Here is a 72,089-nt window from a genome sequence, read left to right as displayed (position 1 = left end):
GTACATGACACCCAGTGCTGAATGGTCAGGTATCAGATACAACCTCTTTGGGGGAAGTCTCCTCCTTGTCCCAGAATGTTAGTGGTTGGTTGATGTCCTGAAGAATGATGGATGACGTTCCCCTATTCATTATTAATAGCAGTGTAACTGTGGATATTATCCTCATGAGTATAAATGTCTATTCCTTTCCCGAACTCTTTGGAACTCTTTACCTCAGCAACATCTTGTGACAATGAGCTCTGCTAGTTAGTTATGCATTGGGTAAAATTTGTCTTATTTTCCCCACTAACCTTTACAGATATATTCTCCCTTTTCCCAGTTCACCTGACAACTTCTCCAGCCTCCACATCAGATCCTAGGAGGCAGTATAATAAAGTGCCCAGATATGTGTCCTCTTGTGATTCTAATGGGTACACAAAAGCAGATTTACAGAATATTTCATGAAATCAGATCAAGGTCCATAGCCCATCCTGTGGGATTGTTACAATACAATTTCTAGCACTGATTGTGTTCTTTTACAGCTATTGTAAATAGTCTGTTTGAAACTGGAACTACACAGATGTTACTAGAATGAAGCAGCTGTTATTCCCCAGAGTTACAGGACCCTAAACAGAGCTTTTATTTTAGGATGCTAGTGCTGAAAATTGCAGACTGTCAGTGGCTAGAGAGTTCTAAATGTAACCAGAAATCATTTCTAATAGGACCATGAATTCACCTAAGACCTAGAGTGTTCAGTGCTGTAAGGAGGCACCATGATAAAGTGCCGGAAGGAACTGTAACTGAATACACAGTATAGGCATCAATGACAATTATTTCTTCACCATAATTACCCCAAGAGATACTGTTTTCTTAGTTTAGATCATTGCAGCTAAGATGCTTAATCAAATGCAGAAGATTATCAGACATCAGTGTGATTTATTTTTAATTAAAAATAAAAAGACCTAAATGCTAAGTTTCTTCATCTTTTCTTTGTTCCTCAAGCATTCAGTCAGAACAAAGTCTATCTTACTCCATGTCCCAGATATTAATGGCTCTTCCTTCTGAGAACTGGCAAAGGACAGGCTTTGAAAGGTCGATCTCCTGGGCTCCCCATCAGGAGCAGGCGCGCACTCTGATCTGAAATCAACACGCAGAAAGGAAATTTGTTTCCAGGGTGAATTAAGCAGAACTCTGCTGCACAGCTCGGAAGGGTTTCAGTGTGCTGAAAACACTGCAAGTGGAATCCTGGGCAGTGCTGAGCCCGTGATGCCAAAGGGCATTTGCTATTTCCCCTTGTTGGAGCTTTTACTTCACTGAAACAATTGTGTTTGGCACTAACTCTTGGTGCTTTTACTTCACTGAAGCAATTGTGTGTCGCATTAACTTCATGATGGTATAAAAATAAATATCACAGAAATATAATATCACTGCTGACAACATTTGCAGATGACACAAAGATTGGTGGACTGGTAATTAATGATAAGTGCAGAGCAGTCAGACAAAGCCATCTGGATCTCTTCATAAGCTGGGCCCATTCACACAAAGTGCATTTTAACACAGCCAAATGCAAAGTTATATATCTAGGAACAAGGAATGCAGGCTGTGCCAACAGATGGGGACTGTATCCTGGGAAGCAGGGACACTGGAAAGGATTTAGGGGTCACAGTGGACAAACAACGGAACACAAAATTCCAGGACAATAATGTGGCGTAAAAGGCAAATAGGATTCTTGGATGAATATAAGCAAGGAAGCAGTGAGTAGGAGCAGGTGTGATAGACTTATGCTACCAATCTGCCTGGGGCATCAGGTGACCAGGCTGAGGCCGCAGGATCTTTAGGGAGGAGATGACGTAACTGAGTACACCACGTAACTGAGTTTTAGAGCTTTATTGATAAAATAATAAAATAACAGAGGAGAGTGATGGGTGCTCCGCACGCCACTCAGAGGAAGGAAGAAAGCGTTAGTGCCTCAAGCCCTAATCCCGTTTCATACTCACACACGCTCTACCTGAGGCTGGCCAAGCCTGGGTGTAACGCAAGCAGAAGAGGGGGAAGGGTGGACAGGAGTTCTGTCCTGGGCCCAGGTCGTCCAGGGTCTGCTGTGATCTCTGAATTACTCTAGCTCTCAGGAGGGTTTTAACTCCTGGGTTCCTTTGGGGCTGTTCCATTCCATGACCTCTGTTCCTGGTGCTTTTTGTGCCAGTCCAAACTGGCTTTCTGTGGTCTTCTTTGCTTTTCCAAAACACAACGGCTCCAGGGACGCAAATCTCTGCTCCCCCACCTCGTCGTCTCATTGTGTTTTTCATCTTTGCAGCCCTGTTTTTTAACATGACTGGCTATGGCTGGGTGAGAGATAAACTTCTCGTCTAGCGCCGTGACCTTGGACTGGGGCCAGCATCTTATCATTGAACTGAGCTTGCTAGCTGCAGTGTTGAATTAACCAGTTCTCTGCTCTCTTTCTCCTTCCCCCTTTAGTCTCTTGCAGCCTGCAAAAGAATCTTTCACTCTTCACTCTCCCCAAAATGCTTTGACACTCCCCAAAATGCTTTGTGATGCTTCCAACAGCGTTAGCAACATGCAGTGCTGATCTGCCTTCCCCAGGGGAACCCCTGAGGTTGTGACACAGGGAGGTGATTTTGCCTTTATGTATAGCACTGGTGAGACTGATATCAGAGACTGATACTGTGTTCACTTCTGGCACCCACATTTTTAAAAATTAGAGCAGGTGCAGAGAAGAGCCACAAACATAATTTGAGGCAGAAAAACCACCTCACTGTGACAGACTTAAAGAGCTCAGTATGTTTAGTTTATCAAAAAGGAAGTTGTAAAGGTGTCTTGATCCCGATATGCAAGTACCTTCATGGGGAGAAGATACTGGTTCTAAAGGGCTGTTCACAGGAGAAAAGCAGAACAGGAATCAATGGCTGGAAGCTGAAGACAGATAAATTCTAATTAGTAACAATGAGGGTGATTAGCCATTGGAACAAACTACCAGGGGAAGCAATGCATTCTCCATCTCTTGTTGTCTTCAAATCTCAATGGGGTTCCTTTCTGGAAGAGATCTGTAGCCAAACACTAATTTGTGGGCCCAGTTATTAGCTTGTATGATTCTGGAAGCCAGACGAGATGAACTCATGCTCCCTTCTGGCCCTGACCTCTGTGCATCTATTAAGCTATGAATGAGAAGCAACAAGATTGCTTCCAAAATCACAGACCTACGTTTGATTTCAGGAAATACATTTGTGACCAAATTTACACTTGCCAGTTCTGTTGTCCAGCACAAGTGCAAATGACATGCAAAATGCCATGTTCACAAACATTGTGTATTGAACATCAGACTGTGAGCTACATTCAGATCCAGGGCAATTAAAAGCTCTTCAGCACGAAGTTCAGTCTATACATCTATTCTGTATGTCTCCTGTTACCCTGTCTTTGCATATTTTATCAATGCTTATGTGTTTAGATTCCTGGTGTGCTTAGAGATGGCTTCAATCTAAAGGTATTCCAGCTAAAACAAAGGAGCCCTGCAGCATCGCTCCGGAGGTGGATGAAAGTGGGACAAATGGATCAAGCTTAACGCTAGACACTGTTTACCGACATTCGGAGTGGAAGGAAACATGAGAGAAACATAATTACCGTATCAGGGCAATACACAAGTGCACACTGATCTCTCCCTTTGGGAAGAAAGACTTCAGAGGTGCTGTATGGCAAGTGTCCTGCAGCAGGTGAACTGCAGATGAGGAAACTCTGGGATTTACAATGGGCAAAATCCAGGGGTCCAAATGCAAAGCTGGGTCACATAGGAGGCAAATCGGCTTTTTTACTATTGACTTCAATAGGGTCAAGTCTTCACCCTAAGTGTCCGAGGATGAAAATGAAGAGACTGCAGTGTGACAACAGCTGTGGTAGGGGGCTCAGGACCTCTGCTATCACACACTCATCAATGGAGTTCCCCTCTTAACATGGCCGCACCTGAACGTTGGTGCAATGGTGTCCTGCCACTCAAGATGAGCTTAATCTGCCATGACCAAATGTTCCTGAGCCGCACAAAGGCAGCTGCAGGCCCTGGCCCACTGCTAGAGCAGCGCTCTCCCAGAAAGGGTATTAGCAGGGCAGCACTGGGGGCTAGTTGGGGGTTGGTCCTGCTTTGAGCAGGGGGTTGGACTCGATGACCTCCTGATGTCCCTTCCAACCCCAATATTCTATGTTTCGATGAAAGGCAGAGCCAGGAGCAGAACTCAGCTGCACTGGTGCCTGGACTCGCCAAAGGCCATATTCCTCCTTCCCAGCAGATTTGTTTGCGGGAAAGACCCACCTCATTCCCAAGCACAGATGGAAGAACCTGCGTCCAACATTGCGAAAGGCAATTGAGTTTTTCCGAAGAGTGCAGCTCCTGCCAAGGCCTCAGCTGTACCCCTCCCAGGGCCAGGTCCTCAGCTGGTGTCACTGTTCATAGCCCCATTGGCTGAAACTGAGCCAGGACCATTTACACATGTTGAGGATCTGAATTCTGCTCTCTGAAATTGTATTAGCTCTTCCCTGAATTATCATCTCAAAGGTCGGTCTGCCAGTCCCAGAGGGCAAGACGGGAGAGTGAACTGAATGCACATTTGCGTGGCAAGCCATACTGAAGACTTCCCAGATGGGATTGCAAGGGAGCCAGAACTGAAGCGAATGCAAGTGAAAGCAGTGTGGACAATTTACTGGATTCCAGCACACCTGTTTAAATGAGGGTTCAGAGATGGCAAGGTCGGTTCGGGCTATGCCAGGTGTATTTTCTAGTTGTGGGTTACATTTAACATCACTCTGATATATTTAATAAGCGCTTGGATTATCAAGAACTGCTTTCTGAAACAACTGTGTTGCGGTGAAAAGATTTGCAGTGTCAAGGCTATGATCAAAGATTGCTCTTGCTGAGAAAATGGAGACTGTCACCCTTCCCCCAAATGACCAGTGGGTACTTGGGCAGGGCCAAAGGCAATGTGAGTACGTGGAATGGATGAGTCAGCCAGATTCGTTTGCATGGTATTTAGAGTTCATCTGCTTTCTGAAGAAAATTGTGGCATAGAAGGGGTGCTGAAAGTAGTCCCTCTAGTTAGGATCCCCAGATGTGTCCCATTATCGGACCCCATTTCCAGTTGCTGATATCTTTGCCAAGCTTGAGCTATTTGGACTGTGGTTTTCCTTATCGGGTGTCTGACTCTAACGGAATTATTTTTGGAAAGTTTCAGCAAAAATGGTGAATCCGGGTCTGAGAATCTTTTTCTCATAAGAAGATTTAGGAAAATAAATGGAAAAGAATGTTAAAAATTCTAACAGAACTTCCAGCTGTGCCTTTGTGAGAGCCTGGCAATTGCTTGGTCACAGCGTGGAAAAACGTGACCTTAACCTCTTGGACCCACTAAGTCCAGAAAAAGGAAAAAAAAAGAAAAGAAAAAAAAAAAGAAAAGAAAACCAACAACAAATGGTTAAAATATATTGAGCCTAATATGTGTAGACGTTGGACTCTCGACATGTACCGGGACAGCATTTGCCAGATATAGGGCCATTCTATGCTGTATGTTCAGCAGCAGCGATTGACTGAACAAGTCACAATAATATTGTGCTCAGGCACATCTTGTGCTAGATTTTGTCCACACGGACACATGCAAACAAGCCCCATTGACTTCAATGGGAACATCTGGTAAGATTTAGCACAAGAATGGTGTTTCCCTTTTATATCATCTGCTATTCAGCCACTGCTCAGTTGCCTTTTCTGCGTGGGAGTGCAGTGGCCGGGGGGGTTCCTCGCATTTCTTGCTTAGGTTTTGTGGAAAAGGAAACTTCTGCACAGCTTCAAATATACTTTCAAAATGCTACTCTATGCAAAACCCAGTCAGCTTTTGGATCCAGTCACAGGTGTCAGCCGTTCTCAGCTTCCTGGACGATAGGAGCAGGAACTCTGAACTAATCGGCCTGGATTTGTCAGCTCTTTTTGACACAGTCAACCATGGGACGAGAAATGTTGAGGTCCTTATAGATAATCTCATAGACCCTAGTCAGCCGATTGCTGACTCACCATTTTCGGTGTGCTACCATAACTACCGCACCGTGAACTGGCCTAAGAGACACAATCACTTTATTTGGGCCCAGCCCCGGGTCCTGTTGCTCTTGCCAATGTCTAGGCTTTCCATCAGCTCTGTTTTTAATCACTCCAATATCTGATATCATTGTTATGCAGATAACATGCACAGGTCTGTGTGTTTCTTCTGGTTCCTCAAAAATAATTTCTACCATTACTGATGGATTGATTGATTGATTGATTGATGCTGTAGTATCTTACGCAGTACAGCCTTTCAGAAAGAAAGGGATCTCCTTCATTTGCTAGGTCTGTGCAGTTTTACTTTCCTCCACACCTTTCAGACTCTTGATGGGAAAGTTCAGATTCCAGAGGTTAAATTCTCTCCCTTTTAGCTCTGTTCATTTGTGTTGTGAAGCTCCACTTCATTATATCACTACACACCAGTGGAAACGTCACTGGTTTCAGATGAATTTTTGCCAGTGTAATACTGATATCACAGACTGTGCAGATTCAGTCTCTGGGAGTATTTTTTACTTCTTAAATTGAACAAATTAAATTATTGTACTATACCTTATACAATCCAACAGACAGTAAAATGATAAAAAAAGCGCCCTTGTATCCTCTAGCACTATTTATTACAATCTTCTTCTCATATGTGACAATTTTTTTTTATTTTGGAATCCTCTGTGCTTTGAATCTGAATACCCTGTGAAGTATTTTCCATCCTGATTTTGCAGGGATGATTTTTACCTTTCTTTTTTTTAAATAAAATCCTTCTTTTAAGAACCGGACTGATTTTTTCCAAGACCCAGGGGTTTGGGTCTTTGATCATTTTGTAACCAATTGGTTAAGATATTATTCTCAAGCCTCCCCAGGAAAGGGGGTGTAAGGGCTTGGGGGGATTGCTGGGGGAAGAGGAACTCCAAGTGGTCCTTTCCCTGATTCTTTGTTAAATCACTTGGTGGTGGCAGCTTTACTTAAACCCAAGGTACAAGGGAGAATTTGTGCGTTGGGGAAGTTTTACCCTAAGCTGGTAGAAATAAGGTTAGGGGGTCTTTTATGCGGGTTCCCACGTCTGTACCCTAGAGTTCAAACTATTTCTCCCATGCTTATTTCCCCCCATTACTGTTACTTTCACTTTATTGTCAACTGTGAGAAATGGGCCATCCTGATTATCACTACAAAAGGTATTTTTCCTCCTGCTGATAATAGCTCACCTTAATTGATCACTCTCATTATAGTGTGTATGGCAACACCCATTTGTCATGTTCTCCGTATGTATATATATCTATCTTCCTACTGTATTTTCCACTGCATGCATCCAATGAAGTGGGGTTTAGCTCACGAAAGCTTATGCTCAAATAAATTTAGTCTCTATGGTGCCACAAGTCCTCCTCATTCTTTTTTTCTTAATCTTAACTAATTACATGGGCCTCTGGAAACAAATGATTTGAAAAGTTTTGACAATCTACGTGTTCTTGGTCTTTTACATTCACTGCTATGCAAGTTCCTTATGTCACACAGTAATTGGATGGGACTCACCACTCTGGTGCCTCCTATTGGTTGTCATGGGAATTAGCTCTGCTCTCCAGGGCACCCTCCTCTGGTCATGCCTCACCACCTTCACCTTTGTTCCAGGACCCATGCCACTCCCAGGAGTGTGGTATCCTCTTCAGTCACACTGCCCTCTGGCTGTGCCCCACTCCATGTTCCCTCCTTCCAGGGGACCGGCAATCTCTGTCCAGCCACTCCCTCAGTGGCAACTGCAGTCCACAGGGCGCTTCCCATGCGGCTCCAGTACCGTCTTCTGTCCTTACCTCAGGGCCTCAGCTTTCAGGCCCTAGCAACCAGGAAGGAGCTCTCTCCAGCTCCCCCGGTCCCTGCTTGCAGTACTGTTCTGTCCCAAGTGCTGGTGCTCTTTCTTCCTGCTAGGGGCCTCTCTTCTCAAGCTCCAGCCAGCTACTGCCCTCTGCTCTGCAGCCCTTCTTGTATGAGCCTGCTGGGCCATGATTGGCCGCTCCTCTCAGCCCCTTTCTAATTGGCTGTCTTCGGCGCAGCCTCCGTAGGTTGCTTTTAACCCCTTTTCTGCCAGGAAGGGGCAGCTGCCCCATCACACACACATTACCTGGTATTTCGGCATTCATTAATGGCTGAACTGTTGAAGTCTCCAAAATCCACATTTTCCCCTTAGAACAAGAGATTTTCACTCTCCAGAAGTAATGTAATGTTTCAAGTGACTGCTCCAAGCAAAGTTCACTTTTATTTCAGAACCCAAATTCACGGTCCTTTTCTCTGACCTGTCAATTCAGCAGTTATTCACTATTAAGTGCTTGCATTGGGTATGCATGATTAACATTTTTGTGACCTTTTCTGTGTAATCTTATTTCAGGTGTACATCAGTCTGAGATGGGTGCCCCAAGAGGTCTTTATAACCCTAAATATGATGGTGATTTCATTATATTGTCTAGTAGAGGCAGCATGGGTCAGTCACTGAGAAACTGGATTGAGGTGCCAGAGTACATATATGTGAGGCCATAGGACCAAATCCAGCTCACTTGAGTTTCTCTTCTTTCTTTAGAAAGGAAGGATGATCTTGTGGTTCAGGCCTGGCACTTGGTTCTACTCCCAGGTCCGCCACTGATCTGTTCTGTGACCTTGTTCAAGGCACTTCACCCGCCTGTGAATCTGTTTCCCCCTCCCTCTCTTTGTCTGCCGTTTTTAGGTTGTAAGATCTTCAGGACACCCTCTGAGTCTCTGCAATGTGTAGCACAATGGGGCCTGTGTCTCAGATGAGCCCTGAGGTGCTGCTGTAACACAATTAATACAACCACCACTATCTCCTCCAGTAACCATTAGAGTGAAATCACCAGGGCAGAAGGAAACTCCAGCTTGTCATTCACTCTAGTCACTGAATAAGCTGGAGTCACTGGTGCATTATCTATAGACATCCCCGCAAGGCAGAACAACGATTTTTCTGGTTCCTTAAACTTTTACGGAGCTGTTGTAATGACCACAGCCTTTTCAGGAATGGATTCCTCTGTACACTCAGCAGCCTTGGAGCTGCCGACTGCCCAGGAGAGACCTGTAAGACATGCAGGGCTGCAGCGCTTGGATAAAGCTCGCAGAAGAGAATTTCACACAGTAAACTAGATCTTGGTGTTTCCCCATTTGAGCACAGCGCTGCCTTGTCGCTAAGATTCTTACTCTGGAAGAGACAAATTTTCTTCTGATTTATATCCCATGGGATCCCACAGACGAGTGCAAGTTAGGGCAGAATTGAACTGAAAGTATGAACTACACGAACCCTCATAAAGTCCAGTGTCAGCCGAGACTTGGAAATGACACGGTTTGGTGGAAGAAGGAGCTGCAGCCTGTGCTGTGCTGTTCCTAAGGCAGGACCAACCACCAGCCTTGAGCTGGGGGGGCAGAAAGCGGAGCTGTAGCAGTGATGTTACAGAATCACTCAGGGAGGGTTGCTGCTGTGCACTAAAGTTGAACATCTAGGGCAAGGCTTGATTCCCAAAGGCACTGAGGAGCCACAAGTCCTATGGATTTCACTGTGTGAATGTTGACCACGGCTCTTTTAGCTCAGATAGCCATTGTCAATGGCATTCTCTCAGAACCCAAATCTCTCCAGTTCAGCCTTTTAGCCTCAGGCTCGTCCTCCCTTCCTGCACACCCCCGAGTGACACAAGTCATTTAAATGGAGATATTCAAAAGACACAGATGGAAGTCAGGAGCCTCCCTTCCACTGGAAGGCAACAGGAGTGGTGTGGTACCATTAGAGGCAGCTAAATATGAAGGTCCTAAAATTAAGACACCTCTCAAATGCATTTACGTGGGCATTTCTAATGGCGTTTCTTAGTATGATTCATAAAATCACCACTGGACTTTAATGTCAACATTTCTTATCTTCTTTAAACATTTTTTTCATTCAAATAAACATGATGTTTTCCATAACTCCCCCTCTCCTTTCTAATAGGTTAAGGGTAGCAAGAAATAACATAGACTGACTTATTACATTGAAACATAATATGGAAGATTGCTACTGACAAGTTTAAGAGCTTTGAGAGCTATGTTTTTAATGATTTGTAATTTATGGATAGGGCATGAGTGCAGACGAGGTAACACGTAAGCCAACTCCTTTCTGGCATCAGTGTGGTTTTGGTAATGCTCCGTTTAGATAGAATTGTTAATCTGCTTAAAATGTTCTTGCTGCCAGACCAAAGACAACATTGTGTTGGAAGATGTACTTAAAACACGTAATGATAAATGAACCTCCCACCCCTTCTCTGGGAACACCCAAGGCAGGATGATCCAGAAACTGCAAAGCAAGCAGGGAAAATACACTAGCTGGGTAACTGACGATTGCATAATGCACTGGTTACCTAAAATCCAAAGGGTCGATGCGCTAAAAGGTGATGGGATAAAGATTCAGTAATCTGTAATGTAGAAATGTCTAAAAGACCTTAGTAAACGTGGGCCCAAACTGGAGAAAGATCAGAGCAGAAACTGAAGAATGGGACTGAAGAACCAGACCAAGAGATCAGAGAAGGGAACGACTACCATGGAAGGTGGAAGAGCTTTCCAGTGCCCCAGAACATGGGAACTTGCTCCTGTTTACCAATTCTGTCTTCACATTTATTATGTGTCTGGCATAAATGTACCTCCAGATACTATAAGAGGCAATAAGTCTGAAATAAAGGCAAAACTTGGGTGGACTTGTGACTCAGTTACCCAACTTTTTACCCCCTGTAGGGAGGCAGTGTGGTTCCCCTGTGTTTTCTCAGCTGCTGCCTGAGGGCCTGAGCCTTGGACTCTTTACTGCCCCGCCCTGACCCACCTTGGGCTAGTTATGTGTTAATTGTCACCTGTGTGTGCTCAGCCCCCTGCTGGACGGCTGGAGCCAGGACTCCTGCGACCCGACTGATTCCCCAAGGAGCCGTGCAAGGACTAAGGGAGGCGGCATGGTTCCCCGCTGCCCCGGAGATGAATGAACCCCGACAAACCCTCTCTACACCCCCTAATCGGCTATCTGGGACTTTGAGAACCTCCCTCCTAAAAATTCTGTAAGATTATCACAAAAACAATCTGAAAAGGAAGGCATGAGCTCCTAGGCTTTTACAAACACCCCCTGCCCGTGTCTGTCCATTAGAAGGACAGAAAACTGCCCGTTAGGAGGACAGAAAGAGTAGTTTATGCAAGGTTCACATCTAGAATTTTTTTCCCCAAAATGCATGTTAAAATGAATTCTAAGTGCCCCGTGGAAAATAACACACAAATTGCAAAATGTGCTACTGTCCACGTTGTATAACGAGCTGCCCTCCCAGGATGGATACCTAGGGAGGTGGTAGAATCTCCTTCCTTAGAGGTTTTTAAGGTCAGGCTTGACAAAGCCCTGGCTGGGATGATTTAACTGGGAATTGGTCCTGCTTTGAGCAGGGGGTTGGACTAGATGACCTTCTGGGGTCCCTTCCAACCCTGATATTCTATGATTCTATGGCTCCTGGCAGGAGATGTTGCTCACTGCAGTTGGTGCATTGATATTAGTGATTTTGAAAGCACTGCTGGGTCAGCTGCCAGGGTCAATGCGAGATGGCAATAACCAATAGGAGCCTCGGCTCTATGTCCAGGTGCCAAGCCACTTGACATGTGCCGCTCCCCTGAAGTGAAGCAATTATCCCCTCAGAGGCTCTTATCGGCCTGATCCAGCTGTACCAGTTCAGCACCTGCATTTGCTGTTATTTCTTCCTTACTGCTGACATCCTGAATGCAAACATTAAGTGAGGGTAAAAATACAGACTCCTTCTCTGGAAATTACATATTGCTATTCACAGCAGAATTGTAGGTGCAAGAGTGTATTCATTTAGCCTGAGCTGCGTTTTGCAAGCAAGCGACTCTGGGAGAGCTCTGTCTGACACTGCTTGCCGCTCTGCCATCCATGTCCCACTCCCTCTTCCCCTCATTATCCAGGTTTAGAGGTGCACGTGGTCACTTCTCTGGCCGCTAAAACCGTGCTGGCCCAGAATGGCCCAAACAGACTTTAAATACAGTAATGCACTTTGGAATGAAACCCTCTGAGCCAAACCCTTTCTCCTGGCTTTCCCTGCACACAGACAGCAGTGGCTTGACAGCAAGACATTTCACTGCATCGCATTGGTCCGACCCCATGTCAGCCTGAGCATTAACTTACTGCAAGCTGAGGGTTCCTGTCCTGCCTGGCACTGCGCTGAGCCCTGGAAGCGACCAGCAGGTCTGGCTCCTAGGCAGGGGGCCCAGGGGGCTCTGTGCGCTGCCCCCAGCCTAAGCACAGTCTCTGCACTGCCATTGTCTGGGAACTTGCCAATGGGAGCTAGGGGTGTGATGTCTGTGGGCGAGAGCAGTGTGAGCCATGGAGCCTCTTGCCCCCCCAACCCCCAGCACAGAATCATAGAATCATAGAATATCAGGGTTGGAAGGGACCTCAGGAGGTCATCTAGTCCAACCTCCTGCTCAAAGCAGGACCAATCCCCAACTAAATCATCCCAGCCAGGGCTTTGTCAAGCCTGACCTTAAAAAACTTCTAAGGAAGGAGATTCCACCACCTCCCCAGGCAACGCATTCCAGTGTTTCACCACCCTCCTAGTGAAAAAGTTTTTCCTAATATCCAACCTAAACCTCCCCCACTGCAACTTGAGACCATTACTCCTTGTCCTGTCATCTGCTACCACTGAGAATAGTCTAGAACCATCCTCTCTGGAACCACCTCTCAGCTAGTTGAAAGCAGCTATCAAATCCCCCCTCATTCTTCTCTTCTGCAGACGAAACAATCCCAGTTCCCTCAGCTTCTCCTCATAACTCATGTGTTCCAGACCCCTAATCATTTTTATTGCCCTTCGCTGGACTCTTTTCAATTTATCCACATCCTTCTTGTAGTGTGGGGCCCAAAACTGGACACAGTACTCCAGATGAGGCCTCACCAATGTCGAATAGAGGAGGACGATCACGTCCCTCGATCTGCTCGCTATGCCCCTACTTATACATCCCAAAATGCCATTGGCCTTCTTGGCAACAAGGGCACACTGCTGACTCATATCCAGCTTCTCGTCCACTGTCACCCCTAGGTCCTTTTCCGCAGAACTGCTGCCTAGCCATTCGGTCCCTAGTCTGTAGCTGTGCATTGGGTTCTTCCGTCCTAAGTGCAGGACCCTGCACTTATCCTTATTGAACCTCATCAGATTTCTTTTGGCCCAATCCTCCAATTTGTCTAGGTCCCTCTGTATCCTATCCCTCCCCTCCAGCGTATCTACCACTCCTCCCAGTTTAGTATCATCCGCAAATTTGCTGAGAGTGCAATCCACACCATCCTCCAGATCATTTATGAAGATATTGAACAAAAACGGCCCCAGGACCGACCCTTGGGGCACTCCACTTGATACCGGCTGCCAACTAGACATGAAGCCATTGATCACTACCCGTTGAGCCCGACAATCTAGCCAACTTTCTACCCACCTTATAGCGCATTCATCCAGCCCATACTTCTTTAACTTGCTGACAAGTATACTGTGGGAGACCGTGTCAAAAGCTTTGCTAAAGTCAAGTTACAATACATCCACTGCTTTCCCTTCATCCACAGAACCAGTAATCTCATCATAGAAGGCGATTAGATTAGTCAGGCATGACCTTCCCTTGGTGAATCCATGCTGGCTGTTCCTGATCACTTTCCTCTCCTCTAAGTACTTCAGGATTGATTCTTTGAGGACCTGCTCCATGATTTTTCCAGGGACTGAGGTGAGGCTGACTGGCCTGTAGTTCCCAGGATCCTCCTTCTTCCCTTTTTTAAAGATTGGCACTACATTAGCCTTTTTCCAGTCATCCGGGACTTCCCCCGTTCGCCACGAGTTTTCAAAGATAATGGCCAATGGCTCTGCAATCACAGCCGCCAGTTCCTTTAGCACTCTCCAGAGACCCTCTCCAAACCCAGAGCCCCCTCCTGCACTCCAAACCCCTCATTCCCAGCCCACCTCAGAGCCAATATCCCCTTGTGCACCCCAACCCCCAGCCCTGAGCCCCCCCAACCCAGAGCCCCCTCCTGCACCCTAAACCCCTCATTCCTGGCCCAACCCCAGAGCCCTCACTCCCTCCTGCACCACAACCCCCTGCCTCAACCCGCAGCCCCCTCCCACATTCCAAATCCCTCAGCCCCACTGCCTAGCCTGGTGCCCCCTCCTGCATGCCAAACCCCTCAACCCCCAGCCCCACCCCAGAGCCCTCACCCCCTCCCACACCTCAACTGCCTCCCCCAGGATAGAGCCTCCTCCTGCACCCTGAACCCCTCATTTCTGACCCTACCCCACAGCCCACACCCCCATTTAGAGCCCTCTCCTGCACCCCACCCCCCTGCCCCAGCCCAGTGAAAGTGAGTGAGGGTGGGGAAGAGTGAGTCACTGAGGGAGGGGAATGTAATGAGCTGGGGGCAGGGCCTCAGGGAAGAGGCAGAGCAGGGGTAGGGCCTCAGGGCATGGGTGGGGCTGGGTGTTTGGTTTTGTGCCAATAGAAAGTTCACAACCCTACCCTCAATGCCATGCAAAAAAAAACAGACAACAAAATGTTTTCAAGGAAAAACTGAAACCAAAACCAGAAGAATGTTCTGCTTTTGAAAATTCTTTTCAGTAAAACTCTCTCCTTTTGGTAAAAATGTTCAGTTTTCTTTTTCCAGTTTTTCATTAAAAAAATCATTATTTTGTGACAATTTTCATTTCTAAAAAGGTTTCGTTAGAACAATTCCATAATGATAATGTGGCCTGCAGGAGACTGGATTGGATGACCCAGGAGGTTCCTCCCAGGCCTTTGATAAAAACATTTCAACTCGCTCTAGTTTTCAGCCCTCAGTAGAGTGATCAGCAGTGTCTACTCTGGAGGAGACTGTGTGCACACTGGAGCATCTCGGCCCTTGTCCGTGAGGCACAGAGGGACACTCTCAGCCCAATCCTTGATGGAAGAAGCTATTTCACTCTACTGAAAACAGACAGTGTGTGCCTGCCTGGTAGGAAGCTTGACATCATGCCGAGGCTTGACACCGCCTTGGCAATCTGTGGTCTAATACCCTGGGCTCTCTGGAGAGGCTGGAGCATTGGTGGGTTCCCTGAGGGGTTATCCTAGCCTTCCCACTCTCACCATATGTTGTTTTTCCTGGGTGGAGTGAAAGCCAAGTCCTTTTCATTCACCTGCTTACCTCTTCCAAGCATTCGGACATCTTGGTCATGGTGGAAGTTCCATTTGCAGAGCAGGACACAGAGCCGAGTGTCAGCCACATGCTGGCAGCATTGCGTCAGAGAAAGGAGAGGGTATTAAACCTTTTGTGCCTTCTCCTGATGGGCACTTTCTGCTCCTCACTGAAACCCCTTTCAGGTTCCCTTGTTTTGACCCTTTGACCTTCACACCTGCCCCTGTTATATTTTTTCATTCTCCCCCATAATCATTTGAGTTCCCGGCATCAGTATATCCTCCCCAAAGGCTGGGGGAGGGTCCTTTAGCAGTTCCACTTCCCAGAACCCAGTAGGACTGAAAGCCCCTATGTCGACTCTCTGGGACTTGCCTCCACCAGATCTCCGATATGTGTTATCCACAGAGCATGACCAACGGCAGGGAAGGCCATTCACAGAGGAATGAGGCAGTGCAATCATGGAAACGTGCTGCCTTTGAGGATACCTATCCAGACAACCAGCAGTCTGTTTTGCAGCTGTCGTTTCTTCCACTTATGGTATCTCAGAGATGGGGCCACATTTATGATCCCAGAACGTTTTTAGGGCATACCTCACACTGAAAATCAGATTCTTGGTAGTTATCCAAATGGAAGCCTATGAAAGGATATTAGAGCTACTGCATTCCTTTCCGAGGCAGGTGACATTCCGTAGTGTTGGAAAAGGGGAGGTGAAATCTATTGCAGGAGAACAGCTCGGCACGTGGACATACACACAATACAAGTTGCTCATTGATTTACATTCTCCTGGCTAGCGGAGCCTGGCTCATATCTCTGAGAAACAAAATGAACATGTGTCCAGCAAATTAGGCCCGTCTGAATGGTGAACTTCCTAGCCCTGTATGATCCTGCAAGCAAATCATCTAAATCACTTGCTCACTAAGAGGCACCTTGCTCTTAACTGCAAAGAGACACTGTCGGGAAGAACTCGCTGCATTTAACCTAAACAAATAAAAAGAAAGGGTTGGCTCTTGTACTTTAGAATCCTTTCCCCCAGCAATTGTGTTGGGATGCTGGAGGAAGAAGGACAATGGCCATCAGGTGTGTGTGTGGCTGGCTTACACCCTCTTACACTACATCCAAATGTCCAAGACCTCTGGAGGGATGCTGGCTCAGCACTGCTCCCACCCACCTCTGTCAAGAGGGTTTTTTCATGGGGCGGTCTCAGCTGCCCGTTTTCCATTTAGCGTCTTCCCCTTTCTTCTGAATGGGGAAATCTTTCCCTGACTCATTTAATATATTGGCTTGTGTTCAAGCTACACTCTAGTTACTTTCTTTAAATATTCTGCTGGGTATTCTTTGAGAGAGAGCTCTACCTAGCCAGAGCAAACAGCAGTGTTCCTACATTAAAAGACCATTCGTGATTAGGCGTGGAAGAGCCACAGTAACTTAGGCCCACTGAAAGCTTTGTAAACCATACTGAATTCCATGCAATGAGTTTTCTCTTAAGTTGAGCCATTATTTTCAAGAGAAATTCAGTACCAAACATTCTGAATGGGGTGGTCAGAAACGGTGGGGGCGACTGTGCTGTGCAAAGAAATAAAGGTTCCAGGAAAGTAATTCCTGACCTGGTTCTATGGCTATGAAGAGAGTAAAATATAAAAGATCTGGGGGGAAGGGATGACGACTCAGCACTCATGTTTTGCAAATTTGAACCTTGCAGGTTTTTCAAGTGATTGGGCTTAATGCAGTAATTTCCCATGAGAAATCCTGTGGCCTGTGTTATGTATGAGGTCAGACGAGATGAATCAATGGTAGTAAATTATTGTAAATTCAGAACCCAAGTTTCTTGAGTGGTATGATCCTAACAACCCCTCAGTGCCAATGGGCAAACGTTTCAGTGGTGTCAGCAACTCCTAATAGGCCTGATAAACTCACTACACCTAACACACTGCTTTCATGGTATTTATCCATACATTGTGTCATGTCAGGTGTCATATGAAAATGGGTATCATGCAGGTCCATTAATATCAATGTGAAATGTATGTACTAATGGTATTTAAAGAATTATGTGTACTGCTAAAAAGGTGATTTAAACTATGTAACAAGGCAGAGTTGACAAACAGTTTTTCTGCCAAACAAAGCACGTCTATTCCTCTCTGACTTACAATGTTTAATTTACATCAGAGACAGGCAAACACAATGGGAGCTACATTTCCATTCCAAGTCAACATGAGGCTGTGAAGGCAATATGGGGTCAGCACACTGGAGAACAAACAATGGAGGGTATTCCAATTGTTTACTCAAGTAGAACTAAGGGACAGAAAGCCATTTTGGTATCCATTTATTGAGGAAAAACCTTGAAGGGCTTGGGTGATTCATGAAAAATTGGACCCTGGTTTTGACTGAAAACCATCAGCTTTGACCGTGGGAGAAAAATCTAGGAAATAAGAAACATAACCATTAAAAGTGCAAACCAAGACTGTTTTATGTTTTGTTTTATATGTGCAATCATTTGTGTGTCTTCACTCACTAAAGAATGCTTCATTTCTTTATCTTTTTTTTTTTACTATCTCTTTAAATGTAACCTTTGATAATAACCTTAGGATTGATTCACTATAAAAATATTTGAGCTGTAATGTTATAAAGGACAGGATTTTGAGTTATAAAAGTCAAGTTGTGTGTGTACACTGTCTCTTTGGGGACAACTTACCTGCAATTTCTGTGAGGGTCCCATGGTTAAGGCCTGGATATTACAGGGGGACACTTTCAGAGGGGATTGTTAACCTGCAAGGCAAAGTAGGGGATGCCAGAGCTCTGAGATTGTGTGGGTGGCTAAGAGACTCATGGTGTCTAGGACCTGATGACCAGTTGAGCAGAAGCACAACTTTCTTTCTCTCTCTCTCTCTCTCGCTGAGGCAGGGGATAACAGGGCGTCTAGCAATCCTGGCCCCCTAGCAAGTGGACTCTGAACTTGGCAAAGTAATTTCTTTTGTACCTATTCAGGTCCATTGGCTTAGGTGCCTTGAAGGATATTTCCACAATGTTACTTCAATCTAATATGGATTACAAGAAGTGGATTATTTTATCAGTTGTAACTGATAAAACCACAGCATTCAAATTTTTAGCGTGAGCTCCCCTTCCTCTGCCTCTAAAGTTGCAAAATCACAACTGTAAGACTCAGCACAGTCCTCTGAAGGGCTGAAGCTGACATGTGGTGGATTCAAGCTGACACAGCTTTACACTCTCCAGAATCAGTGGGATGCCTTAAAGCCAGACAGGAACATTTTGGTCAACAAACATCTCCAAGATTCTTACGTTTGACATAGAAAGCAAGACCTTGCTTCCTATGAGAGTGTGGGTAATTCAGATGGGAGTTTCATCACGGAGTACATTTGCTATCCCATGGAATAAGTTTAAGGCATGTTTGGGTATTGATTGCAGAGTCCTTCTAGCAAAGGGATTGTTTGAGGCTTTGGTATACAGTGAACAAACGTAATGTGGGACGTCTAGACTGCTCTTTAACACATACAGGATACCAACAGATGGGATATTTCTTCAGCACAGGGGTGCAACTCACCTCAAATAACAGCATAAAGCTTTAGTACTGGGAGACCCATGCAGGTCATGCCGCAAAATCCCCAGGGAACACTTTGAGGCACCACTGGGTGGCTTTAGAATGGGATTTTCAAAGGCACCTAAGGGAGTTGGGCACCCAAGTCAATGGGAGCCGGGTGCCTTTGAAAATCACAGCTTTAATAGCCAATCCAGACATGCAGAACAGTTGTGAGGCCAGGTGGTTTCTTTTCAGGGCACGTGCTGTGACTTGAGAAAAGATCAGTGCGAAGCTCAAGGAGCTCAGTCTATGTTGTGTGCTGTTGAAACGCTTTGATAGTACATTTGTAAGGTTTTCCGTGTCCATCCACACCCTGGGAGAGGAGTGGAGAGTGTATTGGGTAGCATGGCTTTAAATCGTTTGGGAGCCCTGTAATGGTTCCCCCGTCTTCCGTTGTAGGAGCCAAAGCAGCAGGGCTCGCAGGTCGCCGAGCCTTGTAGATTTGTACATCGTTAATAAACACGGTTACTAACAGGATGTCTACACGGCAAAAGAAAAGAAAAAGACCCCTGGCAGCGCGTCTCAGAGCCACACAATTGACTAAGAGTCATGAGGTGCAGGCTGTGGGGCTAAAATAGCCGTGTAGACATGCGGGCTCAGGCTCGGGCCTGGGCTCTGAAAGCCAGCAAGGGAGGGGGGGGGGGGTCTCAGAGCCTGGGCTCCAGCCTGAACGTGAATGGCAACACTGCTACTTTTAGCCCCACAGCCTGAGCTAAGTGGCTGGAGCTCGGAGACTTGTGGCCATGGGACTTTTTTTTTTTTTTTTGGCTATGTAGGCATACTCTTGGAGTCCAGTTGCATCCATATGGTTTCCCCATATTCTTAATGCTGTGTGGAGAGCAAGGACACAACAGTCTCTGTAGGTCATCCAAGAGGAGGGTAAGAGGTGACGCAATCGTGATTTATAACACGTAAGTGCGGAGAAGATTTCTGTTAATAAAAGGCTCTTAAATCCAGCAACGAATGGAACAAGTTCCAATGGCTGGAAGCAGAAACTTGACAAATTCAGATGGGAAACGAAGGCACAAATTTTTAACAGTGAGGGTAACTAACCACTGGACCAACTTATCTAGTTCTCATCACTATAATCTAGTTCAACCACAGCTATTAGGATTAAGGTAGAAATCTCTGGGTGAAATTCTATCCATTGTATTAGACGGGACGTTGGACAAGAAGATCACAATGGTCCCTTTTGGCCTGGGAATCTATGAATCTGTGACCTTGAACTCCAGATGCCATAGAGAATTCTGAAACAAAGAAACGAGAAGAAAAACAAAATGATAAACACTATAGACACTTACTATATCAGTTATTGTGATTCCCTGTAATAAATTAGAGAGCCGTGTGATAGACTGCTTTTCTATAACTCATCATGCACATCTGACCACTTGACTACACTGTATTAATCATGATATATACTTAAATGATACTGAAAACATGTAAAGGTGCATAGAACTGACAGAATCCTGTTAAATAGAAATGGCATATTACCAAAAGATTCTTATTTTAGGAGCTATGTGATACAACAGATATAAGCAATACATTCTGCAAGATCTTACTAACCTCTTGTGACACCCAAAGGATAATTGGCCACAGCTGGTCAGGCTTGTAGGTTGATGGGCTGGTATCTATCCAGGGCCCCAAAAGTTCTGAACCCAAATTGCCAATTGAAAGAAGCGTGACTCCGCATCAGTTCCGTAATTATTATTAATGCTGGTAACGGAACAAAAATAAAGTCAAGAACACATCACTAAAGTTAAGCTATTATTAATAAACTAAAAATAAAAAGAAATACAATTATCAAATCAAGATCAAATCAACAAGTTTTGGATAAGAGGGAAGGTTCTCTGATGAACTGGTAACTGGTTAAAAGATCGGAAACAAAGGGTAGGAATAAATGGTCAGTTTTCAGACTGGAGAGAGGTAAATAGCGGTGTTCCCCAGGGGTTTGTTCTGCATCCAGTGCTATTCAACACATTCATAAATGATCTGGAAAAAGGGGTAAACAGTGAGGTGGCAAAAATTTGCAGATGATACAAACTACTCATGATAGTTAAGTATCTGGCAGATTGTGAAGAGCTACAAAAGGATCTCCCAAACTCTGTGACTGAGCAACAAAATGGCAGATGAAATGTAATGTTGATCAGTGCAAAGTAATGCATATTGGAAAACATAATCATAATTATAGATATTCAGTGATGGGGTCTAAATTAGCTGTTACCATTCAAGAAAGAGATCTTAGAGTCACTGTGGATAGTTCTCTGAAAACATCCACTCAATGTGCAGCAGCAGTCAAAAAAGCAAACCGAATGTTGGGAATCATCAAGAAAGGGATAGATGAGACAGAAAATATCATGTTGCCTCTATATAAACCCATGGTACACCCACATCTTGAATACTGTGTGCAGATGTGGTCGCCCCATCTCAAAAATGATATATTGGAATTGGAAAAGGTTCAGAAAAAGGCAACAAAAAGTATTAGGGATATGGAATGGCTTCCGTATGAAGAGAGATTAATAAGAGTGGGACTTTTCAGCTTGGAAAAGAGGCGACTAAGGGGGGATATGATAGAGGTCTATAAAATCATGAGTGGTATAGAGAAAGTAAATAAGGAAGTGTTATTTACTCCTTCTCATAATACAAGAATAAGGGGCCACCCAATGAAATTAATAGGTAGCGGGTTTAAAACAAACACAAGAAAGTATTTTTTCATGCAATGCACTGTCAACCTCTGGAACTCCTTGCCAGAGGGTGTTGTGAAGGCCAATACTATAACAGGGTTCAAAAGGGAGCTAGCTAGATTAATAGAGGATAGGTCCATCAATGGCTATTAACCAGGATGGGCAGGAATGGTGTCCCTAGTCTCTGTTTGCCAGAAGCTGGGACTGGGTAACAGGGGATGGATCACTTGATGATTCCCTGTTCTGTTCATTCCCTTTGGGGCACCTGCCATTGGCCACTGTCAGAGGACAGGATACTGGGCTTGATGGACCGTTGGTCTGACCCAGTATGGCTGTTTTTATGTTCTTAAGTTAGTCTCAGTATTGGATTGGAATCCGATCATCAGAGTAGTTAAATCACTCAGATAAACAACAAAAATAGCAATCCCTATAAACCCTACAAAGGAATGTTAGGCGTAGGTTGTCCATTTAGTTATAAACACCAACTAAAGAATTGTAGCAGAGGAAATCATATTCATAACTTAGAGCTGGTTAATTATTTATTCATAATCAAATAAAATTGCCTAAAGGCTGAACACCATCTACAGAACCATAATAGAGCTTCCTTTCTCTATTTCTGGTGTTGCATAGTGGCTAACCCTTTCCTCCTCCAGAGTACCCTGATAAGCAGGTGTTTGACAAGCCTTAGGTGCCAACGCGTACACGTGACAGTTCAAACACAGGGCCGAGAACACACCCCAACCACTTGAACACAGCCACACTTTCCAGTGCTAAAATGAAAGGATATAAAAAGGCTTGGATGTCTTCCAGCTCATTAAAACAAAACAAAAAGATAGAAAAGAGAAAAAATAAGACAGTTGAGATAACAGGGTCCTTGAAAGCTTCAGCTCTTGCAGTCCTGTGTCCTCTTGTGAAGTAGGAGCTGAGTCTGCAGTCAAGGAGCCAGACGGGGATGCTATCGGCAGAGGGCTTGTCACTAGCAGGCCTCCTTCGGGTGCAGGGAAAGACTGGCCAAGGGCTGGAGTGGCCAGGTTATTGGTAAGTTGCTGGGCAGTCTCCCCTCCGGTGGCCTGCTGACTGTATCCAGAGAGCAGAAGGTTATTTCAAACAGTGATAGCAATCCCATGTTTAAAACCACTATTAATCCCCCGTGAGGGGACTGGAGCTGGTTTATTGTATGTGAAATGCTGACAATCCAGGGGTGATGGATGCTGAAAGAAAAGAGCCAGATGTGTTTTCCTATCTTCAGCTCTTGCGCAGGAAGGTTTATCCTGTGTCTCTGCCTCTTGCAAGCCTCTGGATCCTGTGGGAGTGCCTGTCTAGGGGAGTGCAGCTTCATTAGTCAGCTGGGCTAGTATTCTGGAAGAACCATGTTTTGCACTGATTAGACTAATGGGCTAGAATGTTCCATGCCTGACAGTTCAACTTTTCAGGGAATGTAATTTCCCTAATGTCAGCAGAAATGGTGCTCCTGGAGGAGCAGTAAACTATGATGTCTTTTCTGGAAACAGAATGCCCAGGGACACCAGCACCTGTGACAAAACTGATGCATTCGTGCTGTCGGTTGTATGCCTTTGCTGAGGAAAGTGATGTGCTGTACTCTTTCCAGCATTCTCTCTCCCTCTCAATAGACTCTCACTGTGTGTCTCTCTCTCCCCCTCTTTCATTAGTACTAACTGCCAAACAGGAAGTTTTGAGACAAGCTGTGTTCTGTTAGAAGCTGAATATTTAATGATGGAAATAATAATGAATTAAGCAAATTTCATGGCAAGAAATTCAAAGCTTGGCAGGAGTCCCTTCAAGATCAGAGCCACTCCCTGCTGAGTGCTGTATAGAAATATCACAGGGTTTTAGGAATATATTCCTATCTACTGCAGAGAGGTGCTGGGGATGAAACAGTCTACCTGCACCTTCTGGTACTGCCACATCTGTGTGACCTTTCAGCATCAGCAAAAGAGCATTTCTGGAACTGAGTGGTCAGCTCCTCTGAAACAGGATTATTATCCAGTGTGATATTTATTAATGAGCTGGAAAAGGGGCTGAGCAGTGTGATGTGAACATTTGCAGATGACAAAGTTATTTAGGTCAGTGAAAATCAGAGCATACTGAGGAAGTTCAGAGGAACTGAACAAAGTGGGCAGCAGGATGGCAGGCAAAAATCAGTGCTGAAAAAGGCAAAGTAAACCACACTGCAAGGAATCACTTGACTGTTTCTGACACATTGCTGGGTTCTAACTTAACGCAATCCCTCAGATAAAAAGATCTGCGTGTGCACAGATCAATGGAGCTCCCTGCTCAAAGTGCGCTACTGATCAAAAACAAAACAAAATGTTGGGATGTAGAAAGAATATAAAGAGTACTACTGAAAATATGATCATGCTATTCACTTCTCACTCTAACAGTGTTATTCAGGAAGTCACGGGGGTTACCACTGCTGGAATCCTGTGTCCAGTTCCGGTGCCCACAATTCCAGAAGGATATTGATAAAGTGCAGAGGGCTCACAGAAGAGCCATGAGAAGGAGTAAAGGATTCAAAAACTTGCCTCATCTAGTGATGGACTCAAAGAGCTCAATCTATTTAGCTTAACACAGAGAAGGCTGAGGGGGTGACTTGATTATAGTCACAAGTGCCTGCATCAGGAACACATATTTAATAATGTAAGACAGGTCTATCATCATCCAATGGCTAGGAGACAAATTCAGACTGGAAATAAGGCATGCATTTTTAATAGTGAGAGCAATTAACCATTGGAACAATTTACCAAAGGCCATGGTGGGTTCTCCATCACTCACAATTTTTACATCAAGCTTGGATGTATTTTGTTTTTGTTTAAATCTGCTCTAGGAATTATTTGGGGGGAGCTCTATGACCTGTGCTATACAGGAGGTCGGACTCAATGATTACAATGTTCTCTTTTGGCTTTCTAATCTCTTTATCTATTAATACTGTGTTCAGTTCAGTTCTTAATACTATGTTCAGTCATCCCATCTCAAAGACGCAGGGATATAAACAGAAGGGGCCTAGAGATGGGTGATGGATATGGAATGACTTCTTTAAATAAGGAGATATGAAAAAGACTGGAAAGGGGTAATTTAAAAAGATGGCATGGACATAAAAATGACAAATGGTATACAGTAGGGAAATCAGTTAAATCAATTTCATATTCTATGCCACTGAAAGACAGCAACTTAAAACTCACAGAAAGAGATACTTCTCTTACATAATTAAAATTAACCTGGGGAACTCATTTCCATAAGACATTCTCAAAGGCAAGAATTCAAAAAGGTAAACAACCTTTACATGGATAATGAGACCTTCCTCAGACACACATTAGAGAGGAAATTGAGGTTTCTTTAGCAGAAAAATGAAGCCACAGCATAAACCAACTACTAACTGATGGAAGAAACTTCCCGTCGGGGAAGGGTATTCCATAACTGTCCATGAAGGGGCTTCTTGCACCTTCCTCTAATCTAAAGCAGGGGTTCTCAGACTGGTTTGCTGTGTCCCCCTTTGAAAATATTTCAGGCTGTGATGACTCCACCCCCCCAAAAAATGACAACCCACCCCCATCATGCCAACCTTACTTCTGTGCCACCTTCAGAGCTGGGCACCTGGCCTGCAGCCACTGCTCTCCGGCCACCCAGCTCTGAAGGGAGCAGTGCAGAAGTAAGGGTGGCAATCCCCTCACTCCCTTTTGGGTCGGGACCCCGAGGTTGGGAAATGCGGATCTAAAGCATCTGGTTCTTGCCACATGAAACTAGACTAGAAGGACCTGGGGTCTGAGCCAGCCTAGTAATTCCTACAAACTGAATTACAGAAAAAAACAGAACAGGATTTTTACAGGAGTTAGAGATTTGATACCAGGATTTCTTTTTAAAAAGTCCCATTTATTTATACTACGTGTGTGTGTGTGTGTAATCCTGATCTGCCCTTTCATCTGAACTGTGTGTATAAGTGATTTAAAATAAGTATGAAATTGCATGTCTGGATTCACAGATGAAAGCTGAAGTCATTTTTCTTTTTATCGCCTACACCAGTGACCATGTGAATAGCTAACCTTCAAAAACAGTCATTCAGAACAGAATGTCAGCAGAGACACTTCATTATGAGGGCCTAAGAGGCATTCTCGGGCTGTACACTAACACTGAAAAGCCTAGATTGCATTTTCAATACACAGCCAGGAAGCTAGAAAAGGTGTATTCAATAGGAAGGAGCATTTTTGAATCTCATTATTGTTTAATCCCATGGAAAGCAAACAATGTTTTCTGCCATATTAGTTCAGAATGGTCTTATAAAGTGATACAAGGAAAGGATAAACATTAATATAACAGAGCTAGAAGCAATTCCTCATCAGACCCCCTCCCTACGCAGTCAAAACTCCCACTGGCTTTAATGAGAGATTTATTTGATTGAGCCAGGCATGAGTGAAGACTGCAGGGGCTACAAATATAAGGCAAATTATGGATGGAACAGAGAAGAGCAGAAAGAGCAATAATTATTGAAGTTCAGCTCAGTTATTCTCTCTCCCTTGTCTCCCACGCTGTAAGGCTGCAATGGGAGGACGATTTCATTAGATATAAAAGTTCAGTGTCTGCTAAAACGGTAAATCCAGATTCCCTTGAGTTTACATCTCTGTCACTCAGAGCAGAATTTGGCCCCAAATCCCTGGCAACAACAACTGTTCTTTTCCTCTGTGCTCTTCCTTTTCTACGTAGCCACATGCATTGCGCAGCCATGTGCTTTAGGCATGTTCCCTCAGTTATTTAATTATCACCCCCTATCGATAGACAGGTGAATGAAGAATGATAAAGAAGTGACAGTTCTGTAATGTGCAGGGGGGTTATTCTCTTAAGCCAGCACCTGCTGCCATCTGAGCTGTTTAATAATGGATTTTTGGTGTTGCTGACAATTCTGGGGGGAAAAAAATCAATATTTTGGTGATTTGAAAAATAACCAGAAAAACCTAAAAATGTAAAAAAGTTCAGTTTAAAGTTAAACATTTTGTTTCAATGTTGTTGTTTTTCTTAAAAGTTTTAAAAATAAAATTAAGGTTAATTTGAAACTGCAAAATTATTTTGAACAGAAAAGTCAAGACATCCCAAACGAAACATTTTGACTTAAAAAATATTAAGGTTCTTTTCCAACTGAAATCTTTTTTTGACAGAATCAACAGGAATACACAAAATGCTTTGGTCAACCCAAATCTGCATTTTTTTAACTGAAAACAAGTTTTGGTGGAAAATGTTGCCCAGGTCCGAGGGCGGTATTTCAGAGATCAGAAGGAAAAGGCTCCAAGGCCGAAGCTTAGAAAGCAAATCGTGCCGATCCTCGGTGTCTGAACTGCTGGTGTTACTGGGGAAGTGGGGGGACCAGAGACAATACTGCTTTGGATAGGCTCAGGTGCTCACTGCCCTGGGAGGCCATGGGCAACTTCAGCGTCTAGTGCAACCTTGGGCTGCTCTAATTTAGGGCATATACACACTACAAACTTAAGTCGACCTGTGTTAGGTTGACTTACAGCCACTCCTGCAGTGGTCCATGGCCACACTACCCTCCTCCTGTCAATGGTGAGCGTCCTCACCAAGAGCGCTTCCACTGACGAATCTGCAGCTTTTTGATACCCAGACGCTCAGCTCGGCACCAGCTCCCCTCACGGAGCCCGGCTGCACCACGGCTCCCAGCTCCCCACTCCATATCAGGATCTTGGTCAGCCCCCTGGGCTCTTGGCTTCCTGCTCACTCCCAGGAGCACGGCTGCCCCTCTGAGGGTCTTGGCTCCGAGCTCCCCGCCAGGAGTCCAGCTGCCCCCCGCTCTCAGCGAGGAGCTCCGTGCCCAGAGGCTGGGCAGCAGTCCGTCTCAGAGGGGGGAACAGGGAGATCTAGCAGCAGCCCGGCATGGAAGGAGGAGCCAAGAGCCTGGGAGTAGCAGGGGGGAGCCAGGCTCTAGCTGGAGTCCCCCCGGCCCTTCCTCTATTCCCATGACAGCCGAGCTGTGAGCCCGCTTTCTTGTCAATTGCATGGCTCCAGCACCAGACTGATGGCCAACAGCTGATGTAAGTAACCCTAAACAGACACTGCATCACCCTAACGGCACCAACATAAGCCTCACGCCTCTCACAGAGGTGGAGTTATGATGTAGCAGGACACTTACATTGGCAGGAGCAAGGCTGCAGTGTGGACACTGGCATCAGGAGATCATAGAATCATAGAATATCAGGGTTGGAAGGGACCCCAGAAGGTCATCTAGTCCAACCCCCTGCTCGAAGCAGGACCAATTCCCAGTTAAATCATCCCAGCCAGGGCTTTGTCAAGCCTGACCTTAAAAACCTCTAAGGAAGGAGATTCTACCATGGAGGTAAGCTGCCTTACATTGACCTAGCTGTAGAGCTGACTGGACTTTTCATGAGGTGCTGGGTAGGCCACGAGTCCTGGGGAGTGAAGGAGTGTCCTGAACCCCTTGGTCCCATTCTGACTGCCTCATAGCCAGAGTAGAGTGACCAACCCCTTGCTGATAGATACAAAGGGATGATGCTGGGAAGGCTTTTTAAATACAAAATGTGATTTAGGTTAAAACTTGGACAGTCTGATTGGTAATTACAATTTGTGGTGTTGGTTTTGTGGAGGTTTTTAAACATACAGCTGTGGAAATAAAAGGAAAAGCAATTGCTACTTTGGTAAATACAAAGCACACTCGTACACATACCTCACACTCACACACACACAAACACACACTGGTTTGTGCTCCTCTGCTGGCCTTGTGGCAGCATTCAACGAGCACACTTATTCCCAGCGCTGTTTTGACATTAATCAGTTATGAGGAGACAAACAAATATGTTTCAGCATGACAAGGTGCTATATAAACTTAGACTGTTAAGTAAAACTACCACACTCATTTTGGCTTTCTTTAAAACATAGGAGAATAAGATTGTCATTGTTTCAAATATAAAAGAACAAGCACAGTAGGAGAGAAATCTCTTTCAAATGTCTTGTAAACCAAGAGCTGCAATGTCTTCTCAAAAAGAAAAAGGAGGACTTGTGGCACCTTAGAGACTAACAAATTTATTTGAGCATAAGCTTTCGTGAGCTACATTCATGCATCCGATGAAGTGAGCTGTAGCTCACGAAAGCTTGTGCTCAAATAAATTGGTTAGTCTCTAAGGTGCCACAAGTACTCCTTTTCTTTTTGCGAATACAGACTAACACGGCTGCTATTCTGAAAAATGTCTTCTCAATATCCTGTTCATTTTTTCTTCTTGAGAAGCCTCAATTCCCTTTTCCGTGTGGCTGGAAGACGTTTAATCTTCCTGTCTATTCTATTATATTCATGCTGCATGCACAGAAAAAAAGCCACATCTATCTAATTGCCAGCTCTCCAGTTTATGGTACAATAGCTAGTCAGCAGGGCCACCACCTGCAAGGGTAAGAAATGTTCGCCTTGGGCTACAAGTGTTTTTGCCAAGTGATTTTCAAAGCTATTGCTGCCAATGTGCGTCAAACAGGTTTTTACCAATAATAAATGGAAAGGCTACTGGCAGTCCCCTCAGCTGGCATATATTTGTGTATCTGGAGCAATACATGGTGGAAAGTACAGAGCAAAGGTTGTCTGTTGACCCAAGCTACAGCCAGCTGAGCTTGCTTGGAATACTCTCCGACAGGAGACAGTGGATGTCCAGCCACGCCGAGCCTGCTCTGCAGTTCTGTCACCAATTCCCAACGGTCACCTGACCCACAACAGACCATGCCCTGTCTACTGCTTGGCATGTTGTCAGAGCAAAAGAGAGCTCCAAGAAGAGTGGATCACCCACTGTGCCTGTGACTGCAGGTTTGGGGGTGACAGACCACTCGCTAACGTCCTTACTTCATGTTCATTGCTGTTATCCTCAGGTCTAGATGCACTGATGCCAATCCCTTCCTGTAATTACACTCTACTCGGTCTCTTTTTCATGGCTAATGCAGCCACCTCATCTCATTTCTTACTTAATTGTTTGCATCCTTGTCAAGGACACCCCCTCCCCACCCCCATATTGTGGTGCTACCTTTGTGCCTGTTGGTTTCTCCCTCCTGTTGAAAGATACATTATAGCATCACACTGTGTGAGCTTTGCCTAACTTTTATCAATGCCATCCCTTCTTGACGTGGTTTCGCTTTCTTATGCTCTTCATTAATATACAAATATCTTCATGTTCCAAGGGTAGATGTTGTCATGTCTTGTGAGCCATCACATTAATCTTATCCTGTGTGTCTCTCCAATATCATTTTGCCCCATGATTGCCTCTGTACCTTTGCTGTTCATTCTGCAATCAGGTCAGTATTCTCAGTTCCTCATAAACACACACATAATGTTTCTTTTGAATTCTCCAGATGGATATTCTGCTCTGTTTCTCCACAGGGCAGGGATGGTGTCCCGAGCCTTTGTTTGCTAGAAGTTGGGAATGGGCAACAGGGGATGGATCACTTGATGATTACCTGTTCTGTTCATTCCTTCTGGGGCACCTGGCTTTGGACACTGTTGGTAGACAGGAGACTGGGCTAGGTGGACCTTTGGTCTGACCCAGTCTGGCCGTTCTTATGTCCACTCTCCCTATCTCTGTGTGAGGTGCAGGAGAAGACAGTGTAATAATACTTGTACATAATTTACTGTCTCCCCCCATTACATCTGGATATCCTAGTCCTGAGGGCTGGTCAACTCATTTTTGACAAAAATGAAATTGTGATGGTGTCTCAGGTTGACATGAATTTAAATGTTTTGTTATGTCAAAGGAAATAGAAATGTTTTGTCAGAGGTCAGTTTGACACAATTTTGTGCCTACTTTAGCTGCTGCAGTACCTTATGGGAGTTGTGATTTGGCTGCCTGATGCCCCCATTCTCCCCTATGAGCTGGACAGCCAGCTGGATTACATCTTCCATGACGCACTGCAGTGTCCCCTCTGGCTGAACCAATGCAGTGCAGAATGTGAGTCACACGACCACAGTCCATCATGGAGGATGGAGTCTGGCTCAAAGGAGGAGAATGGAAGCTGTAGGCACTGCACCAGATCTGGGGGACATAGGTTGATGTCGAACCAAATCAAAACAAAATGTTTCTCTTCAGTTTGACAAAGGGAAATGAAAGGTTTTGCCATTCAGAACTGAAGATTTTCAGCTCTTTCTGTTCCACAAAACATTGGCATATTTTGACAAAACAAATTTTCAAATACCATATTTTTCCGAGGGACAGGGATTTTGATTTTTACCCACTTTACTACTCTTGTTCAGGCCTCCAGTTGCTCAGTTTCCTTTGTTGAATATTTCCTCAGTCAGAAAGACATTGAGCTTTTCATGTTACCAGGACAGGAATGAATTAAGTGAAATGATAATTATCACCCTAGTTGTCTGTTGTATCATGGCCCACAGGCTGCTGATGCTCAGCTTCTTCATGCTCTTAAATGTTGCTTCTCCTTAGTGAACATCACGAAGAACACCACACTGCCTTCCATGTTAATATTCACAAAGCGAGAACTGTAGAGATCCCTTCTTTAATGCAGCTCTCGGTTCTGCTCCTCCACTGCTTTTCCATTCACTATAAAACATGTACTTTCAGCCTGGATGATTGTTATTACACATTCAGCCAAATAACAAACAAAGGGCACATGTATGTCTCCATGAGTGATTGAGCACAGCTCACCCTGGGGAGGTGGAGAGAGAGAATGCACTGTGTGTGACAGGTGCTAGTTAAATCACTTATGCACAACTGGAAGGCACTCAAATACTAGCATGAGGAGGGTAGCGAAAGAACCTAGATAGCACAGGACAGAATTTTACTTAGTGTGTGAAAGCCACCTTGAAATGATTTACAGCACGTCCCCTTTCTCCCAGCCTTTCCAGATGGCACTGTTTGTGTAAGGCAAACTGGGATGGGCTCTGCAGAGATTCTCACTGGTATGGAAACACTAGGTTCATTCCAGTTCTAGAGATGTTACGAGCTCCAGCAATATTCCCCGTTCTACACATAGGACATGCATGTGAAACTTTACTTTCTCTAAAACTGGAATCCAAGGGCAGGTCTATGCTACAGCCGGGATCGATCCACCGGCGGTCGATTTAGCGGGTCTAGTAAAGACCCACCAAATCGACGGCAGATTGCTTGCCAGTCGATTCCTGTGCTCTACCCCCAGCGAGAAGAGTAAGGTAAGTTGACCCCGCGGTAACTCGACCTAAGGTACGTCGACTCCAGCTGCATTATTCACATAGCTGGAGTTGCGTAGAGTAGGTCGACTTTCCGCGGTAGCGTAGACATAGCCCAAATGGCTAAAACTGGATATTACAAGGTTTTCTAGCATTTGCCCCACACGACTGAGCAAAGCTAGAGCCTCATTTCTTTATAAAAGTATTCATGAATGCTTTGAAAGAGCGTGAATAATGTAAACACATTTTGCACTTTAGCTCCTCTTTGGATTCATTATCTTAGAAACAATATCTGGACTGCCAAAGGGCATTTATGTTTCTTCGCAAAATGAGAACAGAGCTTTTCCCTGGCTCATGGCAAGCTGACATTGGGAGGCATTAGAAAACATAACCAATGAAAATGAGGCTGATGGATCTCTGAACAGGGGTGAATGTCACCACAAAGAGAGAGCCTGCACACGGCAGAGGCAACATTACTTTTACTACTTGCGCCCCACAAATTGGGTCTCACACTAGGATTTTATTAGGAAAACAGTGAGATAAGGATGTCACTCTCTCTCTTCTGCTTTCTGCAGGCCAGATCCTGATCTCAGTTATATCTGTATAAATGTGGCACAACTCCATTGATGGTGGTGGCGGCATCATGGGCAGCTTACCCCAGGGTCACTGAGGTGCCATCTGGCCCTTTTTGAAGTGAATGACTGGAGTCTATTTTCACAGAAATGTTTAAAAGAATCATTGGCAAGTCAAAGAATCAATTGGATGATTTGTTTTAGATATCTACAGATATCTATATATGCTTGCTCCCCCCCTTAATCTACCTAGATTGCAAATAATGAGAAGCTATGGATCCAATCAGCTCAAAGACAGAACAATCCCCTCACTGTTACAATGACATCTGTGTAAACTGAGAGGGAACAACGTATAGAGGAACTGTAAGAAATTCTACTTATATTTTATCAATAGGATTTAGAGACACATGGGATTATTCAGCTCTGCATATGCAAAACCCATCTGCTAATGTCTAACCAAAACCAACCAGCCCTTTGTTTTTTAATGAGGGTTTTGTTGTGTTTTTTTTTTACACTGTGTGTACCACCAGGAGAAGGCAAAGAGCAGTTTCTCGCAACTTCCAGCTGCCATGAATACAAGAATCTTCCCCCCCCCCCACTCAGGCCTTTAAAATATGGCAACAAAGTACCTAATGCAAAGGTGATACTGTTCCTGCATCAAATGGACACAAAGACATGCTGCAGGGGTTGGTCCATAGTATTCATTTTGAAACAGCTGAGTGTTGTTTCCCATTTCCTTTTGAATTGGTCTGAATCCCGGGTTACCCTTGCTGAGACTTGGGGCATGATGAGGTTTACTCTGAACAGATGGAGCCATAACTGACGATGTGTTCCCGCTGTATCCATCCATGCTGGTCATCAGGACTGACCTGGGAACAATAGCCACGGTGCTTTACATCCACGTCATGATGTTTGTACATGTCATGAATGCCAAGGGTGCACATACGTGGTATTTTAGGAACAATAATCTCTGACACATGTATATGGTGTCTGCCCAAAAAGGGTTGTGTAAGATCATGAGACGTATAAAGAGGGAAATCTCAAGTAGGAGTAGACAGGTTACTTCAACTCAATATTTGGCTCTGGTGCCACCATGGCTGGAATCCTGTGACCAGTGCTGGTGCCCATAATTCAAGAGGGATGTTGACAAATTGGAGAGGATTCAGAGAAGAGCCACAAGAATGACTAAAGGATTAGAAAACCTGCATTGTTGTGGCAGACTGAAAGCTCAATATGTTTTAACAAGAAGAAGGTTAAGGGATGACTTGATTAGAGTTTTTAAGTACGTAGTTGCACAGGCACCAACTTCTACTGGCACCGGTGGGTGCTCAACCCCCCTCTGCCCCTGGTCCCGCCTGGACTCCATCCCTGCCCATCCCCCTCCTGTCCCCATTCCAACCTCTTCCCCAAAGTCCCTGCCCCAACTCCATCCCCTCCATGCCCCTATTCCTACTCCTTCCCCAAATCCCCACCCTGGCCCCGCCTCTTCCACACCTCCTCCCTGAGCACTCCACGATCCTGCTCCTCCCTCCTCCCCCAGCGCTTGCTACCGCTGTTTGGCGGAGGGGGAGGGGAGGGGAGGTGAGGTGGGGCAGGGCAGGGAGCTTGGCTGCCGGTGGGTGCAGAGCACCCACTGATTTTTCCCCGTGGGTGCTCCAGCCCCAGAGCACCCTCAGAGGCAGTGCCTATGCATAGCTGGGGAACAAATAGTTAATAAAATATTCTTCAGTCTAGCAGAGAAAGGTAAAACGTGATCCATTGGCTGGAAGTTGAAGCTAGGCAAATTCAGAATGGAATTAAAGCGTTAATTTTTAACTGTGAGCGTAACTAACCACTTGAACAATTTACCAGGGGTCATGGCGGATTCTCCATCACTGACAATTGGAAAATCAAGATTGGATGTTTTTTTCTGAAAGATCTGCTTTCACAACTGTTCTGGGGCAGTTCTCTGACCTGTGTTATAAAGGAGGTCAGACTAGATGATCACAATGGTCCCTTCTGGCCTTGAAATCTACAAATCAATATTACATAAAAATGTACATTTATTGCAAATTCTGTGGTCTTTTTGCATATTCTGTCAAACAATGCAGCATATTCCTGTATATTGTAAAAATCTGGGTTGGTATAAGCATGGTGTTTCTGGAAATACAGTGTATGTTTTTATGGACCAACTCCATAATCAGATAAGGAGTTTATTAAGTAACCAGGGTCAGGTACATAATATTGGGTTCCCAGTCACACTGGCTGCTTGGTCCTGCCTACGGGGTGTTATAGCCAAGTAACCCCATGTCCTTTGTTAAGTCAAGTAATCCAGTACCTCTCTCCTCTACCAAGCATCAAGCAATACATGAGTTTTTCACCCTCGAGGAGACTGCACAGACAATTATTTGTAGGCTGAGAAAAATGTGATGCTTTAAATTAAAGGGGACTGGATAGCTTTGGTAGGAGATTCATTTCCCAGTAGCAACAGTGGGAAGGATTTCCATACAATGAGATAGTCCATAGCATTGGCCAAAATAGGTACCAAGTTATATTTACACATATCCTTTAACTCCCTGGCAATCCATATTCCCAAGTACCTCGTTTTCTCTTTTGAAAGGGAGAATCACAAGAAGGGAGAATGCACCCAGCCCAATTAATAGGCATTCAAATCTTGAATAGTTTATACCCTGAGTCTGATCCAAAGTTATCTTTGATTGCCATGAAACCTGGGACGGAGGTTTCTGGCGGTGCAGTGAAAGCGCTATAGAATACCTGCATAGCTGAACAGGATTTAATAGATATGAATAATGAAAAGTAGTTTTAAAATATTACAATAGAAACAATGTGCAACATTATCCTTTTATGTGCATTCACAGAAGCCTGCCAGTGGCTGGATCAGGCACAACTGAACACCAGGGAAAAAACCAGTCTCCGCATTCCCAATTTGACCAAAATCAGGGTGAATGGAACAATGGGCCACAAAGACACTTATCAGAGTTTCCAGCAGGATTTTTTTTTACCAGAAAGGCTCAATTTAATTTCAAATAAGCAGTGGGAGTTTGGGAATCTTCTCCAAAGTGACTGTCTTGAGGTTCTCCCATAATTAATTATGGGTAGCCTTAAAGCAAAAGAGCCCTACAAAGAACTGTATAGGACATTTCTTTCCTTCTGTATGTGAAATCTATCTACAGTCTCTTCTTAATGAAGTTATATAATCCTGATATATCCCCTTAAGACATGATCTCTTGCTAAGCCCTTCCACACAGATAAGAACAAGTGCAAGGAAAGGAACACCACAAGCATTTAAAATTGTCTGTTTTCCTTTTTTTCTGTTCTGCCCCATTCTCTCTGTTCTCACTGTGTTGTTTTTTTTGTTTTGTTTTCTCTTCTACATGTCTCTGGTTTTGTGGATGAATAATCATATCTCTGTGTATCCTAAAATAACCATGTGTATAATTCTTACTCTGTGCTACTGAATGCAGTTTATGGAATAATTGCTACAAACTGGAGTAGAAAATAACGTTAGGAATACATTTAAAATGGAATCAATTCCCATGTGTCTGAGAGAGAACTCAGCAGAGGAGAGGAGACCCATGCTGGAAGCAGGGAAGGGAAGGGAAGAGAGCGCTGTGTGAAGGTGACTGCTAGTGTTATGTAAAGGGGAGATGTGCAGCTGCAGAGACCAGAGCTCATTCTCCCTTCTAGAAGGACATAAAAACGACCAGACTGCGTCAGACCAAAGGTCCATCCAGCCCAGTATCCTGTCTGCTGACAGTGGCCAAAGCCAGGTGCCCCAGGGGAGTGAACCTAACAGGTAATGATCTAGTGATCTCTCTCTTGCCATCCATCTCCACCCTCTGACAAACAGAGGCCAGGGACACCATTCCTTGCCCATCCTGGCTAATAGCCATTAATGGACTTAGTCTTCACGCATCTTATCCAGTTCTCTTTTAAACCCTGTGTGGCAAAATACCTTGTTCGCCTCAGCAGGCTCAGTGCTTTTTAGCCTGGGAGACCCAGGTTTGGGGCAAGGCGAATCCTTATAGGAGGCACAGGGTCCTGCCACTACTCTCCTCAGTTAGTCCCTTGGGCTTGTTTTCCTTCCCTTCGTTGGACCGAGTGCAGCCTCCCTACTAGGGAGGCCTGGTGTCTTGCTGCAAACAGCCTACCGGCAACTTCCCTGCTCCTGCTCCTGCTCCTGCTCCTGTTCCTTCCACCCAGGGGTGGGTTTAAAAAGGTCCCAAGTAGTTGGAATCAGCTAAACCTAATTGGTTCCCTAGCAACCCCTTTTCCAGCTGAACCTTATTGCCCTGTGGCTCTCTCTCCTCAATGGATAGGGAGGGGCCTTTTAATCCCCTGGGACTAATTACTACCTCCCTTTTATAGCTGTTTGTCCTGGGTTTACCACACCTGTTATAGTCCTAGCCTTCACAACTCCTCAGGCAAGGACTTTCACAGGTTGACTGTGCGCTGTGTGAAGAAGAACTTCCTTTTATTTGTGTTAAACCTGCTACCCATTAATTTCATTTGGTGGCCCCTAGTTCTTATATTATGGGAACAATTAAATAACTTTTCCTTATTCACTTTCTCCACACTACTCATGATTTTATAGACCTCTATCATCTCCCCCCTTAGTCTCCTCTTTTCCAAGTTGAAGAGGCCTAGTATCTTTAATCTCTCCTCCTATGGGACCCGTTCCAAACCCCTAATCATTTTAGTTTCCCTTTTCTGAACCTTTTCTAATGCCAGTCTATCTTTTTTGAGATGAGGGGGCCACATCTGTCCACGATGACTCCAAGATCTCTCTCCTGATTAGTTGTAGCTAAATAGCCCCCATCATATTGTATGTATTGCATGTTGGGGTTATTTTTTTCCCCAATGCACATTACTTTACATTTATCCAAATTAAATTTCATTTGCCATTTTGTTGCTTCATCACTTAATTTTGTGAGATCTTTTTGAAGTTCTTCACAGTCTGCTTTAGTCTTAACTATCTTGAGCAATTTAGTATCATCTGCAAACTTTGCCACCTCACTGTTTTCCCCTTTCTCCAGATCATTTACGAATAAGATGAATAGGTCTGGTCCTAGGACTGACCTTTGGGGAACACCATTAGTTACCCCTCTCCATTCTGAAAATTTACCATTTATTCCCACCCTTTGTTCCCTGTCTTTTAACCAGTTCTCAATCCATGAAAGGATCTTCCCTCTTATCCCATGACAACTTTATTTACAGAAGTACACTGTGTCCACTGGATCCCCCTTGTCCACATGCTTGTTGACCCCCACAAAGAATTCTAATAGATCAGTAAGACACAATCTCCCTTTACAGAAACCATGCTGACTTCTGCGCAACAATTTATGTTCTTCTATGTGTCTGACCATTTTTTTCTTTACTATTGTTTCCAACTAACGTGCCCGGTACTGACGTTAGACTTACCAGTCTGCAATTGCTGGGATCACCTCTAGAGCCCTAGGTGGGGCTCCCAGCTGCAGGGACAGACCAGGGGGCTCCAGCCGTCAGCGGGAATCTGTTACTGGGTTTGATAAAGCTTGAAGAAATGACCAGTGTGATTGTGACCTACAAGCCCTCTTTGCTGCAATGCAAAGAGCAAAGCAGTCTCTAGCCATTTGCCAACTATTCCGAAAGAGGCAATCCTGGCCTCCTCCCTCAGGGCTGCAGGAATGGTGCAGCTCCACTGTACAGGCAAAGGGGCTGGTTGCTGCTGCAGCCCAGTGCTCCCAGCGCGACCAGGTGCAGACAGGGGAGCGGGCGGAGCAGAGGGAGGCTGAGAGAGACAGTGGTGTGGGAGAGCCTGCAGGAGCTACTTCAGCCATTAGGCTGCCTTAGCTTGGGCAGAGCAGCTCCACAGATGGTTTCTCAAACACACAGCACCTGGCCCCACTCCCACGGCTGGCCTCTGCATTTGCCCCTTTGCTCCTGGTTTTACTGAAATGGGCTGTGAGCCTCAGGGGCTGCTTGCTGCACTTGTTGGAGTTGATCCAAATGTCCCCTTGGATTAACTGGGAGCAGGTTCCAGCCCAGGGGGCGAATTAACAGGACCGATCCCTGATGCAGGCTGTCTGTGCAGGGATGGTTCCCAGGGGCCCAGCTGTGGTGGGTTAGGTAATTTCCAGCCACAGTAAAAGGGGTAAGCTGAGAGACTGCAGGGCTGGTTGCTATCAGGGTACATTGCTTTCTGCGAGGAAGGTGGAAATGATTAGGGAAAGGCTGCTTTTAAGCTTTAGCATGAGATTCAACCCTTGATGGCCTACAGCCAGGCTTTCCTGGTGAAAAGCATTCAGCAGGCAGGCTGGCTACCTTTGTGCCCTGGTTTCCTGGCTGTGGCATCTTTCAGTATGTTTGTTCTGGGCTCTGAGGAGGGCTTTACATTAGCTGAGCTGCCAGACTTGGGAGTTTGAAAAGTTTAGGGTGCCCTATGCCTCGCTATACCCCTCTCACCTTTACAGGCCCACCAAGACTGTAAAAATGTCACTGTACCAGCAAGGGCTGGTTTAAAACATTCTGTGAACTTAAGAGAAAAAGGAGGAAAAGTTGTTTAAAACCTGAAGGATCTTAAGGGAAAAGTGTCACATTGACTTTCAGCCAGATTGTCCAAGCCACCCAATCTCCTGGGTATTGAGATTCAGCCAGAGGCAGGAACCGTAATGACAGGCTTGGCACTGAGGGTTCTCAACCTGATAGCGTTTTTTGTTTTTGCAAGCACAAAGGCCAGGTGGAAGAGAGAAGCTGTGAGGATTTTCTGGAGGAAATGACTGTCTTTTATTTCTCTTGTGATAGAGGAAAGAAGCCAATTCTAGCCCCCAAACCACTGTGCAAGAGGGAAGAGCTGATGTGTTCATTTATGTGCATATCCAAGGCACAGCATCACTGACCTGTGCATGTCTCTGATTTTAAACACAAGCATGCAAACATACTATGTTAATATGGTCTGTATGCCCAGCTGAGAGTAGCAGGAAGTACTCTGTGATCCTGTTCCTGGAAAGAGATCTGTCCCTGTGAACCCTAACGCCCATGGAGAGTTAGTGAAAATCGTTTGTGCATTTCCATTTACAGGATCAGCACACGGTCTGGAGCTGTGTCAAGCAAGGGATGCTCTGCTGTCATTCATGTGCAAAGGGGGATAGTTAGGAGAGTTCAGTATCTGCAGAAGTGTGCCTGCCCATTGAGAGGAGAAGTGGGACTGAGCTCACAGAAAAGCCTGTTTTATTTTTTTAACAGAAAATAATCACAATTCTGCACTTCAGCAATATTCTGACTAGAAGTGAATTGCTTGAATCAGAATATGCCATTTTCACAAGAAAATAAAAGTTTTACTCTTGAAAATGTTTCCACCTGAAAATAAACTGGTCGAAACCCTGTGAGTTGTAATCTTCACAGCAATGCAGAGCCTGTTGTCACACTTCTTCCATCAATAGGAGCTAAATATCCTACAGTGCTTCAACACAATTCTCAAGATGTATGACACAGCACATTCACCAAAGTTATTTCTTCTTCCTTGTTTTGCTAGGCATGAATGTTCTGCTTCTTTTCACACCACCAATGAGTTCTTTAGAATTCATCTGGTGTTCAAGGGTTGACTTGCATAACTTGTTCACGTTGTTCAAAATCTAGCCCAGAACCTAGTGAGGTGCTCCAAGGGGAAGGGAATGGCTTTCCTGTCCAGGGGGGAAATTTTGAGACATAAAAATCTTTCCCCATCATGAATCAGGAAGAAAAACCAATTCTTTCCCCCAAATCAAACATAAAATAAAAATGGTTCAGGTTAATTGAAACATTTTGTTGTCATAATTTAAAAACATTTCATTTCAATTTTAACCCATTTTTGTTTTGTTTTCACTATATTTAGCTTAATTTTTTATTATATATCTTGCCATACTGCTTAGGAACCACAGTCATAGACGGGGCCCCATTGTGCTAGGCACTGTACAAACAGACCAGCAAGGCAGCCTCTGCCCCAAAGAGCTTCCCATCACAGCAGACAAGAAGACAACAGAGGAATGTAAACACAGGACAGCACATGAAAAGAGTGAGTCAATATTGGTCAGCAAGATCAGCAGCGGTGTCCGTACACCAGCATCCTGGAAATCAGAAAAAAAAAAAATCAAAAAAGTTGGTTTCAGGAATTCATTGAAAACAACCTTTTCCTGCGGAAAGTTTGGGTTTCAACAAATTGGATTTTTTTTTTTTTTTTTTTTTTTGCGCAATGCTAAGTCTCTGACCTGGTCTCAGTAGCTTCCCATTTGAAGTCTTTGCCAACATGCCCCTGCAGCAGGTAGAGGGGTGGGATACTTCCAAGTGGTCTGTTGATTTTTGTAGAGTTTTTGCAGAAGCAGTTTTGAAATCCATCAGCTGCGGTTCTGTGCTCAGTGTCCTCTCTGATCTGAACATCGTTGCTGGCAGTAGCAGTGTTTGTTTATACTCATTTGCAGCCATGTTTCAATATTTAATTATCTACAAGCATCAAAAAAGATTGCTTTAATACTGAGCATATCCCAGTTCCATTGTGTTTTACCACATGACATGACTTAACTAAATCCTGGAAGTACTAACTATAGCTGAAGCCATATTTTTTTCAAGTGATGCTATTGTTGATGAATGCTGAACAGTAAATCTGCGCAGGAAAGAAAAGCAGAAAAATGAAGGTGCACTTGATGAAGCTTAACTTGAAGACTATTGGAAAGAATTTTACATCTCAGATTGTTTCCTTGATTCATATTTATGGCTACCCAGGATCTGTTTGTTTGTTTGTTTCATTATATGCCGTGTCACTGCTATGAAATAGCAAACAATATGCAGCACAATATCATGCGTAGGAAACAATAAAGATAGCCAGGATCAAAGAATATGTCAAATTCATAAGAGCAGATTGGACTGAATCTGTGTGATAAGTTATGCTTCAGACAAGGAAGAATTGATTTGGATGTTATGTACCAATATATCATCATTTGAAGGCACAGTTCTATATTTTGTCTGACACAAAAGAATATGAATTTCAGTATCAGCTTGTGATGATTTTCATATCTATTAGCTGCAAAACCCAGGAAAAGGGGCTATTGTGAACTTGTCCTTTTCAACTTTTGTGGGATCTGAGCTGCTGGAGGGAAGGATGGGGGCAGTGTCCAATATTAATTCTTAAACAGATTAGTTTTAAAGATTCTTTTTCAAAACCTTCTCTGGCTTTATCCTCCCCTTAGGAGCACTGGGGGCGCTAGACTCCGGAATAAGTATGTAGTAGAAGGGATGCCGGCCCGAAACTGCTTATGGGCCTATCTTCTGCCCTTCTCCCAGGAGGTCATGTCAACATATCTGCCAGGACTACTAATTTCTGGTGGCAGATCTCCAGTTGGTGTGGATTGACCAAAAGGAAGTAGACTTAGCCAAATGCATAAAATGTCCATATACTGCTAGACAGCTCTTGGGCTGCCATAACAGTGTAAGTTACAGACGGGCAGATGGAGAACTGTTTAGACATGTGAGCCAAGCTTTCCCTACTTGGCTGGATACAATTGTTCAGCAAATTTGGCCCTTCAGATACTGAGGGGACCGGGTTAAAAAAACAAGCTCAGGTCCTTGGCTTCCTGCATATTCTCCAGGCCATTTATGCAGGTTGTTGCAGCCTCTAAAAGGGCAACAAAAATGATTAGGGGTATGGAACATCTTCCATGTGAGGAGAGATTAATAAGACTGGGACTTTTCACCTTGGAAAAGAGACGACTACGGGGGGATATGATAGAGGTCTATTAAATCATGACTGGTGTGGAGAAAGTAAATAAGAAGTGTGATTTACTCCTTCTCATAACACAAGAACTAGGGGTCACCAAATGAAATTAATAGGCAGCAGGTTAAAAAAAAAAGGAACCATTTCTTCACACAACTTACCATCAACCTGTGCAACTCTTTGCCAGAGGATGTTGTGAAGGCCAAGACTATAAGAGGGTTCAAAAAAAGAACTAGATAAATTCATGGAGGATAGGTCCATTAATTAGCCAGGATGGGCAGGGATGGTGTGCCTACCCTGCTTGCCAGAAGCTGGGAATGGGTGACAGGAGATGGATCACTCTGTGATTGCCCGTTCGGCTCATTCCCGCTGGGGCACCTGGCACTGGGCACTGGTGGCAGACAGGAGACTGGGCTGGTTGGACCTTTGTCCTGACCCAGTCTGGCCGTTCTTATTCTCTGACATTCTCCTCCATTAGCCCAACCCTATCACAGATTTCTGTCCCAGCCAGGGTGGGGCTGGCACAATCATCTGCTGAAGGGTGGAGCACCTGCAAGTCCAGCAAGCCTGCAGTCCCCCCATGCAGCTTCTACATGGGGGTAGTCTTATGATAGGTCCTGAAACAACTGGTGAACTTCGGCCATAGCGAATGAGAGAACTTGTTCCACATACGGTACTCAGGGGCATTGCTATAGTGGTTTATCTCCCCTTCAAGTATCAGAACAAACATGGAAAAGCTTCAGCTAATGCAATTCCCAGTTGCTATATCAGTCTGTATCTGCTTCCTGGAACTTCAAAATAATACCCGTTCAGTGTGTGTACCACACTTGCCAGACCTGCACAGAATCATTCCTGAAAAATATAGGGTGAAATCTGGAATCAATCCTGCTGCTCTTGTGTATATCTGACTGATGTTTTGAAATTACATGCTCTGATATTCCCAGGGACGTAGAGATGAGCTCCTAATCCTGTTTTTCACACAGTCAGAAAACACTTCACTAATCTCTGAGAGGGGAGAACTACCTGTAATGCATATATATTTATCCTATATCATTCCCAAAGTAAAGCTGAATCCACATGGGTACAATATGGTTTTTACTTCAGCTAAGGATAAAATTGTCCCAGGCATCTCTGTTGTTTAGGAGTTACAGGGAATCACAGTGGCTACTGTCCTTTATTTTAATTTAATGAGATCACCCTGATAATCACATTTTCTTGGTGGTCACCAAATTTGAAATCTGAGCTGCCTGCGTATTAGGTACCAAAACTCCGCTCTTCCTCTTTGCCCTTTTCACCCCAGTCTGAGTCAGAATGGGGTAAGTGAGAGGCGAATCAGGTCCCAGAGAGCTGAATTTGAAAATTGCTCTGAAGTTGAAATACACCAATGGGGAATGCACAGAGTGTATGCAATGCATAATCACATGTTCTAATGACTGAAACCATGCAGGAAAACGGGATCCAGTGGTGTTCATGAGTACCCGTGGAAGAAGAAAAGATGCCAGCTACAAAGTGGACTAGAAGCCTAGGTCTCAGACGTGGGGACCCAATCTCAGTGCCCAAACTCCTGGGGCTCAGGAGCACAGGCTGAGCCGAAGATAACGGTGCAATGATATCGACACAGTTTCCTCTTGGTAAAATATGAGTCATATAACAAAAGTTGCCCGTTTTTGCTCTGTAAAGACCCAGCGACACATCTGTCAAGGGACTGCGATTCTTTTTTTACATACTCCAGTTTTACAACAGTGTAACTCCACTGACTTCTGTGGAGTTACTCCTGATTTACACCAATATACGAGAGAGGAGAATCACGCCATATACCTTGGGCTTGTCAGTGTGAGGATTAATCTTACATACGTTCTTGCTCCACGTGTGCTATGTCCCAATTCCCCTAGCCAGGCTCAGCTCTGTCAATTTGGTCAGTTATAATGCAGCAGGATAGTGAGTTTGTGTGTGTGGTTTTTGGGAGGGGGGTGAGGGGGTGAGAGAACCTGGATTTGTGCAGGAAATGGCCCAACTTGATTATCATGCACATTGTGTAAAGAGTTGTCACTTTGGATGGGCTATCACCAGCAGGAGAGTGAATTTGTGTGGGGGGTGGAGGGTGAGAAAACCTGGATTTGTGCTGGAAATGGCCCACCTGATGATCACTTTAGATAAGCTATTACCAGCAGGACAGTGGGGTGGGAGGAGGTATTGTTTCATATTCTCTGTGTGTATATAAAGTCTGCTGCAGTTTCCACGGTATGCATCCGATGAAGTGAGCTGTAGCTCACGAAAGCTTATGCTCAAATAAATTGGTTAGTCTCTAAGATGCCACAAGTACTCCTTTTCTTTTTGCGAATGCAGAGGAACTAATTATTGTTATATTTTTCTTTCTCTTTTGTCGTCAAACATCTGTCACATCGTTACATCTGTTACATTGTTCCTCTCTCATGCATACTGATTGACGAAGGCCCATAAATGAGTTTTCACGTCTAGTAACAGACAAAACCCTCCCACCAATCAACCTCATATAAAGGAGCAGAGTCCAAAGACAAGCTCCTGCAGCTTACATCCTGTTTGTATCAATTACAAATACGATTGCTAGAATTAAAAATTTTCTTCAATGCTCCTACAGGGCAATAGGTAATTCTTCTCGATTGGTTGCAGAAATCCTCAGCAAAAGACAGATAAAAACACAATAGATTTAATTTTGAGGAAAATAACAGTATTAAATATCCCTGAGTCATACGTGCCTGACTATATCTCTAATCGAGTGGAAGAAACAGATTTCCCATCCCCCTCTTATGTGAAGGAAGGTTCAGTCGTTTGACCTTATACTTGGACTAAACACTGATCTACTGGATGGGGAAGCCATGGGCTGTTTAGTCAAATATTGAAAAAAACCCAAAGTCCTATTTTCTAGCTCTGTAACCCTTTGACCATCACATTTGGTGCACACTCGGAACGCCACCTTGCTTCTCAGAGCATCCACTGCATTGTGCAGCATTTCGTTTCAGGGAATGATAAACATGACCAGAGCAGCGCTGTGGGAAGCCCTTCAGTTTAGCCACTTCATTGCTTCACAAAGCAACGACTCTACACCGCGTTCGGTGTGCAGTGGCTTCTTTATGGCCCTGTGGACATGCAGCTGGAGCACAGAGGTTACGCTGACTGTTCCATTGTATTAGACCAGCGGTTCTCAACCTGAGGCCCACGGGCCGCATGCGGCCCGATTAGCACAGAGCTGCGGCCCGGCTGTGTGCTAAAAAACGGGATTCAGCATTTCCTGCGCTGGTCTGGCAGGGGCAGGGCTGGCTGAGGGGGAGAGAGAGCGAATCAGGCAGCCTGCAGGAGCGCTGCTGCCGGCAGGGGGCTGGTGAGTGGTGCAGTGGGTGGGAGAGGGTGTGTCTGTGGGTAGGTTTGGGGGCGTGGCTCTGGGCAGTGAGGGGGTGCTGCAGCACCCCCAGGTTTTAGGTGGGGCTCAGCTCCAGGGGTCAGATCCAGCTGCGGGGGTGTGTGTGCTCCAGGTCCAGCTGCGGGCAGCCTGGCCTTGCATGGGGGGTCCCGGGGCCTGGCAGTCCAGCCCCTGGCAGCGGTGGGGTCCAACTGCCTGGGCCTATTCAGGGATCGGGTCTCGGTTCTCTGCTCCTGGCCTGCCTCTGGGCGGGGGTGCTGGACATAAGGGATTGTGAAGGGGCTTACGGGGGGGGGGGTGGCGCAGTGGTTCTCAGCCTGCTGGCCACAGTGGTAAACAGGTTGAGACCCACCGTAGTAGGCTGTACGACACATCCCTAAGGCACCAGTATGTGCTCTTGGCCAGGTAAATCTACTGTACTGCTGGGCAGGAGCAAAGCAGAATGCGTACTTGACTAAAGCCCGTCTTCCAGAAAGGCATCCAGTCTGGGTCTGAGACAACAAGAGATGCTGAATCCACCACTTCCCTTGGGAGTGGTCAGTCACCCTCACTGTTAAACATGTCACCTTATTTCTTCTTGGAATTCATCTGGCTTCAGCTTCCATACACCAGTTCTTTTTCTGCCTTTTTTTTGCTCGATTGAAGAGCCCTTTAGTACCTCATATTTTCTTCCTGTGAACGTCCTTACACCTCTCACACTTCCTTTTGATAAAACAAACAGATTAAATTCTGTATGTCTGGTTCTTTTCTGTACCCTCTCCAATTTTGCAACTCTGTTGTTAAAATGTGATGCCAGCACTATACACGGTAGTTGTCTCGTTAATGCCATGTCCAGACAAAAAATCACCTCCCTGTTCTTACTCATGACACCCCTGTTTATACATCCCCGGATCACTTAGCCATTGTTACTACAGCATCACACCGAGAGCTCGTGTTTAATTGTTTGTCCTCTATGAGTCAAAAATCCTTTCCAGAATCTCTGCTTTCCAGGATGCAATTTGGGAGGTTTGGCCTGCATTATGCTTTACAGAACTTTGCATGTGTCTGTATTAGAATGCATTTTGCTTGAATGGGCCCAGCAATCCATATCACTCCATACAACTTTCGTGGCCTCCTCATTAGTTACCACTCTGCCAACCGTTGGGCCATATTTCATCAGCAGTGCTGATATATTTATTTTCAGATGGTTGATAAAATGGTGAATGACATCAGTCATGGAACTGATCCCTGTGAACCTCACTAGAACCCCCCCCATTCAATGATGATTCCCCACTGACAAGTGTTTTCTGAGGTCTGCCAGCCAGATCTTAATCCATTTCACATGTCCAACGCCTGACAAAATTTGAATCATATTACATCTACCCAGTTACAGTCATCAACCAAATGTGTCACTTCATGAACAAATGAAATCAGGTGGTTTGACAAGACCTATTTCCCATAAAACAGGTTGACTGGCATTAATTATATGCCTATCCTTTGCCCTTTCTGAATATTGGCACAATATTAGCCCTCTTCCAGTCTTCTGGATTTTCCCCAGTATTCCAGGACTTATTAAAAATGAACATCAGCAAGTCGAAGAGCACCTCAGCCCATTCTAGGAATCTTGAGCCTGGTTATCCTTCATAGATATTCTACTTAGTTTTCTCTTTGGTCACAAAAGGGCTTGAAAATACTTCATCCCCCTCATGTGATAGGTGTATATCACCCTGTTTTGTCCCAAATATGGAACAGAAATATTTAGTGAAAATTTTTGCCTTTTCTGCATCATTATTAACAATGCTACCTTCTCCATCCAGTTATGGGCCTATGCTCATTGCTAGGATTTCTTGTGTTCCTAATAAACTTAAAATACGTCTTTTTATCACATAGACCATCGTCACAGGTGGTCACACAGAATACCCCAGCTCAGACTCTTATACCTTCGTCATCAGTTAAGACTTAAATATATTGTCTTAGACCAGACTGGGGAAAGCACTAGGTGAACATCAGTGCAGATTAAGACCTCCTTCAACAGCAGGCTCCCATCTTGAAACATACTCCCCTTGGTAATGCTGGTTCAAGACTGTGACTGTCCGTGTGAGTCTGATCTTTTAGTGTGTTGTTTTTCTGTTCATGACCAAGACCTTGCATCACAGCAACTACTGCCTCTACATAATTCTTGCACTGTGAGCATAGTATTCATAGGCCTATAAATCATCCAAGAATTGAAGTAAGGGGCATCAAGTAAGACAGGAAAATGAAAGCAAAAAATAAATGTAGTAAGATTTCTGGCTTAGAATACTGGTGAAGTTTTATGGAATATGTTTTGTGGAGGTAATAATCCATTCCCAAGGGCCACGGATTGTTAGCTTTGAAGGCTGGAAAAGAGAATAAGTTTAAGGCCCACTGAGCATTCAGGGCTAGGGATAATGTAGGAGCAGCCAGTTTGAAAAGCAGATCACGTGCTGTTTAAGGAGCTTTCAAAACCTTTGGTCAAGCTAAGACTTTCCATAGCTTGCATTCAGTGCAGAGCATTTGAAACAATGATGTACATTCATACAACATATCTGTTTCTCATGTAACATGGAGATTAAACATATCTGCTCATTTTGAAAAATTGGTCAGTGCTGGAGGGGATGCCCTTTTCTTAGTCTGAGGAATGGATGGAACAAAAGACTATAAAAACCTGTAAAAAACAAAAGAAATTTTATTTCTCGATTCACCTTATACAAGTACTGTCGTGAAATCTCTCTATCATGAAAGTTGAACTTACAAATTTAGAATTATGTACAAAAAACTGCATTCAAAAATAAAACAATGTAAAACTTTAGAGCCTACAAGTCCACTCAGTCCTACTTCTTGTTCAGCCAATTGCTCAGACAAACAAGTCTGTTTACATTTGCAGGAGATAATGCTTCCCGCTTCTTGTTTACAATGTCACCTGAAAGGGAGAATAGGTGGTTGCATGGCACTGTTGTAGCCGGGGTCGCAAGATATTTACATGCCAGATGCGCTAAAGATTCATATGTCCCTTCATGCTGCAACCACCATTCCAGGGGACATGTGTCCATGCTGATGATGGGTTCTGCTCAATAATGATCCAAAGCAGTGCAGACCGATGTATGTTCACTTTCATCATCTGAGTCAGATGCCACCAGCAGAAGGTTGATTTCTTTTTTGGTGGTTTGAGTTCTGTAGTTTCCACATCAGAGTGTTGCTCTTTTAAGACTTCTGAAAGCATGCTCCACACCTCATCCCTCTCAGATTTTGGAAGAAACTTCAGATCCTTAAACCTTGGGTCTAGTGATGTAGCTATCTTTAGAAATCTCATATTGGTACCTTCTTTGTGTTTTGTCAGCTCTGCAGTGAAAGTGTTCTTAAAACAAACAACATGTGCTGGGTCATCATCCAAGACTGCTAGAACATGAAATATAGGCAGAATGTAGGTAAAACAGAGCAGGGGACATACAATTCTCCCCCGAGGAGTTTAGTCACAAATTTAATTAACATATTATTTTTTTTATGAGCATCATCAGCGTGGAATCATGTCCTCTGGAATGGTGACTGAAGCGTGAAACATACCTGGCACGTAACTATCTTCCAATGCCAGCTACAAACGGGTCACGTGAATGTCTGTGTTCACATGTAGGTGCCCTTGTAAATAAGAAGCAGGCAGCATTTTCTCCCATAAATGTAAACAAACGAGTGGCTGAACAAGAAGTAGGACTGAGTGGACTTGGAGGCTCTAAAGTTTTACATTGTTTTATTTTTGAGTGAAGTTATGTAATGAAAAAATCTACCTTTGTCAGTTGCACTTTCATGGTAAAGGGATTGCACGACGGTATTTGTATGCGGTGATATCGCTTTTGTTGACCATTTTACAGTGCAAATATTTGTAATAAAAATAATATCAAGCGAGCACTGTGCACTTTGTGTTCCGTGTTGTAATTGAAATCGATATATTTGAAAATGTAGAAAAACATCTAAAAATATTTCATTCATTTCCATTGGAATTCAATTGTTCAACACTGCGATTAAAACTGCCATGAATCGCAATTTATTTTTTAATCATGAACAATTTTTTGAGTTATTCCTGTGATTTAACTGCGGTTAATCAACAGCCCTACAATAAATTGTAATGCGCACATTTAAGATTAATCATTTTCATCCAGTCTGAATATGAAATTTAACAGTAACAAAGAATGCAAATTAAAAAAGTGTCTTTTCAGCACTTCTGAAATGTGAACTGTGAGCCAAGTAAAAAGCATGGACCCTTTGTGCCTGGCTGGAGCTGAAGGTCACAGCCAGAGCTTCGGGACATCATTGTATGTGAGAACAAAGGGCTCGTCCCTGTTGCTTTCATTTTGCAATAGATATTGAGTTACAAATAAGGAACTCTCCCATCTCATTTCTGGGAGATATGACAGATTGAATCTCCAGCAGGCATATTTTTTACTCAGGTAAAGATCTGTTTATCTTCTAATTGCAGAGTTGTAAAACAAAGCAAAACAAACTACACTTCTGTTTTGCAACAAATAAAAAAAAATCTCCTGTTCCCTTGAGTTCTGAAAGCTAATTATGTCGCCTGGCACACTTAAATAGTTAGCTGCACTCCAGGTGCTACTCCAGTGACAACTCAAAGCAGAGTCCAGGTCAACTCCAGTGACTCTGTAAAGTGTCTATATCAGCTATGATTCCCTATCGGAAGCCTGCATCCCAAGAAAGGGGGGGGAAATTCATAGGCAGGAGTTGTAGACCAACCTGGATGAGCAAGCATCTCAGAGAGGTGATTAAGAAAAAGCAGAACGCCTACAAGGAGTGGAAGATGGGAGGGATCAGCAAGGAAAGCTACCTTACTGAGGTCAGAACATGTAGGGATAAAGTGAGACAGGCTAAAAGCCATGTAGAGTTGGACCTTGCAAAGGGAATTAAAACCAATAGTAAAAGGTTCTATAGCCGTATAAATAAGAAGAAAACAAAGAAAGAAGTGGGACACCTAACACTGAGGATGGAGTGGAGGTCAAGGATAATCTAGGCATGGCCCAATATCTAAACAAATACTTTGCCCCAGTCTTTAATGAGGCTAATGAAGATCTTGGGGATAATGGTAGCATGACAAATGGGAATGAGAATATGGCGGTAGATATTACCATATCTGAGGTAGAAGTGAAACTCGGACAGCTTAATGGGACTAAATCGGGGGGCCCAGATAATCTTCATCCAAGAATATTAAAGGAATTGGCACATGAAATTGCAAGCCTATTAGCAAGAATTTTTAATGAATCTGTAAACTCAGGGGTTGTACCGTATGACTGGAGAATTGCTGACATAGTTCCTATTTTTAAGAAAGGGAAAAAAACGTGATCCGGGTAACTACAGGCCTGTTAGTTTGACATCTGTAGTATGCAAGGTCTTGGAAAAAATTTTGAAGGAGAAAGTAGTTAAGGACACTGAGGTCAATGGTAAATGGGACAAAATATAACATGGTTTTATAAAAGGTAGATCATGCCAAACAAACCTGATCTCCTTCTTTGATAAAGTAACAGATTTTTTAGACAAAGGAAATGCAGTGGATCTAATTTGCCTAGATTTCAGTAAGGCGTTTGATACGGTGCCACATGGGGAATTATTAGTTAAATTGGAAAAGATGGGGATCAATATGAAAATTGAAAGGTGGATAAGGAATTGGTTAAAGGGGAGAGTACAGCGGGTCATACGGAAAGGTGAGCTGTCAGGCTGGAGGGAGGTTACCAGTGGAGTTCCTCAGGGACTGGTTTTGGGACCAATCTTATTTAATCTTTTTCTTACTGACCTTGGCAAAAAAAGTGGGAGTGTGCTAATAAAGTTTGTGGATGATACAAAGCTGGGAGGTATTGCCAATTTAGAGAAGGACCAGGATATCATACAGGAGGATCTGGATGACCTTGTAAACTGGAGTAATAGTAATAGGATGAAATTTAATAGTGAGAAGTGTAAGATCATGCATTTAGGGATTAATAACAAGAATTTTAGTTATAAACTGGGGATGCATCAATTAGAAGTAATGGAGGAGGAGAAGGACCTTGGAGTATTGGTTGATCATAGGATGACTGTGAGCCGCCAATGTGATATGGCCGTGAAAAAGCTAATGCGGACTTGGGATACATCAGGCGAGGTATTTCCAGTGGAGATAAGGAGGTTTTAGTACCGTTATAAAAGGCACTGGTGAGACCTCACCTGGAATACGGTGTGCAGTTCTGGTCTCCCATGTTTAAGAAGGATGAATTCAAACTGGAACAGGTACAGAGCAGGGCTACTAGGATGATCCGAGGAATGGAAAACCTGTCTTATGAAAGGAGACTCAAGGAGCTTGGCTTGTTTAGCCTAACCAAAAGAAGGCTGAGGGGAGATATGATTGCTCTCTATAAATACATCAGAGGGATAAATACCGGAGAGGGAGAGGAATTATTTAAGCTCAGTACCAATGTGGACGCAAGAACAAATGGATATAAACTGGCCATTGGGAAGTTTAGACTTGAAATTAGATGAAGGTTTCTAACCATCAGAGGAGTGAAGTGCTGGAACAGCCTTCCAAGGAAAGCCGTGGGGGCAAAAGACCTATCTGGCTTCAAGATTAAACTCCATAAGTTTATGGAGGAGATGGTATGATGGGATAACATGATTTTGACAATTAATTGATCTTTAACTATTCATGGTAAATAGGTCCAATGGCCTGTGATGGGATGTTAGATGGGGTGGGATCTGAGTTACTACAGCGAATTCTTTCCTGGGTATCTGGCTAGTGAGCTTTGGCCACATGCTCAGGGTTCAGCTGATCACTATATTTCGGGTCTGGAAGGAATTTTCCTCCAGGGCAGATTGGAAGAGGCCCTGGGGTTTTTTCGCCTTCCTCTGTAGCACAGGGCATGGATCACTTGCTGGAGGATTCTCTGCACCTTGAAGTCTTTAAACCATGATTTGAGGACTTCAGTAGCTCAGACATAGGTAAGAAGTTTATTGCAGGAGTGGGTGGGTGAGATTCTGTGGCCTGCTTTGTGCAGGAGGTCGGACTAGATGATCATAATGGTCCCTTCTAACCTTAACATCTATGAGTCTATGAATGTGTGCTGCAAAGGTTATTTCTTCCATTCTTGGGCTAACACATAGAGTAAGAGTGAACAAAATTGTTCTTCCCAGTCTTGGACCTAGGACTCTAGGATCTTCACTTCCTGATCTGTTATTGACAGCTGACATATCAGAAAGATCATTAATGAATTGCTCAGATTGACTTGATTGTCCCTCAACTGCAAAGAAGTGTTCTTAAAGAACAGCAACAGGCTGATCTTCATGATTAAGGGTTGCTTTGAGTGGTGAGAACAATTAGTGTATTTGCTACCCTTTGGGATTTCCTATTTTAAGTCCTAGCCAGATAGGCTAAGAGATTCTGTATTAGGAATAGACTGAAAGAACAACATTGCAGTCTGTTCCCCGAAAGGTTTCACTGGATTATTAGAACCACAAGCTGTCACTTTAAGAAAAGTGGTTCCATACCACTGTATACATTGGCAATCTGTGAGTCACTTACACTATTTTAAATGCAGCTCTGGTGTGCTTAAATAGACAGAATAGTTAATAAAGCAAAGGACATTTTAAAATATCAAGGCTGAGAAGGAGGGAAGTTTGCCTTGTGGCTAATGGCCTGGAGCATGAGATATGAGTGGGGGGCTCTGGAATTGCTTCTGCTGTGCACGTGCTCTGTGAGCTTGGAAGACCATCACTTTGCAGCAGGGGAAACTGAAGCTCAGAGAGGTTTAATGATGGGCCACAGATCAGTGTGAGACCCGCTATGTTCCCAGCACACACACATGGAGTTAGACTGTTGCAGCATAACACTACCCCTAGGAATCCTGGATTCTAACACAAGACAACCAAATACAGAGAGAAGTGAGAGCAGGCTGCTCCCTCAGGCACAACTGGACTCACATTGCTCTCGGCTTGCTCTGTGCAGACTGACTGCAGAAGATCCACACTGCATGCTTCCCTACAGAGGCCTCTAGCCTGCAGGCAGGACCAGGAAACCCCTTAGGATTTAAGGTGATAGCATGACATTTGTATGCAGTTTTCAATTCAAACAGCCTTGGAGCTCAGGCTCATTCGCAGCCTCCGGACCACAGCCTGTCCCAGGTGAGTCATGTAGGGCTGGGTTGTAGCTGTTAAAGCCCATCCCTGTGCGGGAGTCAGGGTGCCCCTGGAGCACCTCTGGAGAGAATCACAGAATCATTGAATCATAGAATATCAGGGTTGGAAGGGACCTCAGGAGGTCATCTAGTCCAACCCCCTGCTCAAAGCAGGACCAATCCCCAATTAAATCATCCCAGCCAGGGCTTTGTCAAGCCTGACCTTAAAAACTTCTAAGGAAGGAGATTCTACCACCTCCCTAGGTAACGCATTCCAGTGGTTCACCACCCTCCTAGTGAAAAAGTTTTTCCTAATATCCAACCTAAACCTCCCCCACTGCAACTTGAGACCATTACTCCTTGTCCTGTCCTCTTCCACCACTGAGAATAGTCTAGAACCATCCTCTTTGGAACCCCCTTTCAGGTAGTTGAAAGCAGCTATCAAATCCCCCCTCATTCTTCTCTTCTGCAGACGAAACAATCCCAGTTCCCTCAGCCTCTCCTCATAAGTCATGTGTTCCAGACCCCTAATCATTTTTGTTGCCCTTCGCTGGACTCTCTCCAATTTATCCACATCCTTCTTGTAGTGTGGGGCCCAAAACTGGACACAGGACTCCAGATGAGGCCTCACCAATGTCGAATAGAGGGGAACGATCACGTCCCTCGATCTGCTCGCTATGCCCCTATTTATACATCCCAAAATGCCATTGGCCTTCTTGGCAACAAGGGCACACTGCTGACTCATATCCAGCTTCTCGTCCACTGTCACCCCTAGGTCCTTTTCCGCAGAACTGCTGCCAAGCCATTCAGTCCCTAGTCTGTAGCTGTGCATTGGGTTCTTCCGTCCTAAGTGCAGGACCCTGCACTTGTCCTTGTTGAACCTCATCAGATTTCTTTTGGCCCAATCCTCCAATTTGTCTAGGTCCCTCTGTATCCTATCCCTCCCCTCCAGCGTATCTACCACTCCTCCCAGTTTAGTGTCATCTGCAAATTTGCTGAGAGTGCAATCCACACCATCCTCCAGATCATTTATGAAATATTGAACAAAACCGGCCCCAGGACCGACCCTTGGGACACTCCACTTGACACCGGCTGCCAACTAGACATGGAGCCATTGATCACTACCCATTGAGCCCGACAATCTAGCCAACTTTCTACCCACCTTATAGTGCATTCATCCAGCCCATACTTCTTTAACTTGCTGACAAGAATACTGTGGGACTCTGCCTCAGGTGAGCAGGACCTTTGCTAGTGCTGCTGTTGAACCCGCCCATAGGACGGGGCAGATTCCCCTCCCTGTGGCCAACTGAAGCACAGTGGGCAGGGCCTGGCCACACCACCTGCTTTTGGGGCGAGTTCCCTGCAGAGCACAGAGGGTGCTGTTGGAGTGACCCTGGCACACTCGTGTAAGAAGGAGGGGGAAGCTTTCTGCCTGTGTGGTCCACTCCAAGAGCAGGCCTCATGATTTCTGGGCCGTCCGTGCAAGGGTGACAATGCTCTTTACCCTCTGACTCACGTTGTAAAGAGCTCCCACAGGGGAAGTGCCAAGGGTTATCAACACCAGATGCTGGCCCTTGGACTCAGGGCTCCCAGCCCTACTCTTAGCCCCCTGAGCCAAGTGACTTTCCAGAGGTGGGGAACAGGGGCTAGAGCCTAGGTACAACAGCAGCTCCCGGTGGCTCTCAGGCTTTCATGTCACTTTGTGTTTACCTAGCATCATTTCCCCCAAAGGCTGTAAATGTCTTACGTTATAGATTGCAAGGCTGGAAGGGACCATCATGACCATCTAGTCTGACCTGCTGCACAACACAGGCCAGAGACTTGCCCCCAAATAATTCCTACAGCAAGGCTTTTAGCAAAGTGTCCAGTCTTGATTTAAAAAATGATCAGTGATGGAGAATCCACCGTGACCCTGAGTCAATTGTTTCAGTGGTTAATTACCCTCACTGTTAAAAATGTACCTTACTTTCAATCTGAATTTACCTTATCAACATCCAGAGGCTTGTGAAATTGCACAGAATGAACCAGTGAGAAATCATGCATGGACTTTCGTAAAAGATAATAATAAAAAACCTGCTCCCCACCCCGCTGCCCAGTCCTAGCTGTGGCATCAGGAAGTTAGGGTCAGATCCAGAGCCCATGCATGTCAATAGGAGCCCTTCCCCTGAGTTCAGTGGGCTGTGGAACAGGAACACTCAGGAATGGGAAAAGTCCTCACATAGCTCACCTGCACGTTAAATGATGCTCGAGAGCTTCCGCGTGCCAGCTGGACCACAGTCTGCTTCGTGGCTGCACCTGATGCTCCTAAGAGGGAGCTAACTGGGTGCCAGGCTTTGCATCTGAGATTGTAAATTGTTGCATTCAGGATACTCCTCTAAAGCAATGGGGCTATGAAAGGGTTCACTTAGCTTGGTGGTACATTCTGGCAGTGAAATGATTTTAAGAAATCTTTACAAAAATAATTTCCTCTCTCAAATTTAACTATTTTATTTTTAATTCTGTAAATGCTAAACATGTTCCATACAGCTTTGGCCAAGGGGGTGTGTTCTATTCCTTTAAAGATCAAAATACTTATTTTAAAAGGAAATCTTAGAGTTCCTTAATCCATAGTGTGGCAATGGCTTATTTAAAAAATAAAAATAATGGCAAACGGAACATGTTCTGACCTAGGCTATGGACAGGGCATGTTCAGTAAGTTTCGTTTATCATCTTTCAGTGTCTTTTCTGTGATAAATACACGACTGTAATCAGTGCTTGTGAAAAAAGACCTACATTCACTTATTTCCTTTAAAGAGAAAAGGGGGTTTAAAGATACTTTTGTGTGTATGCACACACACACACACAAACACACACACACCCCGAGCTACATTGAGCCCATCTAAGCTAGAACTGAGCATGAGGCGGAGTGAAAGCACATGGATTTCCATTCCTTGTCCAGGCAAGCGTTTCAGCCTAAGCAATGAAGAAACCCGACTTCAGATCAAGGTGATCCAATAAGGATCAAAATGTGAAAACTGGGGAACAGGAAGTAAACAGGAAACTCAGGGAGAAGTGATTCACACAGGGGAACATGGGCTGAGTTTCCAGTGAAAGTGACTGAAGCAAAGAGCAAAAGTGATTTCTACAGATTTATTTCTGGTAAGGCAGAGAATTGGAGCACATGATCAAAAATCAGGAATGTAGAGGGAAAATACATTAATAAAGGCAAGGCGTTCTGGGCCAGATGGCTGGATCCTGTTCCAAAAAGCATCTTATGATGCAGATTTGGTGACGCAGAACCATGCTGTGTATTCATGTCAGTTTTGCTGATTTGTTTAGTTTAAAAAAATCTAAAAAACTGAAACATTTTGTTCTGACATTTCTAAAACAAAACATTTTTATTTTTTGGTTCTAAATGATTTTTCACTTTAAAATTTCCTTTCATTTATTAAAAATCATACAAAACCTTTTAAAATGGTCAAAATTGAAACAAAACATTCTGTTCAACCTGAAATGAAATGTTTTGTCTTACCCATAACAACATTCCCCAGTGAATCAGGAAGAGAGGAGGGCAGGAATCAGCACAAATAATGTAAAATAAAATTCAAATAATAAAACATAAAGTAATATAAAAATAATAAAACCAAAATTAATAATCTGACAATGAAAAAGTTCCTAACATTTTTTTCCTGAAATGTCAGAATCCCCACAGAATGGAAATTCACAGTTTTGACCAGCTCTACTTATGAACCCCCAGAGATAGGAGCTAATGCTATACACTGCTGGACACTGGGAGCCCCCACTTTCCAAAGATGTATAGAGCATTTTTTGAGCCTTAAGAGTTGACAAGATATCTGATCCCATGTGCACATTATTCAGACAATGTTGTTGTTGTTCTTCAACCTCTTCAATTCTCTTTCTTGAACATTATCTGAAAAGCTGTTCGAGTTCGCACCAATCTGTGATCCCTCATGACACACAATGCTAGCTTTCAAATGGTATCAAGCATTAAAATATCCAACTCTGAGTGTCTATATGACAAGGGGTTGCTAAAATAATAAAGAGCTGGCAAAAAAAAAGAAATTTCAGGAAGTTACAACTGTCCAGTGAAGTTAAAAGCAAAGAAATGTTTGGGGTTAGGGGAAAATATATATAAACACAAATGCACAATGACCAGTCAAAATGCTAACTACCCCGCACCCAAAAATTCTAATAACTGATTTTTTCTTTCAAAATCTTTTTAAGAAATGTTTTCATTTTTTCAATTCAGTTTTTGGATTTTTTTTTATTTAAAAATGGTTTCATATTGGTGGAGGGAAAATCCCACACATTTTTCTCCTTTTCTCCACTAGAAAAGGTGTAGGGGAGGTGGTTAAAAAATGGGAGAATATTTTCTTTCCCCCATTTAAAAAAAGTGAAATGTTTTTATCATTTTTGAAATTTGTTGTTTCAAAATTACTTGGTAAAAAAAATGTCAATACAATTTTTTCACAGAATGGTTTGTTTTGATTGAAAAGTCATTTTTCATCCCCTCCCAAAAAGTATCATGCAGCTCTCATAGATCCTTGCTTTGTGTGTCCTGATTGGTATTGTGACCAGGGTCCTAGTGGGGGCCAGCTGTGGTCACTCAATTAAGGTGAACTGCAAAGAATTGGGCAAACAATCCCCACAAAACTGGTGGATATTCCAATACTTAGATTCACCAAGCCAGCATAAAACAGCTTCTTATCATATACAAGAACAGGTTCTACCAATCCCAAAGGACCAGACACATTACCTCCCAGGTTATTGAATATTCCAGATCTTGCCCAAATACATGCTGCAGCCAATTCTTATTATTAACTAAACTAAAATTTATTACAAAATAAAAGAGAGAGACAATATGGTTAAAAGATCAATATACATACAGACATGAGTTCTGTCCATTGAGGTTCAGATTCATAGCAGAGACGGTGAGCTTTGTAGTTGCACAGAGTTCTTTCAGAAATGGTCCCTAGGTTATAGTCCAATGTTTACATTTCAGGGCGATCCAGTTCGAACTAGGATCTCAGTCCTTATGGCTCAAGCTTCCCCTCTGGGAAGCCTCAAGCAGATCTGAGATGACAAAATCAGGACCCAATGGACTTTTAAACAGTGTTCTAGCATCCACATGACCACACAGTCCTGGGTAAACAATATGCTTTTGATGTAACCTTCTGCATCCTAAACACGACCAGGAATTAGTTACACAAATTAACATAGGACAATGTATCCACTGAGCAGTCCATCACAAACTTCAAAGAGCGTACAGACAATGACATTATTTTACCAAACATTCATCTAAATGTTAATATTCCCTTTTGATCTCTGAATCAATAGTTGTAGTGACAGACAGGAACTGTCTGTTTACATGGCTAGAAGTAAAGATACACACAACTAGTATCACTTCTAACAATAGAGAACTTTTTTCAGAGTAGCAGCCCTGTTAGTCTGTATTCGCAAAAAGAACAGGAGGGCTTGTGGCACCTTAGAGACTAACCAATTTATCTGAGCATGAGCTTTCCTCAGCTACAGCTCACTTCATGGGATGCATAGTGTGGCAAGCGAACTTTGCATTTCAAAGTTCTAGGTTGTTTAGCATGAATGGCCCTAATTTCCATTCCCACACTTTTGTAGCATGTTTTTAAAGGTCCCTTTGGGTTAATTAGCCTGCAAGCTGTTTAACCCCTTCTGGCCATGAGTTATATTTTGTATATTTTGAGTTATATTTTGTATAACAGTCATTGCAAGTATATAACAGTGGTAGTAATAATTGCCTGCATGGTTATATTTTAATTAGACAATGTCACAGGTATCATCTGTGTATATTATAAACTGCCCTAGGAAAGGATCAGGCCTGCCTCTGTGTCCCACAGAGCTCCAACTAACTTGCCAGCACTTAGCAAAAATAGTAATACAACTTAATGGTTGTTTTTTCATGATTTTCTAGGGAAAGAGATGAATGTTTCCAAAAGTTACAAGGGTATGGAAAAAGGGTTTTGTACTGGAGACTGTTTTGGTGCATTAGCTATGGTACACAGTCCAGCTCACCGCTACCGACTAACTCAGATAAATTAAGGAGGATCTGGTTCACTGTTGCATTATGACAGGTTTCAGAGTAGCAGCCGTGTTAGTCTTTATCCATAAAAAGAGCAGGTTTCAGAGTAACAGCCGTGTTAGTCTATATTTGCAAAAAGAAAAGGAGTACTTGTGGCACCTTAGAGACTAACCAATTTATTTGAGCATAAGCTTTCGTGAGCTACAGCTCACTTCATCCGATGCATACTGTGGAAAGTATAGCAGATCTTTTTATACACACAAAGCATGAAAAAATGGGTGTTTACCACTACAAAAGGTTTTCTCTCCCCCCACCCCACTCTCCTGCTGGTAATAGCTTATCTAAAGTGATCACTCTCCTTACAATGTGCAATGTACAATTGAAAGCTCATGCTCTAATAAATTTGTTAGTCTCTAAGGTGCCACAAGTACTCCTTTTCTTTTTTTTGCATTATAGAGTTAGAGATTTTTAAGGCCAGAAAGGACCATCGCGATCATCTAGTCTGACCTCCTGCACGTTGCAGGCCACAGAACCTTACCTGCCCAGGCCTGTAATAGATCCCTAACCTCTGGCTGAGTTACTGACGTCCTCAAATCTTGATTTAAAGACTTCAAATAACAAAAAATCCACCATTTAGTCTAGTTTAAACCAGCAAGTGGCCTGTAACCCATGCTGTAGAGGAAGGGAAACCCCTGTTGTCGTGTCGTTCTCCCCCGCCCCCTCCCACCAGTCTCTGCCAGTCTGACCTGGGGAAAAAAGTCCTTCCCATCCCCAAATATTGATCAGTTAGACTCTGAGTATGTGGGCGAGACCCACCCAGACAGACACCTGGGAAAGAATTCTCTGTAGTAACTCAGAGCCCTCCCCATCTAGTATCCCATCACAGGCCATTGGGCATATTTGCAAATAATAGTTGCAGATGGGCCATATCTCATTGCAGGCAATCCCATCATAGGTTTTTTTGCCCCCACTGCTCCCTTTGGAAGGCTGTTCCAGAACTTCATTCCTCTGATGGTTAAAAACCTTCATTTAATTTCAAGCCTAAATTTACTGATGGCCAATTGATATCCATTTGTTCCTGTGCCATGATCAGCTCTTAACTTAAATAACTCCTCTCCCTCCCCGCTGTTTATCCCTCTGATGTATTTATAGAGAGCAATCATAGTTCCCCTCAGCCTTCATTTGGTTAGGCTAAACAAGCCAAGTCTCTTCATGAGTCTCTTCATGTAAAGTAGATTCTCCATCCTTTGATCAGCCTAGGACCCCTCTCTGCACCTCTTCTGCTTTGAATTCATCTTTCTTTAACATGGGAGGCCAGAATTCCACTCAATATTCCAGACGAGGTCTCACTGGTATAATGATACTAACACTTCCCTGTTTTTACTGGAAATACCTTGGCTGATGCATCGTAGGACTGCATTAGCCTTTTTCATGGCCACCTCACATTGCCAACTCATCATATCCATCCTGTGATTGACCAATATACCCAGGGTTTTCCCGCCTCTCTCATTTCCAACTGATAAATCGCCTGTTTACAGCAACATTTTTTATTGTTAGTCCCTAAATCCATGACTTTGCACTATTAAATTTCATCCCATTTCTATTACCCCAATTTTCAAGGTCATCCAGATCTTCTTGTATGATATTCTGGTCCTCCTCCATATTGACAATACCCCTCAACTTTGTGTCATCTACAAATTTTATTATCACACTCCCACTTTTTATGCCAAGGATGTTAATGAAAATGTTAAATAAGGTTGGCCCCAAGACTAATCCTGAGTAACTCCACTAATAACCTCCCTCCAACCTCCTTTTTTTTTAATCCTAACATTTATCTTAATTCATTTTTCTATAAATTATCTGAACAGAAGGTGAATTAGTCATTGGAAAAGACAAGCAATTTTTTTTCTCAACTCAAGGTGTCATCATCATTTTTAAAAAATGACTTGTATTATAAGTCACAGCTCATTAAGCCTTATCAATGTTGTCATAAATATAAAGGGAAGGGTAAACACCTTTAAAATCCCTCCTGGCCAGAGGAAAAACCCTTTCACCTGTAAAGGGTTAAGAAGCTAGGATAACCTCGCCGGCACTTGACCAAAATGACCAATGAGGAGACAAGATACTTTCAAAAGCTGGAAGAGGGGAGACACAAAGCCTCTCTCTCTGTCTGTGTGATGCTTTTGCTGGGGACAGAACAGGAATGGAGTCTTAGAATTTAGTAAGTAATCTAGCTAGAGATGCATTAGATTCTGTTTGTTTAAAGGGCTGATAAAATAAGCTGTGGTGAATGGAATGGATATTCCTGTTTTTGTGTCTTTTTGTAACTTAAGGTTTTGCCTAGAGGGATTCTCTATGTTTTGAATCTGATTACCCCGTAAGGTATTTACCACCCTGATTTTACAGAGGTGATTCTTTTACTTTTTCTTCAATTAAAATTCTTCTTTTAAGATCCTGATTGCTTTTTCACTGTTCTTAAGGTCCAAGGGTTTGGGTCTGTGTTCACCTATGCAAATTGGTGAGGATTTTTATCAAGCCTTCCCCAGGAAAGGGGGTGTAGGGCTTGGGGAGGATTTTGAGGGGGAAGACGTTTCCAAGCGGGCTCTTTCACGGTTATATGTCTGTTAGATGCTTGGTGATGGCAGCAATAAAGTTCAAGGGAAAAAGAAAAATAGTTTGTACCTTGGGGAAGCTTTAACCTAAGCTGGTAAGAATTAGCTTAGGGGGTCTTTCATGCAGGTCCCCACATCTGTACCCTAGAGTTCAGAGTGGGGAAGGAACCTTGACAAATGCTCTGATTAAGCATTGTTTGGGGATATAGATTTATTCTTTATGACAAAAGTAACACCAAACTTTTTTTCTATATTGCAAATGATCTATATAAAAACTACTGCTGAGACTTCTGTGATTTTGCTTCTGTAATGCTAATTAGCAGAACAGATATTTTTAGAACCTGATGGCATACTTTAAAATGCTCACCCCTAGCTAGCTGGGCTAAAAGCTATGTTCTCTCATAAAACCAGTGTTGTTATTTTATTGCAGGGGCAACAGAGTTGCATAGGTAAGGGCTCTGGGCTGGCAGTCAGGGCAGCTGGGTTCTAGCCCTGTCCCTGCACTTTACCTGGTGGGGTGATGTTTCCGTGCTCAGTGTTGCTGATGCTGTTAGTGTTGCTGTTCTTGGAGGTCTGATGTCAGCTGCGCTAGCAGACAGGGCAGCCTGTTATTTCAGCAGACCTCAATGTTAGTCATTAGAAAGACCACAGGCTCGGTTGGGTGGTGAAGGCACCAGAAAAATACGGTTCTAGTGCGCTGCAGGAGCTAGAGGGACAGTCGTGCACGCACGTGCAGGACAATGGTACCAGCTCACTCAGCACACCAGGATCCTGTCCCCATGACCAGCGCACAGAGGCCCCTTCTAGGACTTCTCCTTTTATATGACGATACAAAGGAATTACGTATCACACTCCAGACGTGGTTAGTTACCACCCTTATCCTTGTACCCGCTAGTTCGAACAAAACATCCTCATCCGTTATCCCGTCATCCCCTCCTTATCTTACGAGGGGTCGGGGTGTTCCTGTGCTATCTCTTAGGAATCCATTTACGCAGTCACTTGAGAGATCTGTGTATTCTTGTACCATTCTCTCCGGTCAGGATTGCTTACTTGGTTACCTGACACCTTATGTGTTACTCTTTTGCTAAGGACAGGCTTACTCTGGTTAACAACCGTTGGTTTACACTCTTAATTATGGTTAGGGCTCCAGCAAGGCCTACCCGTGACCTTGGGCAAGACACTTCCCCTGTCTGTGCCTCTGTTTGCCCTCTATCTCTGTCTGTGTTGTTGATTTAGGTATCGGCTTTTCAGGACAGGGACTGTGTCTTGTTTTGTGTCTCTATACCCCTGGCACTAGAGGGCTTTGGTCTCATTTATACAAACCATAGCCAAGACATTGAAAAGGGCAGGCCCCTTATGTTGTTGCAGCCTAACCTAGACAGAAAGAAACACAGAACAGAAAAAAAAGTTGTGCCGTGGTTAGCCGGTTGGCTGATAATTCAGACTGAAAATGGGCTACGCTTCAGCTGTACTCAGCTGAGTATGAGAGCTGCTGGCACTGGCATGAGGCAGTGGCCTAGCAGTGGCAGGCTAGAAGAAAGAAGAGAGTATTTATGGAGACAGTGAAGCCTTTTATTCTAGACCCTGATCCAATGCCAAAGTCGAAGGGAGGCTGCATTCATTTCACTGGGCTTCGGATCATGTTGTTGGCACTGTTCCTTATTGTCAGAAGTGAAGGGGACATTGTAATACCCTGCTGCCACTACCCAGAACTGTGAGCCCCGTATTACCTCTCTGTCTCAGCAAGAGCGAGCTTTGCTGGAGATCAGACTGGGTCAGCTCCCTGCCATACCAGCCTGTCTCCCTCACCAGCGAACTCCTCCAGGTTCTCCCTAGCAGATAATAAGCGGTGAACTCCAGGCCCCCAGCTCCCCAGAGATGTTCCTCCGCAAGGCACAGTCACTACCACTGTACATGCCAGAGATGATATTTAGTTTGCTGCTCTTTTAAAGAGTCACTACATTGAAGCCGTTCAGTGTAACTGGGGTAAACACACCCTTCCCTTCAAATACAGCACTGTCTTGGTGTACAGTAGAAATAATAAAGTTTAATAACAAAAAAACACATAGGTTAAGTGATAGCAAGTAGAAGGAATAAAGGCAGAAATGGTTACACACACGCACATACACTTTCTAATGGCTAAGACCTAACTTAGCAAGCTACAGTCTTTCTTCAAGATAGTTTTCTCACCAAACTTCCTTTTCCAGCAATGGCTGATTGACTCTTAGCCAGATCCCTACAGAGTCCCAGGCGCTGTGTCCTCAGGTGAAGGACAATCCAAAGTCTTTCTCTGTGTCCTTATCTCTCAAAGTCTGCCTTTTTTCAAGGGTCAAGTTGATTCCCTAGGGTTCAGTCTCCTTTCTCCTCTGGAGGGGAGCAGTGGGGCTAATCCATCTTCTTTAAGGTGTCCCCTTGTATGTTCCAATGCAAAGCTTCCTGCTGCAGTTGCACAAGGTAAATGTTCTCCTCCTGCAGCCTCCCATACAAAAGAACAACCTATTGAAACTGAGAAATTCTTGGCCTTTGTCTTGAGAAAACCTGTTTATATATTCCCCGGTCAAGCCTGCTTTAAACACCTTTTAGTCTCAGCCTTTAAAGCCTGCTATCAGTGAGTATCCATAATTCCACACAGGGCATTGCCACCTCCATTCCACAGTGATGTTATTAATCAGTGTTTCATTAGCTTTAATTGCTGCCTCGCTAGGTACATTCTGTACACATCTCATTGAGTAAGGCGCAGGGTGTGAACACAGCAGTCCCCCAGTGCCTCAGAAAGGCAAAGAAACTATTGAGCCCTATTTTTATGTGTTTGTTTATTTAGTTGAGGGGAAAGAGTCAAAAGAAACACTTCTTCCTTCACCCTGCCCTCACGCACCTCTCCCCTCTTACATGCATGGCTAAGGATGGGGTCTGCACTTGTGCTTGACCTGACACAAAATAATTGAGGCCCAACATTTAAAGTAGGTCTGTTCCTGGAGAGTGCACATTACCATGGTGAAGAAGGCCCCCATAAGATGCCAAATTGGAGGATTGGGCCAAACGAAATCTGATGAGGTTCAACAAGGACAAGTGCAGAGTCCTGCACTTAGGATGGAAGAATCCCGTGCAGCGCTACAGACTAGGGACCAACTGGCTAAGCAGCAAGTCTGCAGAAAAGGACCTGGGGATTGCAGCGGATAAGAAGCTGGATATGAGTCAGCGGTGTTGCCTAAAAGGCTAATGGCATATTCGGCTGCATTAGTAGGAACATTGCCAGCAGATCGAGGAAAGTGATTATTCCACTCTATTCGGCACTGGTGAGGCCACATCTGGAGTACTGTGTCCAGTTTTGGGCCCCCCACTACAGAAGGGATGTGGAAAAATTGGAGAGAGTCCAGCGGAGGGCAACAAAAATGATTAGGGGGCTGGGGCACATGGCTTATGAGGAGAGGCTGAGGGAACTGGGATTATTTAGTCTGCAGAAGAGGAAAGTGAGGGGGGATTTGATAGCAGCCTTCAACTCCCTGAAGGGGGGTTCCAAAGAGGATGGATCCAGACTGTTCTCAATGGTAGCAGATGACAGAACGAGGAGTAATGGTCTCAAGTTGCAGTGGGGGAGGTTTAGGTTGGATATTAGGAAACACTATTTCACTAAGAGGGTGGTGAAGCACTGGAATGGGTGCCCTAGGGAGGTGGTGGAATCTCCTTCCTTAGAAGTTTTTAAGGTCAGGCTTGACAAAGCCCTGGCTGGGATGATTTAGTGGGGATTGGTCCTGCTTTGAGCAGGGGGTTGGACACGATGACCTCCTGAGGTCCCTTCCAACCCTGATATTCTATGATTCTGTGCCAGCTAGTCTCAATTTAAGTTGTAGATTAAGATAAAACTCTGGGATTTAGCCACTGGCCCACATGGGCATAATGGGTCCCTTAGCAACTCAGCTCACTGGGGGAGCATTAACACCCACACCCCACACTCAGCCGGCTCTCAGGGCCACTGCCACAAGCCCTATATCTTCCTGATGCCCCCTCACCCTCCGCGAGTGATTTGTGCCTCAGGGGGCTCAAAGAAGGATCAGGCTGCTTGAATCCTTCTTTCTGCCTTGTATTCACAAAGGGCAGGTGCCCCCTGGTTCTAGTCTCAAGTGGTTCAGAGGATGGGGTGAGAGTCTGCTCTGGGCTGAGGCTCCCACCCCCTCCCTCTCCCCCCAGACAACCAGGGACGGTCCAGCTTTTCAGTGCCCACCAGTCCCCCATGAGATTAACCATTTCCACCAGGAACTGGTCGGGTCTTTCCGTCCTTGACAAACACTACAATGCTGCTTCTCCAGTGCTAGGAGCCAGACTCAGTGAACTCGAGCAAATGCTATTATCGCGCATATGCATCTGTGCGATGTTCCCTTTCAGGACGTGTTGGCTGTGCTATGAATGCACATAGATCAATACGTTCCTCTGACAATGAGGCGGGTGCAGGAGGGATGCATGTATTTGTGTGGACGTTTATAAAATCCCCCCCGCTGCCGAGCGGAAGTAGTGCTTTGTGTCCCGATGTCCGATTTGATGGGCTGGTTGTAAAGAGCTGGTACTGTGCTGACAGAAAGTCTGACCATTTCTCTTTTCTTATGTTCTTTCTCGATTCTTACTGTCTATGATTTTTTTTGTCTCCCTGTAGTTTATTGTTGGTTATATTAGAATCCGCAGCAATTTCCTCTTTATTATGGAGTCTGTTTGCTGAAGCTGCGGCTCCCATTACAGATCAATCCCTTTGTCAGGTGGTATTATTAGCTGTTCTCTTGTCTTCTCACTTGGAGTTTACTAAGTGTTGCCTAGAAGCGATTCCTTCACCACCTGGAAGTCTCCATCCCTTTGTCAGAGAGGCCTGTGGCAAGGTGACAGACCCACAAGGACACTTGAGCAGTGCTTGCATACCAGTGAGGTGTAGGGCAGGGGATCTGGCAGTCCTGGGGGCAGCCAAAGGTCAGTTTGGTCTTTGCACAACTTCAAGCTGCTCCTGGGCTCCTCTAACTCATTCCAGTTTGTAATGGCCCCCTATGCAATACACTCCAGCCCCAGTTAATCCTGTCCTGGCATGCCCTGTTGCTGCCAGGAAAGGGTTCCCCTTATGCAAGGGGAATTCCCAGATGGGCTGTGAGGGTAGCTTTTTCTGCCTTGTATGTGCCAGGAGAAGGCCAGACTCTAACCGTTTTGCACTAAGGAACATGTTCTGAATGTAATCAGCCATTTATGCTGTATGCAGAACAACTTCTTGTGTGCTGGTTGTTGAATACTGGACCATCGTCAATAAATAGAAAAGGAGCTTATTGTTTTACTGATGTTCCTTCACTGAGAAAGCATTGATGGTTTCTAAAGGTGGAATCAAATGTGTGCAGCAATGCATCTGTTACTCCAGCAAATCCCCCTCCTCATTACGGATTTTTCCCCTTTCTCGATCTTTGCTGGCTGGATCCCAAAGTGTTGTTTTTATTCATTGTCTCCTAAGGCCATTCAAAAGCAAGACCTCAGGAAAGAAACATGACAAAAATATGTCACTGATTTATACATTTTCTAGCCTATGTGGCACTGAATATGTATCTAGTTTATATAAAATAAAATATTTAATATGCACCCCTCCCGGACACTATTAGTGCAGCTTTCCGGCTTGGTCCTTCTCTTCACTCGTCTGTGAGCAGTGCGTGAGCAAATTCGTTCACTAGGAGAACCTGGGTGAAATTCCTCCTCGTGCAGAGGTCTAACCCGGGGCCTTTGCACCGCCCACAGCTCACTATTTGTGGGAGTAAGGGGGGCATTTCCCCCACTATGCACACCCTGTACTAGATACTGCTGCCCTTTAAAAGTCAGTCTAAATGTATGGACTAAATGCATGATATGCTTTATACGTACAGCTGTAGTACTGTCATAAAGAGTATGTAAAGATAAATACGGTTTAATCAGTAAAAAAACCCAGAACTAAAACATGTATTTCTTTCTCTTATAATATATCTCATATCATATATCTTTTGGTGAGAAATTGTGCTATTTTATTTAATTCACATTTATATTTCTCTACTGTTCACTATGGGTTAAATTCCAGCTTCAGTCAGGATTTTGTCATTTACTTCAGTGAAACCATGTATAGCCAGGGCATAAAAGATACAAGAATCCTTCACAAAGAGGGTGAATGGCTGAGTATTATCATTCCACAGCACCAGTATGCAGGTGCTAAGATATTCCTAACACCTTTTTACATGTTCTAGCGGAAAAGTGGCTTAGTTCCTCTAATTACATTTTGGAATCAGATAAGGAATCTATGTTTGGAAAAGGTAAAATTTGAGACATATTCTCATTCATATAATTACCCCGGATTTAAAAAAAAAAACATATCTGTTGTCAGCTTGGCTCCTAAAGACATTATCAATTAATATGAATTTTCTTCTTTAGAGATAACCCCCCCCTCCCAGCAACAGCCATACTTTGAGTTTTTGCAATGATGAATGAAACAAGTTCATGCAATTGTACCACAATAGGTAAGATTGGTTTCAGAGTAGCAGCCGTGTTAGTCTGTATCCGCAAAAAGAAAAGGAGGACTTGTGGCACTTTAGAGACTAACAAATTTATTTGAGCACAAGCTTTCGTGAGCTACAGCTCACTTCGTCGGATGCATACTGTGGAAAATACAGTGAGGAGATTTATATACACAGAGAACATGAAACAATGGGTGTTACCATACACACTGTAATTAGAGTGATCAGGTAAGGTGAGCTATTACCAGCAGGAGATAAAAAAGAAAAACAAAACAAAAAAAACCCTTTGTAGTGATAATCAATGTGGGCCATTTCCAGCAGTTGACAAGAATGTGTGAGGAACAGTCTTTATAAAGACTGGGAGTGGATGTGAGAATTACAAAAAGTAAAACTATTTCCCCATGTTTATTTCCCCCCCTACTGTTCCTCACACATTCTTGTCAACTGCTGGAAATGGCCCACCTTGATTATCACTACAAAAAGGTTTCCCCCACCACCCTGCTCTCCTGCTGGTAATAGCTCACCTTACCTGACCACTCTCATTACAGTGTGTATGGTAACACCCATTGTTTCATGTTCTCTGTGTATATAAATCTCCTCACTGTATTTTCCACAGTATGCATCCGATGAAGTGAGCTGTAGCTCCCGAAAGCTTATGCTCAAATAAATTTGTTAGTCTCTAAGGTGCCACAAGTACTCCTGTTCTTTTTAATAGGAAAGATTGTCTCCATATTTGCACCATAAGCCCTTTATTCAGTGATGAGCTGCCAAAAGCTGAAGAACCAGGTCCTTCAGTTGCTCCGGGTCTTCATTGGCACTTCAAAGGACCCGCCGCCAAAGTGCTGCCGAAGACCCGGAGCGCTGCTGGGGAGTTTGCCCACCCCTTTAACAACCGGTTCTAAACCGACTTCAAAATTTAACAACTGGTTCGCGCGAAGCAGTGCGAACCGGCTCCAGCTCACCACTGCCTTTATGACTTCAGAATGTACTGTGGAATGGGGGGATCTGAATTGGTATTGTTTATAAATGTATTTATTTTACCTATCAAAGAGAGAGTGAAAAAAGAAAGAGAGAGAGTCACTACATCCTGTATAACTACAGTCTGATCAGTGGATGCAGTACAGGACACCATGATCATATCTCTCCTGGTGCTGGGCTAACTTCCCTCCCCCAGCACCTTGCAAGAGAGACCTCGCTCTGATTTCTTTTATCGCATGGTGGGTGAACTTGCTTTGCTCATTGGCTTTAATGACTCTAAAACTACTGAGCTGGTCCTTCCGGGAAACCATGCAGCACTCTGGCAGACCATGGATGCTCTAAAGCCAGAGGCTCCGGCCAGTGGAGGAGTCTCAATCTGAAGGGCAACCCTACAGCCACTGTGGATTTTTAGGCCATTTCCCTACCCAGGCCCAGCGTACAAGGCATGGTTAGCAAAAGGCAGGTGTGGTCAGGCTGTTGGTGCATCTCTGGACATCAGGTGGCTGTTGGTCTTGAGGCTGCTCTGTCTATTCTGGGGACTAGGCTGATTGGTCCCGCGACCTGGTGGGCACAAGGATCCCTCCCCTCAATCCTCAGCTGCACCTAGTGGTCATAGGTAGGGCCCTATCAAATTCTCAGCCATGAAAAATGCATTATGGACCATGAAATCTGGTCTCCCCCTGTGAAATCTGGTCTTTTGTGTGCTTTGATCTATACTATGCAGATTTCACAGGGGGAAACCAGCTTTGATCAAACTGGGGGGCCTGATCCCAAAGGGAGTTGCAGGGGGCTTGCAAGGTCATGGGGGGGTATTGCCCCCCTTACTTCTGCACTGCCTTCACGGCTGGGCGGCCGCAGAGCGGTGGCTGCTGACCGAGGGCCCAGCTCGCAGGCAGCAGCGCAGAAGGGGGGCGAGACCAGACCAACCTATCCTTACCTCTGCACTGCTGCCGGCCGTGGCTCGGCCTTCCGTGCGGAAGTAAGAGTCGCAGTACCACAACGCCCCCCCCCGCCACCCCCTCCCCCCCCACAACTCTTTTACGGGTCAGAACCCCTACAATTATAACACAGTGAAATTTCAAATAGCTGAAATAATGAAAATGTATGATTTTTTAAATCTTATGACCAGGAAATTGAGCAAAATGGACCGTGAATTTGGTAGGACCTAAGTAATAGGGCAGAGCGGGACTTGGCCCCCAAGTGACGGAATTGTGTTAAGAGCAATAGGCCTGTTTGCCACTCCCCACAGTAACACCTGCCTGGGGCTTCCCCCAAGACTCGCTTGAACACTCTTCCAGGTGTTGGTCCAGAGGGATGGTCAATACGGATTTATTTCAGGCTTTCCAGCCTAAACTCCTCATTTTAGGGGCTCTTAATTTATCAGCTGACTGAAATCTCGACTGACTAAACCATGGTATAAAAGATACAAGATTCCCAGAGCAACAGGGTGAATAGCTGAAGATTATCACGTCCCAGCACCGGCATGCAGGCGCTAAAATATTCCTAACACCTTTTTACACATTCTAACTGAAAAGTGGCTTAGTTGCACTCATTACATTTTGCAAATGATTAAGTCATTTGAATTTGAAAAAGCTAAGGTACTTAACAGTAAAATACAGCCCTATTTTCCATGATATATTTCCTTTGCTGTCTGCAATGTGGGCTGAAAGGAGGAGAGATATTACTGAGGTCTGACCGGGACAATGGCAGAGGATCTGCCTCTCATCGTTCAACAGAAATTTGATTTTTATTTATTTGTTGTCCTCTGGGGAGGGTAGATGAATATTTGTGTTGTTTCTTAACCATTAGCATACTGACAGCCTCAGTGCAAATTAATAAGAAACAAATGCAAAACCCCAGAGACATTCATTTTGAAGTTGCTTATTCATTGTTTGAAAAATGCTATAGCTCCTTTATTGAGGTGGCAGAGCAGCTAGAGCATGAGCCCTCATGATGAATAGATGGAGTGGATTGAACACTGCCTCTTTGCAGCTCTCGGGGGAAGGACGATATCCATGGGTGTTCCATTGCGATTGAACAATAGACTCTTCCCTTTCATTGACATAACAGCCCCTGAAAACTCCCCTGGATGTATTAAGCACTCTAAAGAATCCCTAAGGAAGGTGAGTCACCAGTTTGAGTGTGTTTCACATGAAGTCCATGTCCATAGGACTTCCATAGTAATACCAATTGTACCTTTGTCAAAACACTCAGGTACAATCTTTTAGGATGGGGAAGTTGATATAGTTTATGCATTTTAAACACTTTTGCTATACTCCTGGTGTTAAGCAATAGAGCAAGGAACAGAGGATTTTGTCAGACAACTTTTACTGTAACAGCTTGATAAAGGCAATTTGCCCACAGCATCTATTCTCTCTCTGAATGGAGATGTAGATTTGGCATCAAATTCACCCTGGTGCTGAAAACCAGGAGACC

At 44.2% G+C, this 72,089-nt stretch overlaps 1 long non-coding RNA gene across 1 annotated transcript; it reads right to left on the bottom strand.

Annotated features, from left to right (window-relative positions):
* Positions 1 to 19,514: 19,514 nt before the first annotated feature.
* Positions 19,515 to 58,568, bottom strand: LOC140913941 (uncharacterized). The gene is made up of 3 exons (XR_012159707.1): positions 58,398 to 58,568; positions 20,401 to 20,550; positions 19,515 to 20,084 (listed from the first exon to the last, which is right to left on the bottom strand). It is a non-coding gene; the product is annotated as an uncharacterized lncRNA (long non-coding RNA).
* Positions 58,569 to 72,089: the final 13,521 nt, after the last annotated feature.

This window comes from Lepidochelys kempii, chromosome 6, assembly GCF_965140265.1.
Source record: "Lepidochelys kempii isolate rLepKem1 chromosome 6, rLepKem1.hap2, whole genome shotgun sequence".
Classification (NCBI taxonomy): Eukaryota; Metazoa; Chordata; order Testudines; family Cheloniidae; genus Lepidochelys; species Lepidochelys kempii.
This window is presented reverse-complemented; position numbering and strand designations above follow the sequence as displayed.